We start from the raw sequence: 56,587 nt of genomic DNA, 5'->3' as shown, positions 1-56,587 counted from the left end.
AGCGGCAGCTCAGACGTTTTAAGGCACTGAAACTGCTTTTGTTTGGTGTCAGGGAGGAATGGCCTGAAAAGAGAGCTCTCACTCATGCCGCTGGTGCCTGAAATCCCCAGCACCTGGATGCTTTCCTGCCACGCCACACAGGAAAGCGCAGTGGCCAGCACACAACATCAAACCCCAGCTCTCCAAGCCTGCAGCCTGGGCGCAGATGAGCCTCACCATGCTCTGCTCCACAGCCAAGCCTCAGTCAGAGGCAAAGGCGTTTCACTCTGGTGAGGGAGCAATGAGGCCACTGCTGCCAGGAGAGCAGACTGAGCACCTTGCTGGTGCTGCCAATCCCCAGGCAGAGACCAGGACTGGGGCCAACCCTGAAGAAAGGCTGCCATCTGCCAAGGAACAAACACCGTTCCCTGTCCCTTCCTTACTCCTACCACTCACGTTATCGCATCATGCCTCATTGGTAAAAGAGTAAAAGAGCCCAGCCCAAGTTTACCACTTGGAAATATAACACAGCCTGCAAGGTAAGTACAAACAATCCTATTTAATGCTACGAGCAAGTGTCAGCATTCATGATTAGTCTCTAGTTACATAGAAATTATTCTTCTCACAGTTCTCCCCTGCCTCCAGTCTTTAAAAATGAAAGGCAGATGTCTTGAATCAATTTTTGTGTGTGAATAACAGCCCTTTCAGCCTAATTTCTAATTTCACTTCTGACCTTGAAACAGTTCTGACATGAGTCACACATTAAAATCACTCCAACGGGCTGCAAGGTCCAGCTTCAGAAATAAATCTGTAACGTGGCCTCCCCCTCCAAGATGTTACAGCCTAAGTATACTATGCCATGTTTTGTTTTCAGGAGGCCTCCTCTGCCCTCTCTGCACCCAAATAAATGCCTGGCTGTCTTCATACCACAAGTAGTTTAGGACTTCAAAAACCATGCAGATAAGAAACATAGTGGGCACCTCCATGAAAACTGTGCAGGGCTGCCTGCGGCTCAATTGGTTTAATGCCCCCATGTGCCCCTGTACCAGTGCATAGTTGCGTGCGTGGCCTCTGCCACAGATGACCTGTGCTAATGGCATGCAGAAACACTATGGGGCTGGAACCCGAAAGTTGTCTTCCTTGGGGACTCCAGCAACTGCCTGGCTGTGTGCAAGTTGTGCTGGATCTCCCCGTGCTCCTCAGCTGCTGCTCCTCACTGCAAATGGCAGAGAGCTTCCCTGCACAACCTGGTGCTAGCTTTATCTTCCCTGGCCTCCTCCTTCCAGCATCCTCCTTCCCTAACCAGCCTTAGGTCAGCCCTTCCTCGCAGCCTGGGCAGGGTGCCAGCGCTTCCAAGATGCCCAAGCCAGAAGACAGAGGGTTGAGATGAAGCCGGTGTGCAGCCTGAGAACAGGCTGCTGCAAACCTCTTCGGACCCCCAGGCACATACAAGGAGCACTGGGCCAACCAGAGGCTCCCCATCATCGGTTGTTCACCCAAACCAGAGCTCAGGCCCTGCTGTGGCCAGATTTGGTCCTTGTCCCTGCAGCAGTGACATAGGCTCGGTTCGAAAGAGGATGTGAAACCTCCAGCTCAAGGACTGCAGGTGGCCTGCCACTGAATGTAGGTGCAAGAAATCTCTGACCACACTCCGTCCATCCTTTCACCTCTCAAAAGGAGAAGTAAGAGTGCCTCCATCTCTAACCACACTCCATGTGAGTTGCCTTTTGCAGCAAGGCCACCTTCCAGGCAAACGGTGGTTCTCATGGCTTGCCCTGGATGCCCGGCTAGGAGAGGAGGAAACCCTGGGCTGCTCTCAGGACCCTTGCTGACTCACTGCACACATATCTGCTGGAAAGGTGGGTTTCAACCCATCCCAAGAAAAGATAAGAAAAAGCCCATAGTTAATGTCAACTGTGGGAGCGATTGCTATGTTTTGGGATGAATGCCACCTGCTGTGACCTCAACAGGTTGGAGGAATGGGCCAGAACAAACCTCGCAAAGTTCAGCACAGGAGAGGTGATCCTTCCTCACCATATAGTGCTGCTGAAGATTCATCTCTCTGCTGCGTCCAGTTCGGGCCTCCCAGTACAAGGAAGACAGAGACAAACTAGAAAGAGTCCAGCAGTCACTACCAAGGTGGTGATGAGGCTACATCACAGGGCACATGAAGAGACACTGAGAAAACTGGACTTCCCCAGCCTGGAGAAGACTCAACTGGGGGGTCCTCATAGCGGTCATCCGCTGCCTGAATCATGGTTATGGAAAAAATGGAGCAAAACTCTTCTCAGAGGGAGACAAGGACAAGACATGCAAAAACAGGTACATGCTGCAGGATGGGAAATTCCAGCTGGGCATGAGAAAATTCCTCTACGTGAGGGTGGTGCATCTCAGAGACCAGATCGCTGTCCTTGAAGGTGCACAGAACTCAACCTGAGAAGACCCAGCACAACCTGATATAACTTTGGACCAGGGAGTTGGACTACAGACCTCCAAAGATGCCTTCCTAACAAGACCTCCTTGCATTTCTGCATTGCGATGGGAGGGAGGAAATATGGCTGCCTTCCTTTGAGGCTTTCAGCTACCCCCTGCTGTGAAACATCCCTAGTGCCCAGGACAAATCTGAGACACTACGTGCCACTCCCTCACCATGCCTAGGCTGCCTTCCTTCTCCTGCAAAGTTAACACAGGAGAGAGGGTGTTCGGTGTGGTAAAGCCTGGTAAATCCTGGTTCCAGCCTGGCTGGAAGTTGTTTGTTCCAGCAGGCTTGCCTGGAAGAAATGCCTGAAAACCCAGAGCTGAGCTGGAGCTGGCACCAGTGTACTGTGTGGTGCTGTGCACTTCCAGCCACCCCAGGAAATAACACAGCTGCGGCAACTGAGAGCCTCCTAACATGCTTTCGGAGGTCTTCTCTGCTACCTCTTCAAGGAGCATTTCTGTCTGTGCATCCAGGGTTTTACTGATGCAGAGCAGTGACTGAGCAGCCACTGGAACGAGACAAGGGAGGAAAATGACTGCAGGCATGTATTAAAGTGTTCAGCTTGTCCAGCTGAAAGAGATTTCTGCCAAACGATTTTATAAGGAAAGAGGCATTTTACAGGAAAAGCAGGGCCTCTGCTCTCATTTCCTTTCCCCTCTTCTCTATGAACTTCAAAGAAAAGAGGGGTCAAAACAGAGGCCAGGCAACTGGAACTGAGTTCCTGAGCCCTAAAGCCTAATTAGTCCAAGATACATTTCATTGGATATGTCCCAGAGACAGGCCTAAATTACCAATCCTCCCCGCCGTGCCGCCGAGGGTCAGATAAAACCAGAATATAGTCCACAGTTTGCAGGGCCCCAGCAGCACCAGGGCTCTCAGCGGGAGGGTTTCTCAATGCAAGCCCTGCTGGTGGCAGGGCTTTCCCAGCCTCCCCAGGCTTTGTGTGGCCGCTGCTAAAACCCCCTCCCCAGGACAGGGATCGTGCCCACCTCCCTGGTGCCTTGTCCGAGAGCTGCTGGTGAAAGAGTTGTGTCAACCAAAACCCCCCAGCACCGTGTTGGCTGTTGGCCCTCATTCCATCTACTGAGGCTACCAAAGAGCCTTCAGCCATTTGCAGCTGTTCTCCCAGCAGTTTTAGGCTGATGTTAAACCCCTCTCCTGCCTCCCCTCGACCAGGCAAACCAAGACCAGCTCCTGCCAGCTCTGCCCCACGCCCCTTCTCACTTTGCAGCTGTTCGCTGGTTCTCTTCCAGCTTCTCCACATCCCTCCCCAATGGATGCCCAGCAGTGGGGATAACAATGTCCCTTGACCCGTGTCTCCTTGCATGGCCCAGCATGTGCTTTGCCTCACCAGCAATGAGAAACAAAGCTTGGTTTTGCACAGGTTTAAGGACTCTCTGGAACAACACTCTGATTTCAAGTCACGCATCTCTCTCTGCAAGACACAGGTCTTGGAGTGTTGTTTTTTTTGTTTTGTTTTTGTTTTTGTTCCATAAAAAGTATCCTGAAGAACAGGGACAGAAATGACACAGGCAGTTTCCCCTAAGCAGCCTCTCTCAAGATGCTGGCCTCAGAGGGGTGCATCTTATTTTCAGACTACAGCAAATGCGCTTTGACGGAAGGACTCATTTCCGGCATTGTGGCCTGAAAGCTGAGAAAAGCAAAACTCTACTGCAGGTCACTAAACTGTAACTCAGAGAGCAGAGAAAGGACAGCATTGTCATCATAAGCTTATGTGGCCTCCTGGTGCCATAGCACAGCTCTGGACCATAGGAAACTTAAGTCTTGCAGCTTGCAAGGCAGCGGACAGTCACACATGAAGACAGCCAGCCGTCTGGCAGGGAAAGTGAGGTCCTCATGGTGTACAGCTACCCTAAGCTGTGATTCTGCACCCCAACCGGTGCCTGGATCCCACTCCCCAGCCACTGCAGATGGGTGGCCTGGCCAGCGTAAGGCACGACTCACTCCTGGCTTGGTGCTGAAGTTCCTCTCCCAGGGAAGCAAGAGAGCAGGAGGGATGGAGGAGGGGAGTGCAGAAAACTGTCAACTTTTGAATCGTGAAGGATCTGAAAATTATTTTATTAAATTTTCTGCCAGGAAAAGAGGTAAAATTCTTCCCTTAAAAATTTTGATTCCAAGGGACTCGCTCAGCTCTCACTGAAAGAGCGGGTCTGGGACTGATAAGCAAGACTGTTTATCTCCCTCTGCATCCATTTCCCAGTAGAGCCAAAATATAAAATGGAAACCTTTCCTTCCCTTATGTAATGCTGTGCCAGCGTTGGCATCCCGTGAGTGTTGGCTGGAAGGACCTCTGGAGGTCTCCAGGTGCAGGACTGCTGCCAGCACGAGATCAAGTTGGCCATAGCTATGTCTAGCCACAAAGCCAAAGTCTGCTTCTCATGTGCTTGTGCAGCACTTGGTGCATCGGGACCCTTTTCTCGGATGAAGTTCATGGTGAGTTCTGACTCACGGCACAGGGAGGTTGAGCTGGGGTGTTCATCTCCCTCTGCAGCTATTGGGGAAGGAAAGCCAAACGGGGTATATACCACCAACATCTGTCCAGTCTGTCAGCACATTCCTGTGACAGTGTCATCTTTCAGAAAAATGCCATCCTGAGGACTGTGATAGTTCAGGACCAGGTAGCCTGCCAGGTTTGGATTCTCCTGCTAGGGCCCAGTAACATGGGAGTGAGGGCAGGCAGGAAAGCAGCAGCTGAATTTACTGATGGACTGAGCCAGATTTCTCTGTGCTGCCAGCACAAAAATAGCTGCCATCTTTCGATTTCATGGCTTTGCTTTCTTACAGCCTGGATTAGACTTGTTTTCAAAACAACCTTCAACAGACATATAAATACACCTGTCATTGCAAACAAATACACTCAGAATGATCAACTGATACTTCCCAGCAGTAATCCCTGCACCTTTGTAATAGCAGTGAAAAAAAATGAGTTGGGATCAAGGAGAGGAAACAACAGCATGCAAAACATTAGCCGTGTGCCTCACTCACTATTTTTTCAACTTTACGCTATTGGATTACTTTCTTAAGCACTCTGGGGACAGAGACAGCAAAGAACAGCTTTCATTGGCAAAGGCAGGCAGTTTCTCACACACAGCTCTATTTTCCATGGCTCATCCAGCAAATTGTACGCTAAGCCTAAAAAAACAGCAAGAAACAAGTCCATCGAAGAGGGGCTGAGTACAGTGGATTTCACATCCCCGTGTGCTGGCAGTCTAGCACTGCTATCGGCACTTACTGGAAGGGGGTGGGAAGTGCCCCATGCCAGGGAGACATGAGCAGCAAGATCCTCTCTGCTGCCCAGGGAGTGAGGAGCTGCCTTACCATCAAGGCCACCTAAGCCTATTTGCAGCCAGGAGGGACAGTTGGCTTTACTTGTCTTCTAGCATTAACCAGAGCTTCAAGACTTTTGGCCTTGGTTAGAGTCCAAGCAGCATGGATGGACTGCCACTGCCACCCTTTGTGTGTTTAAAAGTTCAGTTGTCTCTCGTGTCCTCCCTCACCACTGGAGGGCTCTGCCTGGTACAGCAGCATTTTTCCATGTCTCAGTCCATAATTAAAGCAGCCAAGATAGGCTATTAATTTCCCTACTAATGAAATATTACTTTATGAAGTGTCATTCTTTCACACATGACCACACTCTCGAAATGCAGAGCTCATACTGACTTAAGGCTTGCTAACAGCAAGAAAGATGACTGGTTTGCATCTGCAAACCTGCGCACGCAAAGAAGTAGGTGGCCAAGAAGCAGTTCTGCATCATGCCTGGCCTGATCTGCAGTCCGACATGTCTGTGACACCGCAGGGAATCTTCTGAAATCCTGATGAATGAAGGACAGTGGGTGGACTGCAGCTCTGCGAGAAGCCAGCTGGGAAACATGAGTTCTGTACTGAAACTGAAAAACACTCAAACAAGGGTTACAGTGAAGGCACAGACCACACTTCTAAGACAACACTGAAGAGCCAACTTGCAGAGTAACTTTTATCAGTGATCTTGCCTTGATATTATACTTGCTGTGTCACTGAAGCAGCTGTTCTGTTTCAAGTGCTGCTATTTTGAGGGACAGGGAAAAAAAACCAAAACCAAACGCTTTCAGTTCCCAGCACTGATAGCCACTCCTGGGTGAATACTGGTCCCAACCTTTTAACCTTTTTGATGCTGGGCTTTTTTTCCTCACATGCTCGCTCTCAGCCTTCCTGGCCAGGCCAGCAGTGTACTCAGCTCACCAATAACTCTGCTTCCACCAAGCCTGCCTTTGGCTTCTGTCACAGGCCTTGAGCCCAATATTCCTTCCGACTCACCTACCTGATGAGTAACAACAAGGGCAGGGAGGCTGCAGGCTCTCCCGGGGCTGCCCAGGTCGGGTCCCCGGACCCCCCCAACCCCGGTAGCACCGATTCAGGGCCTCCTCGGGCCTGCTGGCCCCGGCCGCCCTCACCCCGGCCGAGGGCCGCCGCCAGGGGGCGCAGGAACAGCAGCGGCGCGTGGACGTCCCAGTGCGCATGCCCGCCGCCGGATCCTCCCCCTTCCCTTCCCCCCCTCCGCTCCCCCCCCACCTCACGTGATAGCTAGGAGGGGCGGCCCCCGCGGCGTGGCGCGGGCCGGAAGCGGCGGAGCGCGAGGCCGGAAGTGGCGGAGGCGGCGGTGGAGGCCCCGTTGCGGCGGGGTGACGGCGGCTCAAGATGTCGATCGAAATCGAGTCCTCCGAGTGCGTGTGGCGGCTGGCGGGGAGGGGAGGGTGGGGGAGGCCGTCGCGGCCGGAGAGGCAGTGGCGGGAGAGGGCGGCGGCGGCGGGCCGAGGCGGGAGCCGTTGCGTGGCCGTGGGGGAGGGGCGGGGCTGTCCCTGAGGTGATCAGGGGACATGAGGGCGTCCGCGGTCGCGGGGGTGGTGCCAGCTTCGCCGCGGCTGGGCAGCCGGGCGGGAGGGGGCTTCGGCGGCTGAGGTGGGGACCGCGGTGAGGGCATCCCGCCGGGCTGGTCTCGTAAGTGGCCGCTGTTCCCCTGCAGCGTGATCCGGCTGATCATGCAGTACCTGAAAGAGAACAGCCTCCACCGAGCCCTCGCCACCCTCCAGGAGGAAACGACTGTGTCCCTCAACACTGTGGACAGTATTGAAAGCTTTGTGGCCGACATCAACAGCGGGCATTGGGACACAGTGCTGCAAGCCATACAGTCGCTGAAGCTGCCCGACAAGACCCTCATTGATCTCTACGAGCAGGTGAGAGAGAGCAGGCTGTGCGTGGACTGTTCTGGTCTGGGTGGAAGCCCCTCTCTGGAGTTTTCCACTTCCCCTTTGCTGATGCAGATGTTTTTCTCTTGATGCAGGTTGTGTTGGAGTTGATTGAGCTCCGGGAACTAGGTGCTGCCAGGTCTCTCCTGAGACAAACAGATCCCATGATCATGCTAAAGCAAACTCAGCCAGAGCGGTACATCCACCTTGAAAACCTTCTGGCCAGGTCTTATTTTGATCCTCGTGAGGTATGTTACACTCTTCCCAGAGACCGCACAACGCTGTCTTGCATGACCCCTAGCTTCAATCCAAGTTGCTAACGGTGTACAGCATCTTTTATTTTCCATTCTGGGAGTAAGAATGTGCAGCTTTCCAGTTCGATGATTTTATACATTTTATGAAGTGTTTGGGAAATGATCTGTAACACTTGATCATGAGGCAGCAGAGCAGTGGTTTTGAAGTATACTGCAGGTGGGAGTTTGTGAATTTATACCTGTATCCTGCCACAGGATGCCATATGTCTTGCTTTTCCTGTTTTATAAATGCGGAAGGAATGTACTTTGTAAATAAAATTGTTGTATAGTAACAATAATAACAAGGCATTATTTCTGACTAGTTACGGCAGTCTGACATTTTTAGTGAAAGCATATCTCAAATGTTTCAAGGATTGGTGTTAAAGATAAGGGGAGTTCTGAATGCTTAATTGAAAATGAACCTGGAAGGGGCTTCAGTTCAGACCCATGAATGCTTTTATGGAAAATCATTTAGAAGAATCACTTCGTGAAAATAACTTCTCTGTAGGCATACCCTGATGGAAGTAGCAAAGAGAAGCGGAGAGCTGCTATTGCACAAGCTTTAGCTGGAGAAGTCAGCGTGGTACCTCCATCTCGTCTTATGGCGTTGTTGGGGCAGGTAATTCTGGAGAAATATTTTAGTAGCTATGTCAGTTTCTGTAGATCTTTGCTGCATAAAACTAACTATGATGTAGTTGATTCTCCAACTATATAAAAGTAAAGCTTAAATATTGCACATTTGCATGTGGTATAGTTAAAAATAGTATTTTCTGTATGTGTCAAAGATTTAGCAGTTTTAGGAAAAGTCAGTGCTCCAGCAGTAGATTTCTTCCAAGAGAATAAATACTCAGTGCATAGAGGAGATTATTTTCAAACTACATTTTAACACACACTGTTGCTGTTGTTGTTCTTACAGCTCTTTTGATTCTCAGAATATATTAATTGATAGTCTATGCAGACAGTATTTAATGTATTCTGCAGTTTTATGGCTTAAGTCTCACTTTTTAAGCTTTTATGTATGCAGAATAAATTCTCTTGGCCTAACAGGTGTGTCCTGTGACTGAAGGCAGCTCTCTGCTGAACGGATTGTATAAGATTCGTGAATGAAGTTCGCTTGTATCTTCCACGCAAGCTTATGTAATTTTTATTTTTAATGTATGCAGTTCTAGGCAAATAGACAACAGGTCAGGTAATGTAATTAACACAAGATTGAATTCACACTGTGTACGTACTTTATACTGCATTCTGAAGGTAGAAAGAGAAGGGTGGGCCTGAGTCATTCTCACTTGCAGAAAACACTTGAGCATAATGTTCTATTGTTTGTGGTCTTGAGTTAGGAATCAATTTGATAAGTTTTTTTTCAAGTAATTGTTTGCGGTGTATTTGTCTCAAACTCTACAGGTATACAGTTTGTAAGGGTATAAGAAACTATTGCTGCATTGTGTTAATTAGAAGCAAGTTTTGATGAGGAAGATGTATGTTATCTGATACCTAACTGTATGGCTTTCAACTCCTCAAAAGGCACTGAAATGGCAGCAGCATCAGGGCCTGCTTCCTCCTGGTATGACAATTGACTTGTTCCGAGGGAAAGCAGCTGTGAAAGACGTAGAAGAAGAAAAGTTCCCCACACAGCTGAGCAGACATATTAAGGTGATGTTGTGCTTGTTTTTATGTGTGTTACTGCTGTTTGTTCCTTCCTGTGCTCCATATTGGGACATGTAGTAAACCTTCTGAATTCTTCTATTATCTTTTTTGTAAGTTATTTCCCTCCCTCTCTGTTTTGTTTGTATTTTTTTTAACTTCTCCATGCTTTATCTTATCAGGAGACTTTTCATGAGAGTCTGAATTGAGATCCCTTAACAAGGCTGTGTGCTCATGGTATTTGTGAATATGATAAATGTATTAATTGATCGTTTGACTTCACAGTTCAGAATCATTCAGTTTTCAGAAGTGGTTGGCTTAGTCCCCTTCTTTATTTGTCCAAGGAAATACTCATGCCTTAAACTTCTGTGTGTGCCTGTTAGCTTCTGTGAACCATTTGAGTTTTGATCATGAACTACTACATACTAGGTTTACTAATACGATCAGTGACAGGGTTTTATCGTATAGATTTCAAAAGAGAAAGAAAACTGTGCTGTAGTGGTGTAGTTGTCCTGGAGCACTCACGATATGGGAGTTTCCTCCTGTAAAGGCTTTTCAACTTCACCAGGCAGTTCTGTACAGTGAGAAGGTTTAGTTCACTGTAGCAGCTCTACCAGTTCTCACGATAAACAGATGTTTTTTGGAAGTCATGAGTTGGAACTTGTGAAATCAGTTTGTTGTGTTCAGTAGCAGCTTGGTAAAAAGGTTTTATTAGAACTTGTTTTAAAATGTTTACCAGTACTCATCTTGGATTTTTGTATAGGTGAGCCAAAACCTTTTTCTATACTCAGTTATCATGGCCGCTTGTATTTTAAAATCTAAAAACTGTATATAAAAAAAAAAAAAAATCAACATTCTGTGTGAAAATTTCACTAGAGAAACATCATTCCAAGTGAAGCTACTTGTACTAGTTTCTGCAGTCTGCTGGGGGTGTGTGTTGGGTACTGGAAAAGTGTTTGTTAACATACACAATTCACTGCAAAAACAAAAATAGGAAGACAGCCAACCCAACTGCTGCTGTAATCATGGAGTGTTTGATTTAAGTTTCACAGGTATTACCAGATCAAAAGGAGTTTTGTTTTTTTTTTCCTTCGTTTTTGAAGTGCTAGTAAGCAGGTATTGACAGGCTTTTTTGTACCTTACCATTAAATTTGTGATTGCATAGCTCTAGAAAATACTGTATTTTTGCAACAAAAATGAAACTACATCTTTGTTTTAATGAGTTGCTCCTTTTAAATTGCTTGTTAGGCTAAATTTATATTCTCCTGTAAAACAGTTTGGGCAGAAGTCACATGTGGAGTGTGCTCGGTTTTCCCCAGATGGACAGTATCTGGTTACTGGCTCTGTTGATGGTTTCATTGAAGTATGGAACTTCACTACTGGAAAGATTAGGAAGGTAAATTGTGCGTTATTTCACACGGATAGTTCATTGGCTGGAGCACCTGGTTTTATTCTTTGAGATTATACTTTATGTTTGTTTTAATTTTTCGGGGACTGTGAATCTGAAAAAGGTGTCTGCTTGGGTGGTTCAAATATTGGTCTGGAATCTTGACATGAGTTTAGTTTTCTGGTTTATCATAGACTTCCCTCTGCAATAACTTTTTTTTTTTACATTTCTGGATCATTGTTCTTGTCTCTATAATAGTGACAATAGTGTTTCCCTGTTGTTGTAAGGCTGTGAGGTCTGCTTGATGATAGGCTAGAAAATGTAACTGATGTTAAAATGCTAGTAGTTTTGCACTTAGCTAATTCAATGAAATGTATTTTAAGGCAGTTTTGACTGGTGGGTCTTCTGCTTTCATTTAGGATCTGAAGTACCAGGCACAAGATAATTTTATGATGATGGATGATGCAGTGCTGTGCATGTGCTTCAGCAGAGATACAGAAATGCTAGCAACTGGAGCACAAGATGGGAAGATCAAGGTACAAATCTTTTTGTACTGTATGTTGGCAGAGGTGGTGACCAGAAAGATTCACTTGCAATTGCGGTTATGTTGCAATTTGATATAAAAATAAATGAAGTTTAGCAGGGCTTAGAAACAGATACATACTGGGTTTGATGTTTAAGCTTCTGTGATCTCATAACAAAGTAACCACCTGCATTTCATTTGCTGTTTCCTCTCCAGGTGTGGAAAATCCAGAGTGGTCAGTGTCTGAGAAGATTTGAACGGGCACACAGTAAAGGTGTTACATGCCTCAGTTTCTCCAAAGACAGCAGCCAAATCCTTAGTGCTTCTTTTGATCAGACAATCAGGTAAATAAACTGGGAATGTGTGAACTACAGTGCAGGAGAAAAGAAAACAGTTTTCACATTAAGCGGTTGAACTTTTGAATATAAATTCATTTGACTTGGGATTTGATCCTTTTGCATTGAGTTTTAATAGGAGAACAGAACTGCTGAGGCTTGGAGAGGAACAGTTTGAAAGTTTCACCTTTCACCTTGCCTAACTTGCATTATTCCAGGACTAGGGGCCAAGTACTACTTCCACTCTTTTGTCATTTATGTTGACCTTGCGTGTTTTCTTTCTGGGAGACTCCTAGCTTAAACAGCTGTGTCAACCTTGAAAAATAACGTTTTTTACAACAAACTTAGGGTAGAAAAGATCTGAGGATAACAGGATGATGACATTGTTTGAAATGGCGTAAACAGCCTAATCTTACTAGGTTTAATAGATGACATGGCAGTAGTTGGTTCCATGCAGTTTATTTTCTTTATGAAGCAGTATCATGGTCTCCTCTTTTTCTACTATCTGAAGAAATCCTGAAGGGACCAGCTTGAAGTATTTTGGTGCATCTTCTCTGCTTCCTCCTGATAGTTGCTGGATAGATCAGAATTTCCAAAAGTGCTTGGGAATCTCAATTAGCAATAGTCATGGCTCTCCTGTGGGCTTGAGTAAGGGTCTTGCCCCAGAATCCATCTCTGTAGTCCCAGCCCCGAGATCCACTCCTCTATCTGTCTTGGATCCAGTGAACTCCCTTTGGAGTGGGAACAAGAGGAATAAGGATCCAAAGAAAATGTTCATGGGGCATCTATTCTTCCCAGCAGTCTGACATGGAATACTAGAGATCCAGCTCTGGAAGACAGCCAGGCTAATGGAGGCTGAGAGCTTCAAGAGCAAGAGTGGCAATTTTTATCTGGAAATGGCAGTACAGCCTTTCCTGTGCCTTAGGGTGTTGCGTTTTGATCTGAGCGTCTCTTTGTATGCATGTGGTGTATAAGAGGAGGCTGAGAGAGCTGAGCCTAATCGGCCTGAAAAAAAGAAGCATGAGAAGGGACCTAGTTGCCTCATCTAGCGGTGGTCATAGATAAGACAATGCCAGACTCTTGTCAAGTGCACAGTTCCTACAAGGGACAGCCTCCAGAAAGTGAAATTCTGACTGTATATAAGGAAAAAACTTTTTTTTTTTTTTTTCCCTTGGGAAAGAAGCAGTGCTTGGACAATGCTGAGAGAGTTGTGTCAGGCTGGGGAGGGATCTCAACTCTTAAAGACTTTCAAACTTAAATTGAAGAAGACCATGAGTGGCTTGGAAGTTGATGTTGCTTTGAGGAGAGCAGTGGAATAGAGGTCTTCTGAGGTATCTTATTCTGTGATTTTCTGATGTACCACTGTTTTGGAATCTCTGTTAGAGAAAAATCGTGTAGCCAGGTACTTTTTATGCTTACGCTGGCCATATTAAAAAAAAAACTTCTTTCAGTGATGAAAAAGAGCCGTAGAGACAGGATCATTTTTCTCTTTACTCCCAAAAGATAATTGCCATTTCTCCAGGCTGTGTCTGCAGTTCTGCTTTTGGGCGTGTAGCACCAGCACGATGTTGGGATATGAGCTGTGGGGTTTTTCAACCTATCTGTATAGTTCGGTTTCCCAGTGCCGGTGACATTCCTTTTGGGCAGTGAAAATGTTCATGATGTTCAAGGCCCACAAGCTGAGATCTTGGGAACCCAGGAATGGGAGTTGAGTCTTTCTACAAACTTTGGACTTGCTTTGGTGCACAATCCAGTTAGTGCAGTTTAGCAAGTTCATAGCGTGTCAGCTCAGTTACAGCAGTTGGATATGAGGTCTGTTTGCAGAAAATCCAAGGAAGTACATCCCTCTTAATGTGGTTAGGTTAAACTGAACAAACTTGGCATTGCCTGATACTTTCCATGTGCTAAGATTTACATGTGTGCCATTACTGCAGCTCACCTGGTGTGCAGATCATCTGTTAAGCAAGAACACGATAAAGCAATGGATTGTTGTGGGACAGCTATAAAGGTCATTAGGCTTGCATCTGTGGTCTAAGACAGCTCAAGCATCTGTGTAAGACAGACTAGGCATAAATTATAGAATAGTTTAATGTAGAAGGTACCTCTAGAGGTCTCTAGTCCAATATGCTTGTCAAAACACAACCAACCTTTCAGTTAGGTCAGCTTGCTCAGGGCCTTGTCCAGCTGAGTTCTTGAAATCTCCATGGGTGGAGGAGAACCAGCTGCTTGTCTTGGCATCTGCCTTACGGCTGTATAACCCCCTTGGCAAAAATCTTGCTGGACATAAGGAAAGACTTCTTGGTTTTGGTTTGTTTTGTTTTCATTTGTAACTTGTGCACTTTGCATCTTGTCCTTTAGCTGTGCACCTCTGCAGAGAATATGACTCCATGTATGCTGTGAAAAAACTGTTACGTAGTGATGTTAACCAAATAGTTTCAGTCTGTCAGATGTTTAGTAAGGACTTAGATATCCTTTTTCTGCTCCCTTTTTTTTTTTTTTTTTCCCAAGAGTCAGTGCAGGGTGGATAAAAGCAAGAATGAAAGTTAATTGTAACTTTTAATACTAGCAAGTAGTCACAGAAATACTCAAATTCTGTTCTAATCTAAGTTACCAGATGGGCAGCAACCCTTGTTCCTGCAGCTCTTAGCATCTGGAAAGTGTTGCTTAACATTTGTGTTGTGCAATAATTCTGATCCTGCATCTATTTGGTCTCATTACTGAGTGGAATTTTTCTCACCACTGGGTAGATTTAGTTTGCAACAAAGCTCTTCTGTTGCTATGCAGACACTTTGCTGCAGTTTAAAGCAGCTTAGATCAGTTTTGTCTAGTTCACAGTTATTTTTCTTCTTTGGGGTTATTCTGACTTACAATACTTAATAGTAGTTTGTTTAATTTTTTAGTCTACAAGGATGACAGCAATTAGATGCTCCTGAACTTTCACTTCTCTGGGCTGGACAGATACAGTCCTCTCAGCCTCTTCTCATGCATCATGTGGTCCAGCCCTCTGGCCATCCTAGTGGCCCCTTAGTGGGGGCCCAAAACTGGACAGAGTCCTCCAGAGGTGGCTACACCTTTGCCATGTAGTGGGGAACCTGGGTTTCCTGAATTCCACAGCATACTGCTGGCTTTCACTTTGTTCTCCCTGTGGCTTACCAGGTCCTTTGCTGCAGATGTCCTCTGCAGCGCCCAGGTGATTCTGATGCCTGAGGTGGTTCTGCAACAATCTGTTGTCAACACCATGATGTTTCTCTCAGTCTGTCTGTTTGCCAAGGTTTCCAACTTCCTTATTATCTTTTTCACAGTGGAGTTCTAGGATGTAACATTATGAATAATACTGATCCAGTGCTTGATGACTGTATACATTTTAAGTTTAACTCAATGGGATTATGTAATGTGTTTAATAGCTTTAGGCTCTTGCCCATACTGTTAAAACCCAGTGGTACCAATGGTAGTGCTTTAGATAAAAATGAAGGAATGTGTGGATCTGGAGGCAACTGCACAGTGAACAGGCATCACAAAACATCTTAATGAGAGATGTTAATCTTTTTAGATCCTGATACATATGAACCATAGCATGAGCATTTTAACTGAAATTATGTAAGGTTAGATGTTGAATCAAGGACAGCAAGCTTCAAATGGAATAAGGAGTTTTGCTCTCAAGGCTTCAGACTTCTTGAAAACTGTATCCACTTGGTACTACAATTTAAGGCTGATACAGATGAGCAATATAATTCCCTTTTTGATGACTAAGCAAATTCTTTGCAGAGCTGCCTAGTAAGAGGCAATGGCAACGGCTTGCAAAAGAGAAAAATGCTGGCTGGGTGTAAAGAAAGAATTTCTTAACTCAACTGGACAAGGACTTGCTCAAGGCTCTGAGCAACCTGACCTCACTTAAAAGTTGGCTTTGCTTTGAGGAAGGAGTCTTGGACTAGAGACCTCCAGAGGTTACTTCCAATTCTGTAATTCTTGTTTTGTCAGCTTCATAGTTTCTCCTTTCATAGTCCTGTCTTCTAATATGTACAGTATGTACTACATACAGATCGTTGAGGCTGAAGGTTGATGGCATTTCCCTGAGCTTTTCACAGGAACACATAACCACGCGGACAGCGACAGCGGCAGCTAGCCGCAGCAGAGTCAGAGCGCGTGCCGGGTGCGCGTGAGAGCAAGGGCAAATATATTAGCGCACGAGCGCACAGCGGGTGGGAGCAGCCATCAGTTGTCGATCCCCTCGTGGCTCTAGACAAGAACATGGCCCCAACACGTGCAAAATGCCCCACAAGGAAGAATGTGGAAACTCAGACGGAGGTCCCACAAAAACACGTGTCTGTGCAGGTCTCCAGCTGCAGTGAATGCCTCAGCCTGGCATGTGTTCCTAATGGAGCCAGAGACACCGCATGTGTGCGGTGTGATCAAATAAACCACCTGCTCAGGCAGGTGGTTGAACTGAAGGAAGAGGTGGATAGACTTAGAAGTATTAGAGACAGTGAAAGCGAAATAGATTGGTGGAGCCGTACACTGAGGCGTAGGAGTGGGGCAGAGGCTCTGCAGGATGTGGATGATCTCCCTTCTGCTTGTCACCAGGCAGAAGAAAGGAACCTAAGGGACAATGAGGAATGGAGGCAGGTCCCTCCTCGGAAGGGCAAGCAAAACTCCTGCCAGCCCCTGTCACCTTCCCAGTTGCACCTACAAAATAGGTACGGTGCTTTGGAAGTCGAGGGCCAGGCACACGAGGATAGGGACAAGGATTTAGACAGTGAACTACCCAGAGTCAGCCAGCCACCCCCACGCCTTCGGACTTCAGCAACAAAAAAAAAGAGGAAGGTAATTGTGATGGGTGACTCTCTTTTGCGGGGAACAGAAGGCCCCATTTGCAGACCGGATCCTTCCCACAGAGAAGTCTGCTGCCTCCCTGGGGCCAGGATTAAGGATATAAAGAAAAATCTCCCTGCCCTGGTCCGCCCCTCGGATTACTATCCATTATTGGTATTTCAAGTAGGCAGGGATCAGGTAGCTAACAGTAGTCCAAGGGCCCTGAAGAAAGACTTTAGGGCCCTTGGACAGCTGGTTAAGGGATCAGGAGCACAAATTGTGTTCTCCTCCATCCCATTACTTGCAGGGATTGATGAGGGTATAAACAGGAAGAGCCAGCAGATTAACTCTTGGCTCCAAGGCTGGTGTCACCGTCAGAACTTTGGTTTCTTTCATCATGGGATGTTCTATAGGACATTAGACCTGGTGGCAACTGGTAGGGCAAGCCTTACCCAAAGGGAAAGAGGAATATTAGGACAAGAATTAGCAGGGCTCATTGAAAGGGCTTTAAACTAGGGTTGAAGGGGGATGGGGATGAAAGCAGGATTACTAAGGAGGAGCCTGGGAGCAGATTACCAGTGCCGATGGGTAAAAGTGCTAGCAAGGTCTTGTGGCCTGTTGCCTCAGCAGAGGTGGAGGATGGTAACCCATGTGGTAATGACATGAGGGACAGTGATAGGCTGGATACCACAGAAGGGTCTGAGCATGGTCAGGGAGGTGTTGGGCCTCACCCCCCCATAAAAATGGCAAGAAAACTAGCCCAGCTAAAGTGCATTTACACAAATGCACGTAGTATGGGCAACAAACAGGAGGAGCTGGAAGCCATTGTACGGCATGAAAGCTATGATGTAGTTGCCATCACGGAAACGTGGTGGGATGAATCGAATGACTGGAGTGCTGCAATGGATGGCTACAAGCTCTTCAGAAGGGACAGGCAAGGAAGGAGAGGAGGAGGAGTGGCCCTGTATGTTAGGGAGGAATATGAATGTGTGGAGATAAATGAGGGTAATAGTAGAGTTGAGTGCCTGTGGGTACGAATCAAGGGGAGGACCAGCAAGGCTGATATTGTGGTGGGAGTCTATTACAGACCACCCAACCAGGATGCAGAGGTTGATGAAATGTTCTATAAGCAGCTAGCAGGTGTCTCGAGATCACTTGCACTTGTCCTGGTGGGTGACTTCAACCTACCAGATATCAGCTGGGCACTCCATACAGCTGAGAGGGAACAGTCTAGGAGATTCCTGGAGTGTGTTGGGGATAACTTCCTGACACAGCTGGTGAGTGAGCCAACTAGGGAAGGAGCGCTACTTGATCTGCTGTTTGCAAACAGAGAGGAACTTGTGGGGGATGTAACAGTTGGAGGCCGTCTGGGGTACAGTGATCATGAAATGATAGAGTTTCTGATTCTCAGGGAAGCAAGAAGGGGAACCAGCAGGACTGCCATCATGGACTTCCGGAGGGCAGACTTTGGTCTTTTCAAAAGTCTGCTTGACAGAGTCCCTTGGGAGGCAGCCCTGAAGGGCAAAGGAGTCCAGGAAGGCTGGACACTTTTCAAGGAGGAAGTCCTAAAAGCACAGGAGCAGGCTGTCCCTGTGCGCAGGAAAGCGAGCTGTCGAGGGAAGAGACCGGCCTGGCTGAACAAAGAGTTAAGGTCACAGCTCAGGGAAAAAAGGAAAGTTTATGTCCTTTGGAAAAAAGGACAGGCGACTCAGGAAGATTACAAAGGTGTAGTAAAGTTATGCAGGGAAAAGATTAGAAAGGCCAAAGCTCAGCTAGAACTGAACCTGGCCCTGGATGTTAAAAACAATAAAAAGAATTTCTATAAATATATTAATAGCAAGAGGAGGACTCGGGAGAACCTCCACTCTCTCCTGGATATGGAAGGTAACATAGTGACAAAGGATGAGGAGAAGGCTGAGGTACTGAATGCCTTCTTTGCCTCGGTCTTTAGCAGTGGAGTAGGGTGTCCCCCGAGTACCCAGACCCCTGAGCTAGCAGTTAGGGGCGGGGAGCAGGACGAAGCCCCCGTAATTCTAAGGGAGATGGTGAGGGACTTGCTCCATAACCTCGACATAAACAAGTCTATGGGCCCAGATGGGATTCACCCGAGGGTTCTGAGGGAGCTGGCAGAAGTGCTTGCAGAGCCACTTTCCATCATCTACCAACAGTCGTGGCAAACTGGGGAGGTCCCAGCCGACTGGCGCCTAGCAAATGTGACGCCCATCCACAAGAAGGGTCGGAAGGATGATCCAGGGAACTACAGGCCTGTCAGTCTGACCTCGGTGCCTGGGAAGGTGATGGAACAGATCATCCTGAGTGCCATTATGCAACACATGAAGGATGCCCAGGTGATCAGGCCCAGCCAGCATGGGTTCACAAGGGGCAGGTCCTGCTTGACAAACCTGATCTCCTTCTATGACAAAGTGACTCGCTTGGTGGATGAAGGAAAGGCTGTGGATGTTATCTACCTAGACTTTAGCAAGGCCTTTGATACAGTGTCCCACAGTATCCTGCTGGAGAAACTGGATGCTCATGGCTTAGATGGGTATACTCTCCGCTGGGTTAAAAACTGGCTGGAGGGCCGGGCCCAGAGAGTGGTGGTGAATGGAATGAAGTCCAGTTGGCGACCGGTCACGAGTGGTGTCCCACAGGGCTCGGTACTGGGGCCGGTTCTCTTCAACATCTTTATCAATGATCTGGACGAGGGGATCGAAAGCACCCTCAGCAAATTTGCAGACGACACCAAGCTGGGTGGCAGTGTTGATCTGCTGGAGGGTAGAGAGGCTTTGCAGAGGGATCTAGACAGGCTGGATCGATGGGCTGAGACCAACGGGATGAGGTTCAATAAGGCCAAGTGCCGGGTCCTGCACTTGGGTCACAGCAACCCCAGGCAGCGCTACAGGCTTGGGGAAGAATGGCTGGAGAGCTGCCTGGCAGAAAAGGACCTGGGGGTGTTGGTCGACAGCAGGCTGAACATGAGCCAGCAGTGTGCCCAGGTGGCCAAAAAGGCCAACAGCATCCTGGCCTGTATCAAGAACAGTGTAGTGAGTAGGACCCGAGAGGTGATCGTCCCCCTGTACTCGGCACTGGTGAGACCCCACCTCGAGTACTGCGTCCAGTTTTGGGCCCCCTACCACAGGAAAGACATTGAGGTGCTGGAGCAGGTCCAGAGAAGGGCAACGAAGCTGGTGAGGGGTCTGGAGCACAAGTCTTACGAAGAGAGGCTGAGGGAGCTGGGGTTGTTCAGTCTGGGGAAGAGGAGACTGAGGGGAGACCTTATTGCTCTCTACAAGTACCTGAAAGGAGGCTGTAGAGAGGCGGGGGTCGGTCTCTTCTCCCAAGTTACAGATGATAGGACAAGAGGCAATGGCCTCAAGTTGCGCCAGGGGAAGTTCAGGTTAGATATTAGGAAATATTTCTTTACTGAAAGGGTTGTCAGGCATTGGAATGGACTGCCCAGGGAGGTGGTTGAGGCACCATCCCTGGAGGTATTCAAGAGAGGAGTTGACATAGTGCTTGGGAATATGGATTAGTGTTGGGTGGTGTGGTGGTGTGTGTGTGGGTTGCGTGTGTGGTGGTTTTTTTTTTTTTTTTTTTTTTTTTTTTTTTTTTTCATTGGTTGGACTAGATGATCTTAAAAGGTCCCTTCCAACCTCTGTGATTCTGTGATAACACCTTTGATGAAAGGGGATTGTGATAAAGACTTAATGGCTTGCAGATTTTTCGCACTTTTTATTGTTTCCTATCAAAGATATCTCAGATTTAAAATAAGGTGAAGCCAGGGGGTGGTTCAGAGAACCTCAGTTGCTCACTCAGTTGTGACCTCTGTTGTGTGACAGGATTCATGGTTTAAAATCTGGGAAAACTTTGAAGGAATTCCGTGGGCATTCTTCCTTTGTCAATGAAGCTACTTTTACCCAGGACGGCCACTATATTATCAGTGCATCCTCTGATGGCACAGTGAAGGTAAGATATCATTTACCCTTTGTAAATAACACATTCAAGACTCTTTGCATGCTGTAGCTGAGTTGTTTACAAGTCACAGGAGAAGAACTTGGGGTTATCGGCAGTAGTCTTTCTGCTTGTGACCTTTGGTGTAGGTTGGTGTAAATTAGAACTGATGAAGTTTTGTACTCTGCTTACAGATTGCTGCAGAGCCTGTTTCTGCTGTATTAATGAAAGGAGGAGATAACTGCAGTACTTACCTGCCTCTTCCTGCTTTCTTGTAGAAATAGAATTGACTGTGACACCTTTTGTCCTAGAATGTGGGGATTCCCTTGTCTGCAGTAATGGCATTTTCTGGCTTACTGTGTTGGACACCTGTTTATTTCTTGGTGCTTAGGAGTCCATTGCCGTGTAAACTAGGTAATCTGGTGTTAATGAAATTGATTGTAGAAACTGTGATAGGTTTAGCTTCTAGTCTCAGCAAAGAGTGGAACTGCTTGGTGTGTAGTAGTTAAGAGGAGTAAAGCATTGTTGTGTACAGGGCATTACTGACTAAATAAATAAATGAATATAGAAAGAGCTACATCAAGTAGGCCTTCATTGCAGTGGATGGGGGAGGGTGGGGCATGTAAATGGATCTGGTTTATAGATGTGGCCTGGAAGAGTGTGACAGATTTTGCTCATATTAAAAGAGACGTTACTTCAAACTTGCAGTCTTTGCTAGATTGCCCCAATCATGGGAATAGCATAAGAAGGCGGTATCTTCCATTTTGATTGTACTACTGTATAAAGAGCAAAAATATTCCACAGATAGCGAGTTACATTTTCTTTTAACTATTAAACAAGCAGTTCCATTTCCTGTTTCTAAACAGCTAGAACAGCCTTGTGTTGAGCCTGAAGTAGCTCTAAGCTGGGACATCTTTTCCAGCGATCCCAGTGATGCTTTGCTTTTTCAGCAGTTTTGGTGTCTGTCTTGTGTAAGGCAAACTGCATGTGCAGAGGCTGCACATATATTCACACATACCAGCTAAAACCAGAAAGCAAGTCTGGACTTGCCCTTCAGGGAATACGTTTAATGAAAGTGTGCCAGGCTGAATTTGGGTAGACATTCGCTTTCAGTTCACTCTTAGTGAAATTGTTTATGGTGTCCACATTTTAAAATAGATGTGATAATGTATTTTTTAAAAAATCTGCCTTAAGCTACAATTTTTGGAATTCATATTTCCCTTCAGGAACCTTGAAAAATCTGAATCCTGTATCCTGAATCAGCTCATTTTTGTTTAATTTTTTTAAAGCTAATTGATTTTACGTTTATTTTTCATACTAGGTTTGGAATGTGAAGACAACAGAGTGCTCAAATACCTTCAAATCTCTTGGCAGCACTGCTGGGACAGACATTACTGTGAACAGTGTCATCCTGCTGCCTAAAAACCCAGAACACTTTGTTGTTTGCAACAGATCGAATACAGTCGTCATTATGAATATGCAAGGACAAGTATGTGATCTTACTGGTATCCTTTCAAGTCTCTCAGTCATTCTAAGAATTCCAGAAACTTAGTTAGTAACCTAGCTTTGGGTTAAACCTGACTTCCAGTTTGCTTTCATGACAAACTATTCTGTACGCAGGTTACAGAACAGCTTGACTTCAGAAAGCGATTGCAGCTGTGGAAAGATCCTGTGTTCTAAACAGACCTAGTACTGCCTCAATATTTTTGCCCTGAACATAGTAATGATGTGCTGCAGTTTAATCCTGCCAAATATTTTTGGGGGGGTATCTTTACAGATTGTAAGAAGTTTTAGCTCTGGTAAGAGAGAAGGTGGTGACTTTGTCTGCTGTGCGCTTTCACCTCGTGGTGAATGGATCTACTGTGTTGGTGAAGATTTTGTGCTCTATTGCTTTAGCACAGTGACCGGCAAGCTGGAGAGAACTCTGACTGTAAGTTCTTAGCTTTGAGCTTTTGCAGAGTTCTGAATACAAGGATGATCTAGATGTTCATTTATTATGAAGTCTGTAAGGAGAAGTTCCTAAGAAGAAGGCTTGTACCAAGGAATCTTTCACCTATAGCAGCCGTGACTGGTAACAAACACATTCCAGAACACTTGGCCCCTTGGCTGTAGAATGTCTTTAAGTTTGTTGTTAGGTTTTTTTTTTTTTTTTTAGAACCATTTTAATTTTAGAAGTTACAAAAATGTTTACCCACCAAGCCAAGAGTGGATTGGTTCAAACTTATTTGAACTAGAGCATGTCTTGTCCTGGGCTCTGGCTGATGGAGAATCTGACGCAGCTGTCAGATTTAAAGCTGTCAGGCTTAAATTTGCCTTGGATTAAACTAAAGAGGAATACCAACTTGAATGTCTGAATTTAGTGGGGAACACTTAAATGTCATGGATTTCATTGTATGTAAGCCTTCACTGCACCTTCCCTTGCCCAACAAAAAGTAACTGCTTTGTCACAAAAATTGTTTTCACATGGAACTTGACACTGGGGGATTATGTTGCTCTTCTTTTGCTGTGTGCATAAGGCATGTTAAACCTCAGTCCAGCTTTCCTCTAGTTCTTGTTTGAAGGTAATATTTGGCTTGACTCTGCTAAAGAAAGAATCTCCTGATGCATCTTTCTGCTTATTCTCTAGGTTCACGAAAAAGATGTCATTGGCATTGCTCATCACCCCCACCAGAACCTGATTGCCACTTACAGTGAAGATGGCCTCCTCAAGCTCTGGAAGCCATAGCTTGATTTTACAATGAGCTATGAAGTGTGCCTGTTAGTTACAGGTTATTGATGTTTGTGCGTTAACAAGGTCTAAATGCACAGAGTCTGATACTTGCTCAATTTTCAGTTCAGGTTTCCAGAGAATAACATTTTTACTTCTTGATCTAAAGTTAGGTAGATTGATGCTTAGATACAGCATCAGTTAATTTCAAATACTTTTATTTTTACCAGAGTAGCTGAAGCAGCTTCAGTGAGAGTGTTTTTTCCATCTCCTGAAGTCTTCCTACAGTGTTTATAAAAAGTTGAACAAGCTAGGAACTATACACACTTAGAAGTGGTTGCTGACTTCCTAGAATACAGTAAAATGCTTTTTTTTTTTTTTTTTATTTGAGTGAATTATGTGGAATGGGAAAGCTGTCTCTTCCTCACTGCTGAAACAAATGCACAGTTTTCCTGGAATGCAGATGAGGCTGCTCTGTCATCAGCTTGAAGGCAGAGGCTTTTCTAATCCAGTGGGTTTTGCGGTGTTCGGTTTTTCACTATGATTTTTCCAACTATACATAATAAGTAGTGTTACACAGCTTCCTCAGAATGACATTATTCTTCCCCATCTCCCAGCACTTCCTGCTATGAACCTGCCTAATGTGGCAGTGAGATATACTTGTTTTGGGGGTATTTTTTGTTTGTTTGTTTTGTGGGTTAGAGGGGGGGGTTGGTTGGTTTTGTTCGTTTGTTTGTTGGTTTTAGGATTTTGTTTTGTTTTGTTTTTTTCCTTTTGTTTTACTTCCAGGCTAAAAGGAATTATTACCTGGGCCCTCTTCCGATAAATGCATCATGTTTTCAGACCAGCTTTACCTGAAGCAGGACTCAGGGGATCAATAATATAAGACATGCAAAAGCAGGTTTACATAGGCTGAGTTCCTAGTGCTGTGATGCTGCACATGCTGCAGTTATTTTTTTTTTTTTTTTTCCAGTTTAATCAGTTTGGCTTCCTGGTTTCCCGAAAGGGCATGGCGTACTTAGCTTTAAATAACTTGTAAGATGTTTTTGTAGATTTCATATACTTGTGGACCTAGTTAAGGTGATACTTAGGTCCCACACTATGATAACAAGAAACTTTCATGCTCTTCAGTTTGGAGCAGATGGTGATTCCGTTTGAGATCCTGACTAATGCACACCGTTGTGAATGTACATCAGAATCTTCTAAAGTCTGACTATAGTTTTTCCAGGATGCAGCAAAAAATGAAGTTTTGTCTGTAATCATGAGACAAAAGCAGGTAGATTTGAATCTGCCACTCTATTTCCTGTCCTGATCTCTCGTAGAATGCTTTCCTGGCACAGTAATCTTTCAAACAGTAAAAACTTCTCTTTGACTTACTAAATCAGATCCGATTTTAATAACCTCATGATTTTTTTCAGTGGAAGGGCTTGATCCTAATGCAAGTACTGGTTGTCAGCTGCTGACTGATCTCCTTCAGCACTGACCGGTGCACTTCATTAGTCTGTGTTCATATCGGTCTAAGGAAATGCAGAAATGTTTTAGCTTTAACTTCTCACGTAGCATTGCTTGTTCGCTACAGCTGTAGTGTTTAGTTCTATGTTCAGTTGTAATGTTTTAATTCCTAAGTTGTTTTTTGCTTCCTTAGCTAGGGCAAAGTTATTTTTTAGATAGCAAAAAGTGCTTGTTTTTCCTGCCCAAAAAGACACTGGTGTGTCAGAAACATCTGACAGTCATACATCTGGCAGGCTCGTAGGCTTTTGATCCAGGAGAAGATCCTGACAGAATATATTTGATGTTACCTAACTTGTGGTTCATTTTGCCTTCAGATTACACAGAACTGCTAATCCTCAATGTAAACTATATCTTACATTGCTCTTAAAAAAAAAAAAAAAAAAAAAAAGTAGTCGTAGCAAATAAAGCTGTTAGAATCTCAAATGTTTAAAGTTTGGAATACATTCTCTAGCTTAAAAATGTGAGAAAATCTGGCATTTCATATCCATTTAAGAGTTTCAGAGTTTATTGTGTCAAGTGCTCAAGACAAAAAAAATGAAATGTACTAACGCTTGTGAAGGGGCAGTGCTAAAACTTACCTCCTGGGCTGCAGCTGTAATTTGTAAAATAGCTGGCAGTTGGCACAAAATTACAATGATAATCTTGAAAATGTTAATTTTTTATTTTTTTTTTTACATAAAATGTATTTTTTTTTAATGTGAATGTTAATTTTTTTTAATGTAATCTAGGAAGACATTTTCTGTCTGGAGAGTCAGCCAGGTGTTATGCCACTTACCTGTATGTAAGACTTGAACAAGGCAACATCTAGAGTTTTTAACTATTATTAAAGAAAGCATTGTTCACCCACGGGCCTTGCTTTATTCTTGAATTACTTTGCTTGGGGAGGGTGAGCTCTGTCATACATAGAGGAGTGCAAAGTGCTTGGTGGGGGGTGCGTGGCATAGTGGGAGTCTTGTAGGTGAGTTCATCCTCCTGTTTCTGAGCTGGAGATCAATGAATTTCAGCCTGTCTTGGGTGGAGTCCTCTCTCTCTCTCTGTGCTTGCAGAGCGCGTGCGGAAGAGCTACTGCCATCAGTACATGAGCTCAGGTTCCTGCAGAGTTATGCAAGTGGTGGATGTAACTTTTTTTTTTTTTTTTTTTTTTTAAATTTTATTGTCCAAGTAACACGTGAGCCTGTAGGTAATGGGGTGTAGTCTTGCTTGCTGTCTGCAAAGAAAAATCAAACCCTCCCTTGCATCCCCCAGTAAGATTTAGAGAGACCGGCTGAAAACTGAAGACTTGGTCTCGAAAGGAGAAGATCCTTTGTGAATGTCTTACAAAGCAGCCAAATTCTCCTGGGGTCTGAGAGACCAGACAATCTGCGTGGGTGCCTGCCAGCCCCCCTGAATCCCTGATTCTGCACGTTGCTGAGGATTTTGAACCGGGAGCTTGGGTGGGAGGGCCTGCCTCTGATTTGGGACAGCTTGGTAATGTCAGTGTTCAGCCTGAGAAGAGAAAAAAAACACGTTGCAGAGATTTATAGGAAAGATGGTGGTGAAAGTCAGTTGCAAGGGCTCTTCAAGTACAGCCTTTCTTCACTTCCTGCCTAGTGTCTGCATGGATTTCGCGAGTCCTTAAGTGTGGTTATTCCATCTCCAGTTCCTGCTGATGATGTGGGCTCCAGTGTGTTCACTGGATGACTCTCTGTAAACCCTACAACCTTCTGGATCTTGGTGACCTGTGAAACACAGGCTGAGCAAACTTGGATCTGAATGTCAGGGGGGGCAGGCTTTAGGTGAATCCTAAGGAGAAAGGTGGCTAAATGCTTTGTCTCGGGCAGAGCAGTAGTTGTATGTGGGAATTCTTTGGCTCCTCATGGAGCAAGATACAAGCAGATGGATGCTGCTGAAGTGAAGGGAGCATAACAATTTTACCTAAAATGGGTGCTGCTTGTGTTATGAAATGAGATGACGAAGACCCCTTGGGTTTCTTGTGTCCCTTGGCCTATAAAACAGCTCCCCGTATAGTAGCAAATTACTCTGATACGGCCTCCGCTTTGTCGGGCAGGAAATAGCATGTGCTTGTCTGGGAGCAGGCACCTGGTGCTGCCAACTGGTTAAAGCCTTTTCTGCCTTCCCAAATGAGAAGCTTTGTAAGCCAAATCAACAAATGAAGTGTTCTCTGAAGCTTTTATTCACAGGATGTCCAAGGTTGGAAGGGTTGGAGATTTCGCCACCTCCTTGGGCAACCTGTGCCCAGTGCTCAGTCACCCTCACAGTGAAAAAGGGTTTCCTGACATTCAGAGGGAACCTCCTGTGTTTCAGTGTGTGCCCACTGCCTCCTGTCCTGTCACTGGGCTCCGCTGGAAAAAGCCTGGCCCTGTCCTCTTTGCACCCTCCCTTTAGGTATTTATATACCTTGATGAGATGCTTCCTGAGCCTTCTCCAGGCCGAAGAGTTCCAGATCTTTCAGCCTTTCCTCACAGGAGAGATGCTCCAGTCCCTTCAGCATCTTTGTGGTCCGATGCTGGACTCTCTCCAGTATGTCCATGTCCCTCTTACACTGGGAAGCCCAAAATCAGCCACAGTATTCCAGGTATTGGAGAGGGGAAGGATCACCTCTGGCGACCTGCTGGCAACCAGGATACCGTTAGCCTTCCTTCCAAAAAGGGCATATTGCTGGCTCATGTTCAGCTTGGTATCCACTAGGATACCCAGGCTCCTTCTCTGCTCAGCTGCATACGCTGGTACCTGAGGTTGTTCCTCCCCATGTGCAGGACTTTGCACTTCCCCATGTTGAACTTGTCAAGGTTCCTGTCAGCCCATTTCTCCAGCCTCTGGATGGCAGCACAACCCTCTCTTGTAACAGCTACTCCCTGTTTTGTGTCATCTGCAAACTCGCTGAGGGTATATGCTGTCCCATCATCCAGGTCATTGCTGGAGGTGTTTAACAGGACTGGAGCCAGTACTGACCCCTAGGGTGCCCTGCTAGTCATTGGCCTCCAACTAGGTTTTGTTCCACTGATCACCACCCTCTGGGCTTGGCCATTCATCCAGATTTCAGTCCACCTCACTGCTCATCCCATACATCAACGACTTCTCTGTAGGGATCTTATGGGAGACGGTGCCAAAGGCCTTACTGAAGCCTAGGTAGACAATATCCACTGTTGTCCCCTTGTCTACCAGGCCAGTCATAAAAGTTTATCAAGTCGGTCAATCATGACTTCCCCCTGGTGAAGCCATGCTGGCTGCTACTGATGATTTTCTTGTTGATGTGCCTCGAAATGGTTGCCAGGATTAGCTGCTCCATCACTCTCCCAGGGATCAAGGTGAGGCTGATGGGCCTGTAGTTTCCTGGATACAGCTTGCCCTTCTTGAAGACAGAAGCAACATTTGCTTTCCACCACCAGTCTTCGGGCACTTCCCCCAGTCGCTATGAGTGATCAAAGACGATTGGGAGTTGTCTCACAATGACATCTGCCAGCTCCCACAGCACTCCTGGGTGCATCCCATCAGGGCTCATGGACTTACGTATGTCTAGTTTGCTTAAGCCTTCTCTGGCCTGATCCTCTTCCTCTAAGGGTACATCCTCCTTGCTCCAGACTTTCCCCTTGGTCTCTGGGACTGGGATTCCTGAAGGCCAGTGGTACTAGTAAGACTGAGGCAAAGGCAGCATTCAGTACCTCAGGCTTGTCCATGTGTAAGCAGGTGTTCCATCTCATTTGGCAATGGGCCAACATTTTACCTAACCTTTCCCACTTATGTAATTATAGAAGGCCTTGGTGCCTGACGTCCCTGACCAGATTCAACTGCAGTTGAGCTTTAGCTCAACTTCATCCATGGGTGCTTGGACAATGTGTTTGTGTTCCTCCAAACTTATCCATCCTTGGTTACACTCTCTGGATGCTTCCTTTTTGTGTTTGAGTTTGGCCAGGAGTTCCTTGTTCATCCACAGACTTTCTGGTATTTTTGCCTGACTTCCTGTTCACTGGGATGGGCTGCTCTTGAGCCTGGAGGAGCTGAGTCTTGAATATTAGCCAGCTTTTTTTTTGGCTCCCTCTTCCCTCCAGGGCCTTATCACATGGCATGCTTCCAAGAAGATCTCTGAAGAGGCCAAAGTCTGCTCTCCTGAAGTCCAGGCTTGAGAGCTTGCTTTTTACCCTTCTCCTTCCACTCAGGATCCTGAACTCCACCGTCTCATGGTCACTGGAACCAAGGCTGCTTTTGACGTTCACAGTCCAAACAAGCCCCTTGTTGGCGAGTACAAGGTCCAGCAGAGCACCTCTCCTCATTTGCTTCTCTACCACATAGGTCAGGAAGTTCTCATTGATGCGCTCCAGGAACCCTCAGATTGATTATGTCCTGCTGTGTTGTCCTGCCAGCAGATATCAGGGTGGCTGAAGTTCCTCCCATTCTGTGGGCACTATAGTAGTGTTTATCTTACCTCCTAAGAAAACATGGAACCTGGCTTTTCTTTATCTGTGGGTTTGGAAAAGTATGGTTTCAGTCAAACCTTGTTTCTCTCAGAGGGCATTACTAATGCTTTGAGCACCAATGAACCACAAACGGAAGCAGGAACATATCTTCCCAGATTAAGTTGCTAATGAAAACATCATAGGGAATAGGGCTCGGTCGACCTTGTGTCACACTGCAAGTTTTGAGCAGAGCTGGGACCGCTGAGTTTACTCCCCTGGGCTGAGCGGATCTTCTTGCACTGCTGCTGGGTAGCAGGTAGGCAAAGCACAGGGAGGAGAGGACAGTTAGGGCCTGCAAGTCTTACAGGCAGAAGCAAAAAGCAGAGCAGGCTCTTAAATGAGCCTGCAGTGGGCGTTCTCAGTTTCACGGCAAACCTGTGGTGTAGTGGAGCTGCTAGATTTCTGGGGAAAAAAACAAGCCCTAGACACCTGGTGCGCTGTGGAAAGAATCATCGTGATAGACTAGACTATAAGCTTGATGATGTGAATTTGGTGTTGCTGAAACTGAAACACAACAAGCAATTGCAAACATCAGCTCAGGTCATGGTAGGTTGGGTTACTACGCTGGTAGTTACAGAAGCAGCTGCGTTGTGCTACTGTACCCTCAGTTTCTACAGCCCTCCATTTTCATTTTGTTCCCCAACATGGGAAACTAACCCACAGAGAGGAACAAGAAGTAGTCAGAAAAAATTGTCTTATTTCATTTTTCAGAGGCAAAGAACATGTTTAGCTGCCTGCTGTAGCTGTGCGATACCCAGAGTACCACGGGAGAACTAAGCAGCCTGGAGGAGCCCATACATTGTACTCAATATCTCTCTTGAAGGTCTAAGGGCTGGGTTCTCCTTTCTGCTATCTCTTTGCCTTCATTGGCTAGTGCTTTTTTGCTGAAGCCTTACTCTATTGCTGCCAGCAGATTTCTTTGGGACACAGCTTTTTTGCCAAGTCACTAGCTTATCTCAAAGCAGAATGCTAAACTGGTGTTTCTGCTGCCCTTCCTCCATGAGTAGTAGCATCTTTCCCTTGGCTGCTCTGCCAAGGCTTCTCAGCCACCCTCCTGGAAGCTTAGACCTGGTCCACCCCCTGGACTAGCTGTGGTGTTGCCAAGCATGAAGCAGAATTGGCCACCGTGGTCCCGAGAGTAAGTCAAGAATAGAAACATCACCTCAACTGTGTGATGCAACTATGGGTGTGGTAAAAGGCAAACAAGTGTGTGTCCACGGGGAAAAAAAAGGCTATGGAATGTGTTTTTATTTAATACACAGTCACCTGAAGCAAAATAACACCCTGCTGCCATCCTCAAGGCACTTGCAATGAGCTTGGTTTGCCCCTAGCTGCTTTCATCCAGTGGTTAAGGAAAAAAAGAAACAGGGGTGCTTGCTGAACCGAGAACAAGGTAGTGTACTTGAGTGCTGTTTTGTCTCAGGACGGCTGTGCAGGAGTCTCAGCCCCAGCCAGAGGTGGGATTGCTGTCTCTTCCTCCCCTCGACTCAGCCAAACTGTCCTACTGACAGAGCCAGGGCTCCTGTCCCTCACATTTGCACAGCTTGCTGATGAGATCATTCAAGTAGAATTTAGAAGACCATTTGCCCACAGGATTTTATTCCTGCTGAGACAAAGAAAGAAAAAAATCTACATAGGTGAAACAATGGAGGGGATCGCCCTTCTGTAGGTGCCTGAAAGGGAATGACATTTGAGGTACAAAACCCGTGGTACCAGCTCTCTTTATAAAATGAAACCCGTTAACACATGAACCAGAGATGTTTTCTGAGACTAATGGTTCCCAGATATTCAAGTTACAACAGGCATAGTGTCATGTAGCAGCTATTTCCAGGAAGAAAACAGGAGTTCTCTTCGTGACACTTCTGCTTCAAAGCAGTATGAAAAGTGTAAGCTGTCCCAAGCCAGATGGTGCAACGAGACCGAACTACCACACTAGAGGTTAAATCTGGACCTGTCTTCTCAGCATATTTTCTGAAACAAGTTTTTTGCTAAGATTTTTCTGTGAATAGCTGTCTGAAAAGAAGGGGGTGGTGTCTTTAAACTAACATCTGGTCTAAGAAAAGAGGCAATGAACAATTTTGTAATTATATTGGAAATGCTTCATCTACAATAATTAGAACATTCATACAGAATTTTCAAGAGTCAGCTTAAAATGCACACAATACATTAATTTCAGAACATCCTAGATCCATCAGTTGGTTGTATTCACTGACAGCAAGTTTCTCTCCTCTGCAGGTTCACATGTGCCCACCAACGTGGCTGGTACTGCTTGCCACGACAGGCCACCGAGGGGTATCTGATTTCAGTAGTCAAGGTGGAAGTCAAGCTTCACATGCCAGCAGGCTGACAGATTCCCAACCGCCTGTGTGCTGATAAAGCCTGGGGGTTTTCACTCATGCATGGTAGCAAAGGAAGCTCCTGCAGCAGCCAAGCAACCACTGGCTCTATACACAGCATGGCGCAACAGCAGCCACAGGGCAGGCAGCGATGAACCAAAGCAAGCTTCACATCTAGCTCCAGGGTCAGGTTCAAAGCTGGCAGAGGGACTATTTGACCTCAACTGCAAAAGCTTCAGAGAGCCTGTGGATGGCGTGGCTTTAATGGGCCTGTGAAGATTGACCACAACCTTGTCAGCTTCAGGTATTATGTGCTTGCATTAGAGCCAGTCCCTATTGAATAAACACCAGTAAAAGCCCAAAACATTAACATGTTATCCTAACTGGTACAAAACTTAACCGTATCTTACCATGAATAAGTACTTGTGCATACTTTATTAACAGAGTATAAGAACTAGAATTCCTAAAAAGACCACCACAGAATCTTAGTTTAAGCCCGGGCAATTGCATACGTACAGGAATTACAAGGCTTGGAATAAAAGACAAGCGGATAACGGAGTTTTCTTTACCAAGAGGCAGGGGTGAAGTGCAATCAACTTCATTTGAGTTTGCATCCTGGAGCTGTATACAAATTGCAAAGTCAGTTTAATTACTTAGTTTATTTATGCTTTTAGAAACAACTGTGGCTGGGTAAAACAACAAATAGCAGGAAGTGAGGGTGAACGGCTTGTAGTCCTTCACTCATCCACTAACGCATACAAAACAAGCATCACAAGTTATCACTGGCCCATTTACGATGTCTGACATTGAACACCGCCTCGAGGGTGATGCTCATCATCTTCATAGACTTCTCCGTTATAGTGGTGTTTTCTTTTTTGAGATGGATCAAAGTCCACTAAATCCACTTGCTCCATTTCCTCAGTTTCTTCTATTTCCTCCCTTGTAGGTAAAAGTTTTTCCAGTAAAGACAGCTTATCTGAGGAGAGGAAGCCGCTATCTGGGAAATTCACCTGAAATGAAGAACTGGGGTTACTGAATTCTGCCTGAATTGACTTTTTTCCATCCCACTACAGGTCAAATAGCTGCCAAAGTCAGCTTTATCACCACAGGTGACTTAAACCCAGTGCTTTAAAAAAAAAAAGAAAATATGTAAGTCACTAGGCTATTTTTTAATGCGTGCAAGAATGTAGCTTCTGACTCTGGCAACTTAACCAATTCTTACACAACATTTCTTCTGTCTCAGGCTGTCCTCTGGAATCACCCTAGAAGCAAAGTACAGGGCATATCAACATTAGAGATATGGCTGAATCTCCTCTAAAACCGCAGCAGATGGAGCCTGCTGCCACAGCTCCCAGCATTAACTTCTCTCCAGAGAAGAGATCCACATTTTCCAGCCTGCTCCTTTGCTCCAGCACAGGGGAAGTTACTCATTCATCCTTCCTACAGGATGAGACACTAAGGAATGTGCCAAGCAAATGGAAATTCATAAGGTATCCAAAAAAATTCTGGCACTTAAGGTACTTTCAGCAGAGAGTGTTCTAGAAGTCTTCTCTGTGTTCTGAACCGTAATTCTGTTTGATGGATTACAAGTTCTCACCATCGTCAAAAACAAATACCAAATCAGGACATCTAATAATTGGTATCTCTTCGTGATTAATGTAATGCTTAGAGGTTAAATTTTGGATGGATATTCAATGCTGAACTGTACCATGGAAGTAAGTTGATCCACTTACCCTGAATTCTATGATCAGACGTCCTTTTTCATACGGTCTGCGATAAATTGGCATACCTTCATTCAACACACACTTAATAGCCCCATGCTTGACAACCTGGCCTGAAAAAACAGAAAAAAAAAAGGACCAAAATAATAAGAAGGGATCCTTGCAGGCAACAGAAGCAGCTTTAGTTTTAACTCCCTCCAGTATTTATGTAACCACCTATATCATGGTTAGACAGCTACAGCAAGAGGTAGTAGTCTAACAGGGACTTACTGCCTGGTAACTTCTGAGTAGGAAAGCAGGTTGATGTCTACATTAAATTCTTGTAACCGTATTATGCTTCCCAAAGGAAGTATACTTACAAATTCATTAAGTGCTCCATCAGTTCCAAGGCTGAAAAAGTGGTTTTCAGAGACCCATGGCCTTCAATTCTCATGAGGCATCCTCAGGATACAAGTATGTCCATGAGGTAAGGTCTGTTACTATATCACGCAAAGAGGAAGTTACTGCTGACTGCTATCCAAAAATCCTTTTTTGTTTAAAGATTTGTACTGCAAAGACTAGGAAAAGTAGCTTGATACTAGCATACATCCCTTGTACATCAAGATGGAATGTTTCTGTTCCTTTAAACCTCCAGCTTAAATTCACTGTATGCTTGGACTTCTAGCAGAAAGCAAACCAACACTTACCAGGATGGGAGGTAATAATAATCGTTCTATTATCCAGCGTTGTGATAGGCTTTTGGAAGCCACATAGTGCTTCTACCAGTTGAATATCCATAGACATGAGAAGGTCTTCATCTCGTCTAAGGTAGAACCAATCAAAAGCAGTCACAGAGAGGCAGAAGCAGTCAAAGGACAATACCCAACTTCAGTATTTAACTTGACAAGGACAATAAAACTGCAATTTTAATAGAAGTCTAGGCTATTAAATAAAGAATAATAAATACTGATGCGGCACCTCAAGCCAGCAATTACAGGAGTGATAACCATGCTGAAAGCCATTATCAAGTCTAGCTATCCAAAGCATAGAAGTGTTTATTGAAAAGAAATAAAACACAGCAAGGCTCACTTGCATCCAGTTTCACTTCACCGCTCCTTCCAATTCTAAGAAAAAGGTCTCTCTCAGCCTCTTAAACATTGCAACTGGACAATTAATCCCTTCCTTTGTGTAGATTATTATCTTCCCAAGTGCATCAGTTAGCTCTACCTTATTTTGTTACACTCGCTTTATGAAGATCTGGTACTAGGGAAGTTTGAACAGCTGATGGCCACTCTGGGTTATGATGAAAATTACTACTGTGGTTATGACGAAAGTAACTTCTAGAAAGCACCAAGAAGTATCTGGAAGAGACACTAATCTTTTTAATTGCATATTCTGACTTCATTATGGCAGTGCTAGTGATGTCTGCATGCACTGCACTGCATGTTTAACAGCTACAAAATCCTCCAGCTATTGAAACAACTTAGTTATTTCACTAACCCTATTTTAAAGCTCTCTAGAAGGAGCCTTGCATGAAAAGTTAATTTTAGACTCCGACGGGAGAGGGGGAACATTCCACTTGTTCCAGAAGCAGCATAACCTCAGCATAACCCTACAAGACCAGTAATATCAAGGGTTATTTAAGGACACTAGAACTGAAGGCAGCAGGCAGAAAGATGGATAAAAATAAGCCAGCAGAATTGTGACTTCAAGTCCCAGGTAGCCGTGCAAACAGTTTGGCCCAGACTGTTCCTTTGGCATAGCTAATTCAGTATCTGCTTTCACTGGAAATTAAGAAAAATCAGCTGAGTATGCTTATCCAAAGCAAACAGAACCGATTCTTAACCTGTGAGCTCAGTGTTTTTTGGCATAGAGTTCTGGCACCAACATCCAGAGCTCAGCACCATACAGGACAGTCAGGCAGACCAGCTGCAGATTTCTCAAGAACCTTTGACTAACTGCTCCTATTTACAAGTACAATGGTCAGTGTCTCTATATCCATTGATTCCCTTGTTACTGCTCTGAACAGAAGCAGTGAGATGCCACGTGCAACACATTTCTGTGCAATGTCAAGCGCTGCTTTTAATTGGACCAAAATGTACCAGACAGACTCATTCCACAAACAGTAACTTGAAACAAGGAGGTTTGCAACACCCAGCAGTACTGTCCAGTAACATGAAATACTTGAGACATGGTCAATGATGCTTGAGTCACTTTTGCTTTTGCAAGAAAGAACAGACAGGCCTGATTATCCTGTCCAGTACACTCAGGGAGGAAACGAAGTGTGGGAAACCACCTTTGGTCAGAAGGGTGCACGCTATAGTCAGTAAGTTTGTCATAAATAAGATCCTGAGCAAAAGTTTTCTGTGCCTTGAAGCCAAGTGGGTAATGAACCGCTGCCTACACTAAACGGTAATTTTCTGAGGTAAGCGATAGAATGCTATCCTAGAAAGAGCAAGGAAGTAATCACAAATACATCTATTAAGACCTCTTAAAAATATTAAGATTTCATTTAAAGTTCAAGATTTGTAAACGCTTAGTAACTGTAACTAGTTTTGTTTGCCTTCCATCTCCTTCCACTGCCAAAGCTCACATAAGAGTATCTTGTGCTACTAGAACACAAGTGGCTATGACTAGATGTACCAGGATTCCTGCACACCTCAGTGTTCCTTGGCCAAACTCACACCTGAGTTCCAGCCATGTGATCCCATCTACTGGTATTTCCAGTAGATAAAAGGTGAGTGGTAACCAGGGAAGCACGTGGACAAGCACCTCAGGAGTTAACACAAAGGACTTCCAGAGTTTTACCTTGTAAATACAGAGTGGTCTTTCTGATCCAAGACAATAATAATATCCCCTGGCTCTAGTCCTGGCTCTTGGTCCCCTTCTCCATGGAATGTAATTTTCTGACCATCCTTCATTCCTGTTGCAGAAAACAAATGAACAAACATTTTTCATTTTTTTAAGTGAAAAGCAGCAGTAAGAAATATTTTGATGAGCACAAGATGGTACCAGGAGATCTCTGGATCTTAGAACATCAGGATCTTCCCTTGAAGCATTCATCATTTTTTTTAATCCACTCACATGTTCAACATGTTTTAGTGGTGCCAACCTAAACTATGTCTCAAGACTATTAAGCTTAATTATGGGGCAAAACAGCCATCTGCCAAGACAAAGTCCTTCAGGGAAACGTTACGAAAACAGCTTTCATTATATGCACAAGTACTAAAACCAAAACAGAAATACTGCATACAAAATACATTTTGAGAGCAAGTGACCAATCACCTTCTTCAATTTTATAAATATGTGGCAGAGCTACTTATGAAACACGATCTCAGTGCTTGCTGAGTGCAAGAAGCACCCTCCCCAGGACTGTAACCATCACGTAAAAAACCCATTTCACCCACACAAAAGTCTCTCTAACATAAATTCTAGCTGCCTCCTGCTAGCTGACAGTCTGTTTTTCTATAAGGAAGGGAAAAGAAACTCTTATAAGTGTTTTTCCTGTTTAAAATGTCCATAATAAACCCTCACTAGCCCTCATACATAATGTTACTGTAGGATTTTCTCTGTTCAAAACAAATCCAGGCATTGCATAAGGTGCTTTTTACACATAGAATGAGAAATCTAGAATGGTTCAGGTTGGAAGGGACCTTAAAGATCAACAGTCGCAAGTGATAACCAAGCATGGGTCTGTAGAAGCCACGTGCTCATCACCTTGCCCTATCTTACAAGCCCCACTACTCCCGAGACTTCTACCACTAGCTCTTGAGCAGCCTCCCAACAGAGATGTATTTGCCACCCAACTCTTGTGTTCTCCTGTCACTGAGAGGGTTTGTGTACTGAGATGCATTTTGCCAGGGAAAGAGTACCCGCATGGAGCAGCACTGTCAGGGTTGCATAGCAAACAGAGCTCTAAGCATGAGAGGCTTAGCACTGTCTCTGCACCCTATTACTATAGCAGACCTGGTTCCCCTTCACACTGAAACACAGTAGAAGTGATCGGAGTCTGCGGGGTTTTCCTACAGGCAAGCAAAACTCATTAGGCAAGCTGAGCCAACAAGTGTTGAGTTTTATTTAAATTGGTCCAGTATCTGACCAAGACTTGTACTTATGAGGCTGCTCAAAAATAATTCACCGCTTACAATACAGCATGTTTCAGAATTCATTTTTAGTTATGTGCACAAGTATTAGATGTGAACATAGAAGTAATCAATGTTGCCAAAACCAAGTCTCCTACTTTTTAAAGGCAGCAACAGGCAATTTTACAGTGTAAATATTCTGCAGTCACTCAGCAAAACATCACCATGCATTTGCTAAAACTTCAGTTCTAATGATTCAAAATTAGTCAGTCCATCCAAGTTCAATACTTCATCTTAATAAGACACCTTACCTTTGTCAATGTGAACTTCTAGTATCTTCTTCTCTCTAACAATTTTTCTGCCAGTGCAGCTCTTACACCGGTCCTTGGGGCTGATACGCTCCCCGTGCCCCTGACATTCCATACACACAGACTGGATTTGTTGCACCATTCCTGGCCCAATCTGGTGAATTCTGATCTGCATGCCTGTTCCTCTGCAATTAGGACAGCATTCTACTGCACCTTTCTTACCACCACGACCTGAGAAGAATGAAAGTTGGGGACAAAAGGTTACACGCTGCAAGAAAAAAAATCCCCGAAATCTCCAGAAGCAACTTGTGTTTAGTTTCAGTTTCACAGTTACCTTCACATTTGTCACAGATAACATTCTTCTGCAGTGCAAGTTTCCTTGTTGCACCATTGTACATATCTTCTAAACTTACTGACAACTGATGGACCACATTTTTACCTGCAAAAGCAAATGGATATTTGCTCAAGTTTGAAAGCCTGGACTCCAAGTAACAGTAAACTTCCCATGTCACTAAGCTCAAGTCATGACAAACCAAGTCTATGGACTCTTAACATCCTGTTTTGATATAGCTTTATCTTGTTGCGCTGGTATTAGTCAATAGCCCCTTCTAATGGCTTTGTCAGTAATGCTTCTCTGTTCGAATAAGTCAGACACTCTTCTGTGAAAGCACAACCGATAGCACAAGCAAAGTACATAGAACCTTAGACACTTAAGTTTTATAATGCAGGACTTCAGTTTTAACAGAGACTGAACGCATCTCCTACAAGGAAGTGGGAGACACTGCCTAGAGTCAGTAAAGCACTTTCTTCCTCTCAGCAGGGGACTTTCTGGAAACTGAATTGAGTCGTTACATTTTTACACTCAGGAATTAATGAGAACTTTAGGTACCACAGGCTTCGTTTTGTAGGAGACAAGTTCTGACTTACTAGCAGTATTTTGATACAACACTGCAACATTTTCATACAAACCTTTTTTCTTTCCTCGGTCACCAGGTCCACACTAAAAAGTGATGGGGTCAGCACTACTCTTAACCATTTCAATTAACACTAGAGTCTTTCCCAGTGGGATTTAGTTACTGAGCAACATTCTACTGCACCTTCAAATCAATTCCCCTGAACAGTACAGGAAAACAAGAAGGTTTCACAGACTGAATTTGATTTGGCTATCTTACTTAGATACAGTTACTTGCAATTAAAAACCAAATACATTTACAGTAGCTTAGTTAAAAAAAAATCATTTTAAGGTACGTTAGCATTCCACTTCCTATTCAGCCTATTAGCTGCTGGACTTACGCTCAGCTAAAGGCTTTCCAAACACTAAATCTGGTTAGTCATTAACGTAAGACAATGCACAAGAGACCAAACTACCACCGTATGAATCAAATGCCCTCCCCTACCCGTTTCCGGTGCTAAGGACTAGGGACAATGATTTCTCCGATTTTGAGATCAAGCGCTATTTAAAGTCTTACATCTACAGCAGTCTCCTCAGAGATTTTGATCTTGTCTAGCCCAACGACCACGCCGTAAAGTCGGGGAAAGCGTCGGAAGACGGCACGTTACCTCGTCTCTCTCTCTGCATCCTCCCACCACCGCCAAAGAACATATCGAATATGTCCATGGGTGACCCGAAGCCACCACCGGAGCCACCCTCTTTGATGGCCTGCTCCCCTCCTTTGTCATACAGGTCCCTCTTCTTTGGGTCCGACAACACTTCATAAGCTTGGGAAATCTGCTTAAACTGTGGGAGACATATACCATGCTTCAGACACCTGGGACGTGGAACCCCAAACGGCCCCCCCCGGCCCCTGCCACCCTCCCGCTCCCGCCAAACCCTCCCCCGCCGCTCCCCTAGCCCCCATATCAGCACCCTCGCTGGGCAGCCGACCCCGCAGCCCCGTCTCGTCCCCGACCTTCTCGCCCTCATTGGGGTTCTTGTCGGGGTGGTACTTCAGGGCCAGCTTTCGGTAGGCCTTCTTCAGCTCCTCGGCGGAGGCGTTGGGCTTCACGCCCAGCACATCGTAGTAGGTAGTCTCCTTCACCATGGCGGAGGGCGGCCCCTGAGCAGCGGGCGGTCCCGCACCCCGCGGCGGCTCCTCACCCTACGCCGATCCCGACTTTTCTGGAAAGTTCCGAGCTGGTCCCGCATCCGGGCGCTTTTGAGCCGGCACCGCCCCACCCCGGAAGTCCCACCCCCCTCTCCTCGCCGGCCGCCGGGCTGTGGTGGGCGGGGAGCCAATAGGGGTGGGAGGCGGAAGGCGGCTGGCCAATCACCGCCGCTCCTCGACGGCCTAGCTCGCCCGCCGCTGCTGCTGCTGCCGCCGCCGCCGCCGCTCCCGCATGCGCATGCGCTGAGCCTTGGGCGCGCGCACCGGGCAGGCCCTGCCGCCGGCACCGTTCCTTGCGGGGAGGCACCGAGCCGCGGGCGGGTACGCCGCCGCGCCTCATCTGCCGCCTTTCCGCCCCCCGCGAAGCTGGCACCGCCGGGATGAAGGGCGCGTGGGGGCGTTACCGCGCAGGCCTGATGGCTGCCGCCGCGCCGCGCCACGCGCATGCGCTCAGGCGCGCGGGCTCGGGGCGCCGGGTTCTGGTCACGCGGGGGCCATGCTGCGGCAGGCGATTGGTGGGGCCGGCTGCGACGTGATGGGGGCGGGGTGCGGCGTTGCCATGGGGACGGGGCCCGGTTCCCTTCACGGCCGGAGGCGCGGCGGGCCGGTAACGGCGGCGGGAGGGAGGGACGGAGGGAGAGGGCTGGGGCGTCTGCGTCGGCTGTGTGGTATGCCCCCGCCCGGGTGGTTTGGCACCGAGGATAAAGGCGGCGCCCCGAGGTGGGGCATGTAGTGAGCGGTGGAGGCGGCCTGTCCGACCGACCGAGAGGTGCAGTTGGGTGTGCCCGACCGCACGTCGGACGTTTTGGAGTGTGTGACAGTGCTGGTGTTTCAGTGGGGACGGAGGGTTACTCTCCATTGGAGGCATAAGCTTACCACAGTTGAGAGGAGGAGTGCTTAGCACCAAGCACCCGGCAGGGACAGGGGTGTGGGGGATCTTTGCTGTCAAATTGGTGTAAACTTGAGGGTCCGGTTTTGTATTATGCTCCATCTGCAGACTGTTGCTGGATGAAGCTATTCCCCTCTCTCACCTTGTCTATCTTCTGCCGCTTTCTTTGTTTTGGTGGGTAAATTAATCTCTCAGATCAACTCTGATGATTTTTTTGTGGGTCAGCTTGTCTGTCAGATGGAACTGTCGATCCAATTGATTTTTCCTGTATATGAACTGTGGATGTGAGAAAGTATAGTGATGTAGAAGGAAGGGAAATAGGACTGCCTTTTCAGCAGTAACTTGCTCTTAGATTATGCTAGTGTTAATGTCATGCTTTGCCTTGAATTTCAGAAACATGAGCCCAGCTAGCAGAAACGACTCAGTTGAGGAATGATCTGGCAGCAGAATTCCTGGACCCTGCTCCACAGGAGGGTGACCCGTTTGGAAGCTGTGTTAGTAACATACTGTTTGTTTTGCTCTATAGCACAGTGATGCATGTGTGCTGGCTCGTGGGGAAAGAGAAATGCAGTCAGCGAATGAAACTGCCACACTTGGAAGCAGTGGTAATTGGACGTGGCCCAGAGACTGGGATAACGGATAAGAAGTGTTCACGGCAGCAAGGTAAGGTGTAGCTCAAATTCCACTTCCTGCATGCAGCAGCAACCAAAATTGTGAAGAGTATGAGATACCAGTACAGCACTCATGTTTATTAATAAACATCATTCTTCTGTTTGGCTAAATTATAGTGAAGCTATTGGACCAATGCTTTGGCCTAATTCTTAAGCCTGCTTTGAGCAGGGTCTAAGTGGGAAATCACCATGTTTCCTTGAAATCTAAGCAGGCTTTCCTTAGACTTGCTTCTGGAGTCACTGGTTTATGGTCTTCTTTCTCTGCGTGGTCAATAGTGTTGCCTGATTCTTGAAGTCATCAAGCTTTTTTTGGTAAGCACTTATGGAGATCTCTGGGTTCTCGAAATCAGAGGAGACACTTAATAACAGGAAGTTTACCGTCGTAAACTAAGGCATGGAACCTTAACATGAGTCTCCAGGCCTGCAGTCATGTTCCACTGCCAGCACTCTTGCTTTGTGAGTGGCACTTCATCTCCATCACTTCCACCAGCTGATTTTTAGTATGACTTGTTATTTTATAGATGTGCTGGGAGAATATATAAAAATATTTGCGATCTATAAAATACTCCCCTTCACATCTTCCCTGCCTTATCTGTCTTCCCTCTGGACACAGTCCTGCTCCATGCCTTGTTGTCACAGAGGGCTGGTGAGAATAGCAAGAATGCGTAGCAAATTCCACAGATTTCACCTTTATTCTGAAGTATTTTGCTGATCCGTGATTTGAAATACTCAGGTGTGATTCAGTGTATGGGTTGTTTTTGTTTTACCTGTGGTTCTGGAAGCGGGATGGGGCAGACGTATTCTTTGCCTGCTTCAGAAGATAGAAGATACTCTTGTATCTTAAAATACAGGAGTGTTTTCTGCATGAGGTGGTTCAGCAGAGTTCTGGCCTTTTTATTTACACTGTTTTGTGACACTTTGTTCTTTCTTTCCAGTTCAGTTAAAAGCAGACTGTAACAAGGGGTATGTCACAGTTAAGCAGGTATGTTTTAAAATGGGTGTACAGTATTTCTGATACTTACTGGGATGGTTGTCATGCTTAAACTCCACAAGTGCTGCAAGTGACGGTCACCAGGTCTGAAGGGCCTGAAGCTGTTCTACGACCAAGGAGAGTACAGTGAGCAGATTTTGGAAAGGGATCTGTCTTTTTTTGTGTGTACCTCAGTGGAAGTACTGCACTGTTCCTTCCAGATGGGCTCCAATCTCAGACAGCCAGGCTTGCAGCATCAGGAAATGCTGCTGTGAATATTCAACCTGTTCTTCCAGGCGCTACATTTGGGAGATTTTGGAGTTCTTCCCCTAAACTTAGAATCTTAGAATCATAGAATGGTTTGGGTTGGAAGGGACCTTAAAGATCATTTAGTTCCAACCCCCGCCATGGGCAGGGACATCTTCCACTAGACCGGGTTGCTCAAAGCCCCATCCAGCCTGGCCTTAAACACTTCCAGGGATGGGGCATCCACAGCTTCCCTGGGCAACCTGTTCCAGTGCCTCACCACCCTCCTAGTAAAGAATTTCTTCCTAATATCTAAATCTTCCCTCTTTCAGTTTAAAACCATTACCCCTCGTCCTATCGCTCCACTCCCTGATAAAGAGTCCCTCCCCATTTCTCCTGTAGGCCCCCTTCAGGCACTGGAAGGCCGTTATAAGGTCTCCCCGCAGCCTTCTCTTCTCCAGGCTGAACAACCGCAACTCTCTCAGCCTGTCCTCGTAGGAGAGGTGCTCCATCGCTCTGATCATCTTTGTGGCCCTCCACCGGACCCGTTCCAACAGGTCCATGTCCTTCCTGTGTTGAGGACTCCAAAGCTGGACACAGTACTCCAGGTGGGGTCTCACCAGAGCAGAGTAGAGGGGTAGAATCACCTCCCTCGACCTGCTGGCCATGCTTCTTTTGATGCAGCCCAGGATGCGGTTGGCTTTCTAAGATCTTGCTGATCTGCCTCCTGAGCTTTAAGCTTATAAAGCTGAGGCAGCCCTCCATTTAAGGTCAAATTGGTTCTTGTGTTAATAGGACTGGGCAGTTGTGGAAGGTTTTTGTTTTGATGGCTGCTAGAGCCAAAGATCACCTCTGGGAAGGATGTGCATTGAAGGCAATCTCATGTTACCAGCTGGATGGATGTAGCCCTACTTTCTCATTCTTATGACGACCAGTATCCCTGAGATAATACGAAGGGAAAATTCTCTGGCTTCAGGTGCTGGGGCAAGTATGTGTGCCCACAGTATCAGCATGTGTGGATAACACATCAGTCTGTTCTGCCTACTGAGGAGTAACATCTTCCATCAAAATGCCTTCAGAGCTCAGTAAGCACAGGGATCCCACCAGTATCTGGTGAATCCAGTAACGATCTTTTTTTTCACAGAAGTCAGCCTTAGCCACAATTAGAATACTGTGTTACTGGAACCTTGTGGCTGGGAATACTTTCTGGTGGTGGGTGCTAGCATGTTCTCGCTGCCTGCTCTACAGTTGCTGCCCACTTGAATTGTGTGTGGCACAGGGTTCCAGTGATCAGTTTTTTGATAGCGTGTTGGCCCAGGGGATGTGAAGTGTACTTGACCTGAGTGCAACTATGGAACTGTAGACTGAAGAGATCCTGGCTGGAATCAGCAGGTGCTTCATTGCAGTGAATACCAAGTGATGAGAGGCACAGTATCATCTTGTGAAGCAGGCAGGTATCGCAGGGACAAAGCTCAAGAAACATTCTGTGACAGAGTTTATCAGTCACAGGGAGGAGCTGGTTTCCTAAAGCTTGTTTCATGCATAAACATTAAACAAAGGCACTTTGCTGAAGTTGAAGACACCCAATTTCCCTAGGGTCACCCTCATGATCAGGCAAAATCCATCTCTCAAGCAGTCACTGTAGGTTGCCCACACTACTTTATGTTATCACTTATGCTTGAGATAGAGGAAAATGTATTCCTTTCCAATTATCAGCTAAACTTATGTAACTTCTCAGTCTTTAAAACACTGGTTTGATGGGAAAATTATTTTAGAGTTGCATAGATCTGTAGTCTGATGCAATGAGAAAGGCAGGTAAACGTTTGACCTTGCTGTCCTCATTTTCTGCTAGAACAGAATAAGTAACAGAGTTGCTTTTGTGAAAGTGTAAGATGCAAAATGAAAATAAGAGCACTAAAATACAGATAGACTGGTATATACTTTGCACAAGCTGAGGTGGACAGAGGTTTAGCCTTTCTTCAAGGAATGGGTAAACGTCACTGTATTTGAACACAGTCTTCAGTGTGCTGGAGAAGGTTTATCATATTTGGCTTGGGAAAGAAAAAAGGAGCAAGGAGCTAATCCCTGTGTAGTGGACTCTTCTGGGGGCTCAGGAGACTTTTCTCCTGTTTCGTTTTGGATTTTTTGTGCCTATGCAGGAGGGAGTGTGTTGCAAGTGTTAGCAGTGTGCTGTGGTTGGTGAGCCAGCAGTTGTGAGCCTGAACTCCTTTGCCTCTTGGAATAAGCCAGAGGAGTGTGCTTGTGTATTTGAAGGCAAATGTGTTGATGGGACAGCATTTGGTAGAAACAGAAAACAAAATGTAGTAAAAAGGAGAAGGAAGTAAAATAATTTCTTAATAAAAGGAATACTTTCTGGGTACAATTGGACTGAAATAATTTGTTAAAACTACCATTACTCTTCAGAAATAATTTTTACTAAGGCTGTTATTATTTTAACAGTTGTTTAATAGTTGTTAATTTTTTTGAGCAAAGTGTGGCATAGGTGTTGCAGTGTAACTCTGTAGCCAGCTGCTACAGAACTGTCAGGTCCCTGTGACACCATGACCCTGACTGTTGTGTGCTGACAGCTGTGATTGCAAAACTGGGCCATAGAGGGGTGTCTTCAGCATTGGACCTCTCTGATCCTCTAGAGCGGATTGGTGTGGGGTGGGGGCACAGTGAATAAAAAAAGCATAGTGATATTCCAGGACAACGGAGCGGTAGTTGGCGATTCCAGTTACAACATCATTTGCTATTTTTTTCCCCTTCTTCTCCCTACCAAAGATAGGAGTCAACCCAACTAGTGTTGATCTCGTGAATATTGGCAAAGGTGAAGAGGTAAAAATGAAGCCAGGCCAAGTTCTGCATATTGTGAATAAACTTTACCCCTACACGGTGCAATTTGCTGAAGAGTCAGGGAAGACTGTTACAGAAGCGGAAGAGAAGGTACAAAGCAACAAGATGCCATGTGAGGACTCCAGCGAGAATGATGATGTAGAACTTGTTCCAAGAAAAACAATGAAGATGGAGGTGGTGGATACACAAGGCAGTTCTGCAAATCCCAAGCTAAGCAATACCAGTGTATCTCCCCATGAAGGAACTTCGAGCAAAAAGGCAAGTGTATTGATATTAGTATACTTGTGTTATTTCACCTGGGATTGTCTCCTCCATCAGGGCTTTGGTCTTTTGTGGGTACTGCTGATGGGGAAGTCTCTCAGGAGAACACAGATCCTCAGAGCATGTGAGCTGACATGCCCTGAGGAAAAGACTTTGCTCCTGACATCACTCAGGTCTGGAGAAAGTTACCTGGGGCCCATTCTAACCTGAGCTGGGGGGTCGGTGTGTGTTAAGGGGCTTGCTTGTAGTGAGTGAGGATTTAATCTCTGCTTCCTGCTGCAGTTTCTGCTAGAAGGACAGTCCATGTGAGCTCAGTTTAGTGGGAGTCACACAAGGATACTGTGCTAGCTCTTGAGATGTAATCTGCCGTGTTACAAATAGAGCAGTGGTTATCTAAAAGATTATGCACAGAGAACAGAACAACTTGACCCTCTCTCTTTTTTTTTTTTTTTTTGTTGTTGTTGCTTTTTTTTTTTCTCTCCTGTTTTGTTCACTTCTTACAATAGAACCAGGTTTACATTAACGAATGTTGCCAGGCAAAATCTTTCGAAAGGGAGTTTTGAAATGCCCTGCTGACATGGACAAAATAAAAGACTGCTTAATGCATCTGGAATAATAACAGTGCAGTTGCTGGAGGACAAGGCATAGAAATGAAACACCTCAGGACAAAATTTCAGTCCCATGTTTCATTTGTGAACTCAGGCTAGTTATATTAGGGCCAGATTTGTGGTGGTATGAGCAGGGAGACAAGATGCTTCACACTGTTTCTTGCCAGCACTGTAATAATTTTTGAACATCTTTCTCTGTGAGAATATGATGCAGATCATCATTGATAATGCCTGTAAAGTGATCTGAGCAGATAAAACTTTATCTATTTTGAAAAAAGTGCACTTGAGGCACCATCTTTTAGTAACCAAGTTAAGAGATACCTGCTAGTTCTGGCTTGATCCTCCTGTGCCTTTCTTGTTTTCTGTACAAGCAACTCCTTGCACAGTATCAACAAATAAATATACCTAAGAGTAAGGCCACACACTGCAACCACTTCTTTGTTCTGTGCAGAGCACAATGTGGTAGGACTGTTAATGGAGATCCTTGCACTTCCTTTGGCTCTTGTGATCTATGAAGCAGAGGCTCTTTTAGTAAAATAATCTGTCATCAACAGTAATCATGGACTGTGCCATAGCATGTGCAGGCAAATTATTAAATTAAAACAGATCTAGAGCTCTCTGTTGTTAAATTTCCACCATTTGAAAGACTTAACTTTGAATCTTAATGGTGTCTTGTTAAAAGTTTTCAAAAGCAGCTTTGTGGGGACAGTTGGAGCAGGTGGCATTTACAGAAAGGAAATAATTCAGCTGTCATTCAGCTGAAAGAATGGAAGTATTACTTAACTGAATGATTTAAAACATATACTTGGATTCTTAATTCTCTTGTAAATTACTTTTTTCCTTCTGTCCTTTAGGAACATTTAGGACATTGGAGTCAGGGTCTAAAGAGCTCCATGCAAGACCCAAAAATGCAGGTGAGAGCTGTAGACTTTTACTTTATTGTAGTTCCTGTCTAATTTCTTTTGTCCTTCTACAGTTCACTTTAATGATCTGATTAACCAGCGGAGTACTGCATGAGGGCTAAATTGTACTTGTATCTCTCTCTGTTGCAGCATTAATTTGGGAGTCTCTAATACACTGATTTTGCAGAATGTCATTATGTTAATTGTCCTTGAGCTCTCTACACTGTCAGGTTAGGCCTGACAGTGTAGTAAGGTTAGGTCTTCAAGTAAGTTGTTGGGAGAGCAAGTGACCAGTGCAGTTCCTTTGTTTCTTCAGGGAAACCAACTGAAATGGGGGTGTGGTTTGAAACTGAGCCAGTCCTGGAGGTTCCCGTTTGTCAGCAGCAAGCACTGCCTTGTTTCCAAACGCAGTGCAGTTTCCTGGTTTCCAGCAAACTCTTAACTGCAGTACCGCTGTGCCAGCTGACAGGATGTGACCCCTCGCTCCTCCTCCATCCGGTTTCTTTGTGCCAGCAGGAGTTTCCTGGGTGGTTTTTTTTAACCTTCTGCAGATGCACCTCCCTCCCTCTGCTTCCCTGTGGCTGCGTAACGGTTTCCTTGAGCTCTTTTTTTTTGTTGTCTGCTGTCTGCTTTTGGTGAGGTCAGACCCAAGACCCAGAAATCCGACAAATGACTCTTATGGCTGCAGTGTATACACAGCTTCTTGTTACTCTATTCTGAGAGAACCCTGAGAGAATCTTCCCTATCCATGTGTAGAACCTACTTCCATTTTATTTTCAGCTTATGGCAAATACACAGACAACTCCTTCTCAAAAACAAGCTTTTTACCTCAACTCCAAAAATAGGGGGAATGCTTTCCATCAATATTGCGCTGTCTGGCAGAGTAAGGCCTGAAGCTTGAGTCCATTTAGCTTGGGTTTTGGCTGGCTGATTGCTGCATGTCCATCTTACCATTAGAGACGTGTTTTTCCCTTGGTGCTTCTCAGCAAGAGTTTGTGTTCAGGCGACGGATATCACAGGCACCTATGATACTTGGTTCTTGAAATCACTGAATAATTTCAGTTGGAAAAGACCTTTGGAGGTCAGCCAGTCTGACGGCTTGCACTGGGTGTGGTTGCCTCAGCCTTTGTCTATTTGAGTTGAGATGATCCAGCCTCACTGGACCCCTTCAGGTGGTGATTGCCTTCAAGCTGAAAATAGTTTCCTTGATAGTCAGTCAGAAGGTTCCTATTTCTTGATTGATTTTTTTTAAAGTTTATTTATTTATTATTAATTCAAGTTTAAAGTGTTGAACTGTGTAGAGTTGCAGGAGACCTGGATGCCCCTTCTCCTGGAAGTGCCATCAGTTTCAAATCAGTCTTTCTAGGGGGAATGATAAAACTATTGAAATAAGGTATTGAATAAAGCTATTGAAAATATTTGCTTACTTTTTAAACATGATGCTTAATCTTCATACCTTAAGCACAATTTCATATAGCATTTACCCAGACACTGTTTTCTTGACCCAAAAGATGAGCTGGTTTTAAAACTGTTCTTTGAATGTTAGAACACAAATAACTTTGTGACTTAGTGTTAGCTTTATTAGTTGTGGTTCTGAACTAAATACACAAACCATAGAACTCCTATCTTTGCATTTTAATAAAGTAATAAATAAATGGCAATATGTCTTTCTTCTGAAAACACTTGATCATGATCCTGTCCCCACTGGCTGCATATGCAGACACTAATTTGTGTATATAAAAATATGACGGCATCAACCAGTCTTGCTGCTGAAAGAATCAGTCCTATGATTTGCATGCTGATGAAATGTTAATCTTCCTGTAGAGCAAGACTGATCAGCTCTGTGTATAAACGTATGAGAATAATTAGCAAAGATGACAAGGACATCATCCATCTCTCTCCAACAGATGCACTGCTAAGAGATCAGAGTCACAGCACACAGTTTCTGCTTCAGAACCTGGCAGATTTCTGTTGCCTGGGCCAGGTTGTCCCCCCTGTTCTCCACATGCTTTGCTACTGTTTCTCTTCATCAGCTGCATCAAGTTGTTGCAGAAGGCAAAACATAATGAAAACGGGAGAAAAAGGGCATGATAGACAGGAATCTGTTCTCCTTTTTGTGAGTGATCTTATGAAGTAGCACTGTGGGTAGCATGAACTAAAATAGCTTGGACTTGAATGGTTTTGTCTTTGTGATGCTGGCGGAGGCCTGCAGCGCTGAGCGCGCTGTTTGTAGCACCTCTAAGACTTGTGTTTCACTCCAGAGATCTGTGAACGATGAGGTAGTCCGGTGCATTCCTATTTGCTATATATTGAGCACAGGGCCATGATTTTGTTTCAGTGACTGCAAAGCTTGAATGTAGCCTGATGGAAGTAGAGTCTCCTAGACCTCACTGGTGTCTACGTCCAGGTGATTTTTGAGAGTTCATATCCACCTGCAGCAATGGTTAACTTACTGCTATGTAAGAATAGAAGGAATTTTCCTTTAAAGTATCTAAAGAGGGATGCTGGCACATCTCTCCATAGCTGCCTGGTGCATGGTATGGAAGAGGGCACGTATCCTGGACCAACATAGTTCCAGACAAAGCCCTCCTTGAAGTGGAGTGCTCTGCTGCTTGATATTTCTCCCCATCTAGTAATCTTTCTTGACTTTTTTCCTAGCAGTCCCAGTTGCACTAGCAACACATACCTGTGCTTGGGGACTTCTGCAACCACAGGACGTGCACGTGGTTAACATCTCAAAATCCACTAAATACAGTGCTTATAGGAATAAGATACTTAACTTTCAATCAATAAATAATCTAGTTATTTGTTTTGCAAGGTTTACAAAGATGAGAAGACTGTAGTCATCAAGGATAAATATCCTAAAGCACGTTACCACTGGCTCATCTTACCATGGGACCCCATTTCAAGCCTGAAGTCAGTCACCAGGGACCATCTTGAACTCCTGGAACATATGCATGCAGTTGGGCAAAAAATGATCGAACAGTGCCCTGCCAGAGAGAGTCTGGAGTTCAGACTGGGTTACCATGCTATCCCCAGTATGAGGTAAGATCTGGATGGGTCATCAGGTGGAGACTCTGTTCTTCCAAACCTGTAACGGGATGTGGCATTGCTAAAGAACAATACTACTCCTAAACACGACCAGCAGTTTCGTGTCCAAGTCCTTTGGGTGCAGCTGTGCACACACTGCTGTGTACGTGCCAGTGGGTCTGGTGGGAGATGCTAGTTGGGTTCCCCTGGCAGAGCTCTGCAGCTGCGGCTACAGAAGGCCTGTGGTCCAGTCCCAGCGAAAGAGGCGGTGCTGCCAATGGCCAAGTTGGCCATGCTGCCAACTCCCGGGGCACCAGTCTGTGATCAGAGAGACTCTTAAGCCCATTAAGTCCTGCTTGATACTGAGCAAGGACTTGAGTCTTGTGTGCAACTAAGCCCAGATCTTACAGCGCCGAAACGCCTGTGGGTATTGCAGTCAGTGTTCCTAAGTTGTTCTCCAGTTCTTGGATGAAGCTTTGGGTCACTGATCAAGTCGCATTCAGGTACTCTACAAAGTTTAAACCTTTGGTTCATTAAAACCACTGTCTCTGCCTTTTTGGAAATGAGCCGGAATATGGACTGCAGTTAGGGGTCATGCAGAGTAGTGATCTTGGCTGTTTAAGGGAAATGCTTGCATGAGTCGAGGCTTCCCAAACAGACTGGGTTTCTTCTGTCGCAGGACTATGGGTCAAATGTGGTAGGACTGACCCATAAGGCTGGCAGTCCAGCTCTGCTGAATCATCTCTGCAACTGACGCTACTGCAAAAGGACTTCAAGCATTAACATTCTTCTTCTCTTACCTATGTAATATATTTGTTTCAGTCAGCTACATTTGCATGTAATCAGCCAGGATTTTGATTCACCAGCCCTGAAGACCAAAAAGCACTGGAACTCTTTTACCACAGAGTACTTCTTAAACTCTGAAGGTAATGATTAGAAAATGTATTTCATAACATGTAATCCTGCTTGTGGGTTCTGGCTTTGGACATTTTTTCCAAACAAATGTGTAAGCCATAAATGTTCTTGGTAATAAATGAAAGGTTTATGTAATTTCAGATATTGGTGAATAACACTGAGTAAAAAGTCAACCGAATGTTGTGACTGGTTTGAACTGGAATGCGGTGATGACACACTGTGCATGCGAACAGTGTCTTGTCTTTCCTGGCACTACGTGGTCCCAGCACCTCTCGTCTCTTACTTTTTTTCAGATGTGATAGAGATGATAAGAAGCAAGGGAAAAGTGACAGTGAAAGATCACGTCTCCGAACTTCTCACATTGCCCCTCAGATGCCATCGCTGCAAACAACAGCTGTCCACTATCCCACAGTTAAAGGAACATCTCAGGAAACATTGGCCAAAATGACAGCAAAAAATCATCTGACAACCGGTCTTCAGATTTCAGGCTAAAACAAAGACTGTGAAATGTTAGTGGACATGTATGTTTTTTGTTAATTGGAATGACAAATGTGATGCGGGAAAAAGTAGCCTGGAAGCAGCAGGTCTAACCTTTGTAATAGGTTAGACCAAAAAAAAACCCAACACAAAATAAAGTGATGTGTGAAATTGAAGGTGTGTTTGCAGCTTTGTTGTGGTACTGCCACGCTAATCAGTATGGGAACTGAAGTCTGGAAGCGGTGTTTTGTTTGGATGGAAGGATTTATTTTCCTTCAGAAGCTGAGGCATTGAGCCCAGATGGAGGTTTCTACTGAACAGGGAAGGAAACAAACTTTAGGCAAACTGAGTTTGCCTGCTCTGTGGTTAGTTCTGAGCCTGTGTAAATCAGCTCGGCTGTGATGCTTGTTCTAGCATTGCAAATGAATAATTTGCCAGCAGTGAATGAAAGGCCTTAAGTTGTGGTGACTTGAGCCATCTTTTCTTAGAGTTAGAGGACTTTCTCTGAAGTTTCTCTTAAGCAGTAATGTTGCAGAGGGTGGTGTGGCTGACAGCAAAACTCTTGAGGGAATGTACTGCGAGTGTACGGGAAGGAGCATCAGCTACAGCACCCCCATCGTTTTTTATAGATAGGAAACCACATGTATGCTATGCAGTGACCGGCTTTGCTGTTCCCCAGGGCAATAAACCATCAAGGTGGGCAGTTGCGTGGCTGCGTATGTTGAGGCTGGTCCAGAGAGCGTGTGGTTTAATGCTTCCCTGTTTCTCCACATCAGGATCTGCTATCATTTGATTGTCATCAAGACGTGACCTCCCAGATATGCAGCAGAGCTGTAGCGATTAATAAACATCTCTTTCTGGGTCCAGAACTGGTTTGTGGGGTTCAATTTCGTTCTCATCTTGCTTGGACTTGTTCAGTAAGCTGCCCTCTGGGTGAAATGGCTTTCAGTAAAAGCACACAGAGCTTTTCTTACACTAGGAAAACGCTGTGTAACTAACTCCTGATAACGCATTCTGTGGGGAGAGGGTGTCCTCCTCTTCCGTGCCCCACGCAGCAGCAGGTTATCACACACACTGGTGGGGCAGATAGTGACCTCTTGCTGCTGGAAAAGAACAAAGACGTTCCTGTAGTGGAATGGGGGACAATTAGGGGAAGGGCCTGGCTGTGGCCTCATTTCAAACACCAGTCACATTTTGGATTTTGCTGAGATTAGTAATATTGTGTCTTAATTTAGAAAGCAAAACTTCAAAAAAAACCACCCCAAAAAACAATGACAAAAGCACAGTCAGTCTAGGCGTTCACTCCTGGCGCAGTCGAACTAGGGCTTCCCTTGGCCCCAGAGGTGCAGCAGCGCTACTGCTCAGTGGCGCGCTGGTTTCGGAGGGACAGGCCTGTGTATGATGTCACAAGCCAGTGCCACCAGCAGAACTGCTGCCACCAGGGCTGCAGGCAGGTGTCCCGCTGCTTGCGCTGGCCCCGGGTGGGGTGGTGGCAGGGCAGTGGTACCAAGAAGGGTGTCCAGCACTCACCCTGTGAAGCCACAGCTGCCTGGGGAAGGTCTGTGAGACCAGCAGCAGGGGGTGTGAGCTGTTGAAGCCCGCAAGGGACAGCCACGTATCTGTGACCATAGGTAGCCTCAAGGCCATGAAGGAAACTAGAACGGTAGTCGTAGACATTGGCACAGGTTACTTCAAGTGTGGCTTTGCAGGGGACCCGTGGCCTTCCCACATCATTTCGTCTACAGTTGGTAAGCCCGTAGGGATGGCTGAGCACAGTCAAAAAGAAACCTTTGTTGGAAGAGACCTTCAGAACTGCAGCGCACCCTTAACACTCACCAGCCCAGTAAGACATGGCGTAGTGGTGGACTGGAACCATGTCCAAGATACTTTGGAGTATATTTTCCAGATGGAGATGAAGATTCAGCCAGAGGACCATGCTGTTCTGGTGTCAGTGCCTCCCCTGTGTTCCATCACGGACAAGGAGAGGTATGCTGAGATGATGTTTGAAGGATTCCACATGCCTGCCATCCACATGGCCTACCAGTCCTGCTTATCCATGTACTCTTATGGAAAAACCTCAGCTCTCGTGGTGGAAAGTGGCCATGGCGCTTCGCATGTGGTTCCCATCTATGAAGGTTATATCATACGTAGCTTTACCGGGAGTGTAGATTATGCTGGGTCAGACATCACACGTTACCTCATGAAGTTACTAAATGAGTCTGGAACCGTGTTCACGGAACACCAGCTGAACGTTGTACAAGATCTCAAAGAGAAGTGTTGTTACACTTCTCTGAACCCTAGGCAGGACTTGAGGTTGCCCGTTCAAAAACAGCAAATGGATTACGAGCTGCCGGATCGACACGTGGTCACTGTGGGCAAGGAGAGGTTCCTCTGCGCTGAAGCGCTCTTCAAACCAGCCTTACTTGGCTCACAGCAGCCCGGGCTCTTGCAGCTGACACTTGCCTGTCTCAAGAAGTGTAATGCTGACATCAAGAAAAAAATGGTGAGGAATATCCTGCTGTGCGGGGGCAATACTATGATGGAGGGCTTTGCTGAGCGCTTCCAGATGGAACTGGCCAAGAGGTACCCTGCTGACAACCTCATCACAGCCGCATCCCCTCAAAGAAAGTCTTCTGTCTGGATTGGTGGGTCTATTCTGGCCTCACTCCACTCCTTCCAGGAGCTTTGGGTTTACAGAAGCGAATACGAAGAACATGGTCCTTCCTGCATTTTTAATAAGTGCTTCTGAGGAAGACACAGGGTGCCTTAGAATGACCGGTGTTGACAAAGGATACCTGAAGCAATTCAACAGCACCTCCCTTCCACCCCTTGCTGTAATTAAGAGATTTTTGCTGGAATTGTGTTAGTTTTGTGATACTGTGTGCCTGAAATAGTTCTTTTGTATTTTGTATTTAATGAAGCTAGACAGCAGACAGCTAACTTCTACCCTAACAAGAGAAACAAGCTTCCACACAGCCACATTTGCCCAGAAATTGGGATATTCCTTAAGCTAACTCCCCATTTCTGCCTTAGTGGCTTCCTTCAGTTCCTGGTAACTGCATCTGTTTGCATGAGCCTTGTTGTGGTTTTGACCAGATTAACGAATCAGAATGACAGATGGCCCCTCCCCCCGCCAAGGAAAAGAGAGGAGAGGAAGAGATAAAAGAGATTTATGAGTTTAGAAAAAACTAAACGACTTTAATGAAAATATTAATAAATAATGAAATAATAAATAATTTTAAAAAAGGGGAAAAAAAAAGTATACAGTATATACAAAACTGTATCAAGCTCCCAGGGTGATGATCACGTCACCAGCAGGCACAGGGGAAAGTCCCAGGCTGGACTCGGTGATGGACAGGAGCTGGATTCCGGATCTGGAGTGAGGATTGCTCAGATTGAGATCAAAGGCAGATGAACAGACAGGATCCTCCTCAGATGTCGGCCATTGAAGGAAGAGAAATGACCCTTTGATCCCTCAGCTTTTATACTGAGCATGGGGCAGATGGGATGGAATACCCTGTTGGTCAGTTTTGGGTCACCTGCCCTGTCCGCTTCTCCCTGCAGGTGGGACCCCTCTATGCTTTTCCGTTTCCAACCCTCCAATGGGGCAAATAACAAATTTACCTGACCTTGGTTGTTATAGCAATAAGTATAAGCGAGGGCCTCTCTGCATACCATTCCTTGGTATAATCAGGTCTTATCACTATGAGAGCGAGCAGTTTCTGAACAATACGCTGTTAATTTCAGAGTTTAGTTAGTTAGAAGAGGCCCAGCTAAAAAGGAAAAATTACTGAACAGAAAATTAGTTCTGTTTCACCTCAAACCAGGACAAGCCTCCACAGAGCTCAGAAGAGCAAATTCAACCTGTCTGTAAAGACAGCAGCCAAGGCAGAACGTATTTCAAGATGGCACCCATCACTAAGAAAGCAAAAAGAGGATCAAGGGAAAGCAGATTTCTGGCTGCTGCTGCTGAAAGGAAGCCAAGGTTCAGCAGAAGCAGGAGGCAGGACCTCCTCCCTGGAGGCTGAGGACACTAGGTGCTGCTTCCAGCTCTGCTGCTCCTTAGTCAAAGTTCACTCGGGAGGGAGAGGGGTGGGGGAGGACAGTGGAGTTCAGTGGTAAATTTACCCCGTGAATGATTTAGAAAACTGGTCTCCCACCTGGGTGACAGACTTTTTAAAGAGATTCTGCCCTGAGGGAGAACAGGAAAACATGTCTAAGACCAGAGGGTCTTCAGCTTTGAAAAGCAGAACCACCCATAAACATACATTAAAGGAACTGCTGTGGTTACGCACAAGCGTGAATCCTTAGCAGGCTGGCAGTACTTTTACCCTTTTTTTTTTTTTTTCTTTTAAGAGAGAAACTCTTTCTAGACAATAGATGAGGCTGTGCAGACATCAGCGTTTCCCAGCATCAGATTCAGGAATGTCAGGAATTAGTGGTACTGTCATGTCAGTTGCAGGGCCAGAGCCCTCCATCCCCTGGAGAGGACCGCAGACTCCCTCATCACCCCTTTTCCCTGAAAAGATGGCTTCCATAGTTCACCTTGGTCTGTGTTCTACTACCCTTTTGAAGACCCAGATCCAGTAAAAGACTCCCACCCCCTGCAGCCTTCCATGTGTTTTGCCATCTCAAGATTTTACTCTTGGAGAACCTCTTTCCAGGGCAGTCACAACACTTAACAGGCTCAAGCCATCTCCATGCCATCCAGAATAGGCCACGTAACTCGGAACAGCTGGAAATAAGACCATTCCAATGCTTCATGACACAGGGTTGTTTTTACCAGCCCATGCCAATGACCCCAAGCACACGCAGCGTAAGTCCACAAGGATGGGGTTTTCGCATCACAAAAGCGGTGGCCTGCAGCGCCAGACCCGTGCTAATGCTGTGCAGTGTCATTAGACACTCCAACAGACAG

The 56,587-nt window shown here is 45.6% G+C and overlaps 4 protein-coding genes across 9 annotated transcripts; 3 read left to right on the top strand and 1 right to left on the bottom strand.

Moving 5' to 3' along the window:
* The first annotated feature begins 7,090 nt into the window (after positions 1 to 7,090).
* SMU1 (SMU1 DNA replication regulator and spliceosomal factor) lies at positions 7,091 to 25,708 on the top strand. The gene is made up of 12 exons (XM_074165975.1): positions 7,091 to 7,179; positions 7,479 to 7,689; positions 7,797 to 7,949; positions 8,503 to 8,613; positions 9,516 to 9,644; positions 10,912 to 11,031; positions 11,442 to 11,558; positions 11,762 to 11,889; positions 20,529 to 20,655; positions 21,962 to 22,129; positions 22,418 to 22,570; positions 23,267 to 25,708. Exons 1-12 carry the CDS (start codon positions 7,154 to 7,156, stop codon positions 23,363 to 23,365), a joined length of 1,542 nt encoding a protein of 513 aa, XP_074022076.1. The 5' UTR covers positions 7,091 to 7,153; the 3' UTR covers positions 23,366 to 25,708.
* A 4,858-nt stretch (positions 25,709 to 30,566) lies between these two features.
* DNAJA1 (DnaJ heat shock protein family (Hsp40) member A1) lies at positions 30,567 to 39,913 on the bottom strand. Of its 5 annotated transcripts, none has more exons than XM_074165750.1 (8): positions 39,650 to 39,913; positions 39,300 to 39,477; positions 38,074 to 38,178; positions 37,743 to 37,970; positions 36,158 to 36,272; positions 34,057 to 34,172; positions 33,383 to 33,483; positions 30,567 to 32,659 (listed from the first exon to the last, which is right to left on the bottom strand). In XM_074165750.1, exons 1-8 carry the CDS (start codon positions 39,779 to 39,781, stop codon positions 32,441 to 32,443), a joined length of 1,194 nt encoding a protein of 397 aa, XP_074021851.1. In that variant the 5' UTR covers positions 39,782 to 39,913; the 3' UTR covers positions 30,567 to 32,440. The 5 variants fall into 5 exon arrangements, with proteins under 5 accessions (XP_074021851.1, XP_074021848.1, XP_074021849.1 ...); XM_074165747.1 differs by having other exon boundaries at positions 31,385 to 32,659; positions 39,300 to 39,515; positions 39,601 to 39,781; XM_074165748.1 differs by having other exon boundaries at positions 31,385 to 32,659; positions 39,300 to 39,498; positions 39,650 to 39,781.
* Positions 39,914 to 40,000: 87 nt separating this feature from the next.
* On the top strand, positions 40,001 to 51,843 carry APTX (aprataxin). 2 transcript variants are annotated; one of them, XM_074166376.1, is made up of 8 exons: positions 40,001 to 40,165; positions 41,260 to 41,396; positions 42,340 to 42,386; positions 45,405 to 45,734; positions 47,200 to 47,259; positions 50,066 to 50,292; positions 51,100 to 51,203; positions 51,486 to 51,843. In XM_074166376.1, the coding sequence occupies exons 2-8, from the start codon at positions 41,267 to 41,269 to the stop codon at positions 51,638 to 51,640; spliced, it is 1,053 nt and encodes a 350-aa protein (XP_074022477.1). In that variant the 5' UTR covers positions 40,001 to 40,165; positions 41,260 to 41,266; the 3' UTR covers positions 51,641 to 51,843. The 2 variants fall into 2 exon arrangements, with proteins under 2 accessions (XP_074022477.1, XP_074022476.1); XM_074166375.1 differs by lacking the exon at positions 40,001 to 40,165 and adding an exon at positions 40,410 to 40,451.
* Positions 51,844 to 53,278: 1,435 nt separating this feature from the next.
* ACTL7B (actin like 7B) lies at positions 53,279 to 54,418 on the top strand. Its single transcript, XM_074166625.1, has one exon. The coding sequence runs from the start codon at positions 53,315 to 53,317 to the stop codon at positions 54,416 to 54,418; it is 1,104 nt and encodes a 367-aa protein (XP_074022726.1). The 5' UTR covers positions 53,279 to 53,314.
* The last annotated feature ends 2,169 nt before the right edge of the window (positions 54,419 to 56,587 follow it).

The sequence above is a fragment of the Numenius arquata genome, chromosome Z (assembly GCF_964106895.1).
Source record: "Numenius arquata chromosome Z, bNumArq3.hap1.1, whole genome shotgun sequence".
Classification (NCBI taxonomy): Eukaryota; Metazoa; Chordata; class Aves; order Charadriiformes; family Scolopacidae; genus Numenius; species Numenius arquata.
Note: the sequence above shows the minus strand (reverse complement) of the source record. Positions and strands in the feature narration are given on the sequence as shown.

Coding starts and splice junctions, on each gene's coding strand:
- SMU1 (XM_074165975.1), top strand. CDS start 7,154: ATGTCGATCGAAATCGAGTCCTCCGA. Junction 8,614..9,515: donor TTATGGCGTTGTTGGGGCAG/GTAATTCTGGAG, acceptor ACTCCTCAAAAG/GCACTGAAATGGCAGCAGCA. Junction 22,571..23,266: donor AGCTGGAGAGAACTCTGACT/GTAAGTTCTTAG, acceptor CTTATTCTCTAG/GTTCACGAAAAAGATGTCAT.
- DNAJA1 (XM_074165747.1), bottom strand. CDS start 39,781: ATGGTGAAGGAGACTACCTACTACGATGTGCTGGGCGTGAAGCCCAAC. Junction 37,971..38,073: donor TATCTGTGACAAATGTGAAG/GTAACTGTGAAA, acceptor CATTCTTCTCAG/GTCGTGGTGGTAAGAAAGGT. Junction 33,484..34,056: donor TATTATTACCTCCCATCCTG/GTAAGTGTTGGT, acceptor CTGTTTTTTCAG/GCCAGGTTGTCAAGCATGGG.
- APTX (XM_074166376.1), top strand. CDS start 41,267: ATGCATGTGTGCTGGCTCGTGGGGAAAGAGAAATGCAGTCAGCGAATG. Junction 41,397..42,339: donor GAAGTGTTCACGGCAGCAAG/GTAAGGTGTAGC, acceptor CTTTCTTTCCAG/TTCAGTTAAAAGCAGACTGT. Junction 51,204..51,485: donor GTACTTCTTAAACTCTGAAG/GTAATGATTAGA, acceptor ACTTTTTTTCAG/ATGTGATAGAGATGATAAGA.
- ACTL7B (XM_074166625.1), top strand. CDS start 53,315: ATGAAGGAAACTAGAACGGTAGTCGTAGACATTGGCACAGGTTACTTC.